General features: G+C 46.2%; 5 protein-coding genes and 1 pseudogene across 6 annotated transcripts in view; 3 read left to right on the forward strand and 3 right to left on the reverse strand.

The window, feature by feature from the left end:
* The first annotated feature begins 14,169 nt into the window (after positions 1-14,169).
* On the forward strand, positions 14,170-17,561 carry LOC133911715 (uncharacterized; annotated as a pseudogene).
* A 10,047-nt stretch (positions 17,562-27,608) lies between these two features.
* On the reverse strand, positions 27,609-31,412 carry LOC133910915 (AP2-like ethylene-responsive transcription factor AIL5). Its single transcript, XM_062353152.1, has 9 exons — positions 31,021-31,412; positions 29,832-30,396; positions 29,653-29,735; positions 29,501-29,509; positions 29,293-29,381; positions 29,048-29,121; positions 28,622-28,672; positions 28,347-28,423; positions 27,609-28,039 (listed from the first exon to the last, which is right to left on the reverse strand). The coding sequence occupies exons 1-9, from the start codon at positions 31,205-31,207 to the stop codon at positions 27,609-27,611; spliced, it is 1,566 nt and encodes a 521-aa protein (XP_062209136.1). The 5' UTR covers positions 31,208-31,412.
* Positions 31,413-46,701: 15,289 nt separating this feature from the next.
* Positions 46,702-48,501, reverse strand: LOC133911716 (uncharacterized). The gene is made up of 7 exons (XM_062354085.1): positions 48,167-48,501; positions 48,028-48,064; positions 47,839-47,909; positions 47,425-47,519; positions 47,190-47,257; positions 46,988-47,098; positions 46,702-46,909 (listed from the first exon to the last, which is right to left on the reverse strand). Exons 1-7 carry the CDS (start codon positions 48,351-48,353, stop codon positions 46,780-46,782), a joined length of 699 nt encoding a protein of 232 aa, XP_062210069.1. The 5' UTR covers positions 48,354-48,501; the 3' UTR covers positions 46,702-46,779.
* Positions 48,502-53,056: 4,555 nt separating this feature from the next.
* LOC133911717 (uncharacterized) lies at positions 53,057-53,634 on the reverse strand. The gene has a single exon (XM_062354087.1). The coding sequence runs from the start codon at positions 53,471-53,473 to the stop codon at positions 53,150-53,152; it is 324 nt and encodes a 107-aa protein (XP_062210071.1). The 5' UTR covers positions 53,474-53,634; the 3' UTR covers positions 53,057-53,149.
* A 12,078-nt stretch (positions 53,635-65,712) lies between these two features.
* LOC133911719 (GCN5-related N-acetyltransferase 6, chloroplastic-like) lies at positions 65,713-69,528 on the forward strand. Of its 2 annotated transcripts, none has more exons than XM_062354090.1 (9): positions 65,713-66,202; positions 66,727-67,073; positions 67,533-67,585; positions 67,707-67,743; positions 67,909-67,974; positions 68,587-68,685; positions 68,763-68,916; positions 69,005-69,081; positions 69,163-69,528. In XM_062354090.1, the coding sequence occupies exons 2-9, from the start codon at positions 66,762-66,764 to the stop codon at positions 69,223-69,225; spliced, it is 861 nt and encodes a 286-aa protein (XP_062210074.1). In that variant the 5' UTR covers positions 65,713-66,202; positions 66,727-66,761; the 3' UTR covers positions 69,226-69,528. The 2 variants fall into 2 exon arrangements, with proteins under 2 accessions (XP_062210074.1, XP_062210073.1); XM_062354089.1 differs by having other exon boundaries at positions 65,721-66,202; positions 66,806-67,073.
* Positions 69,529-69,999: 471 nt separating this feature from the next.
* The window catches only part of LOC133911718 (E3 ubiquitin-protein ligase SPL2-like), a 3,308-nt gene continuing 2,623 nt past the window's right edge, over positions 70,000-70,684 (forward strand). Inside the window, exon 1 of the mRNA XM_062354088.1 lies at positions 70,000-70,411. Within this exon, the coding sequence (XP_062210072.1) occupies positions 70,094-70,411 (318 nt within the window). The 5' untranslated portion in view covers positions 70,000-70,093. The remainder of the gene's footprint in view (positions 70,412-70,684) is intronic.

The following is a 70,684-nucleotide window of genomic DNA, read 5'->3' on the forward strand; positions in this document are numbered from 1 at the left end:
AACCGTAAGGTATGCATAATGCACGGCCATCATGAACTTGGCGAGCGCCGGACGCCCGAGGATGGCGTTATAGAGGAGAGGGAGCTCCGCGACATCGAAGAGGACGCACTCCGTACGAAAGTTGTCCCGGCTCCCGAACGTGACAGGCAACTCAACCTGCCCGAGGGGCAGGGAGTGCCCGGCCGTTACTCCACAGAAGGGGAGTGACGGCTTTAGGCGTCGGGAAGATACTTGCAGCTTCTCAAAAGCCTCTTTGGAAAGGAGGTTGAGGCCGGCACCACCGTCGATCAGCACTCTGCCGACTTTAACATTGCAGACAGTGGGAGATACGACCAGAGGTAGCCGCCCCACAGCTGCAGTATTGACGGGGTGGTCGACCATGCTGAACGTGATCGGAGCATCCGACCACCTCAGGGGTCTTGTGGCCTCCTCGCTCGGGGTTGCCGAGCATACTTCGCGCCGCATGACCTTGATGCCACGGCGCGAGCAGGGTGTGTAGGCGCCTCCGTCGATGAAGGCGACCGCATGCTCAGGCTCCTGGAAGCCGAGCTCGGCATTGTTGGGAATGACCTCGGTATTGCCTCCCCCGCGGGACTCGTCGCGCTCCCTCTGGCGCTGCTCCACGAGTCCCTTGACCGTACGACACTCTGTGAGGTCGTGCCATCTAGTCAGGTGTATGGGACACCATTTACCTGGCTCGGGCCCCGCGGGAGCGGGGACCCTCGCTGGAATAGGAGTCCGGTCAAGGGCTGGGGCTCTTGCTGGAGCTGACGCGCTAGCCGGCGCTGGGGCCCTCGCGGGCGCAGAGGCCCGAGGAGGAGCCCGAGCAGGGGCCCTGACGGGGCGCCGATTGGCACCCGGCCGACGCTCTTGCCGGCGATCGGGCTCTTGCGGCTCCCCGTGAGCGGGGATTTGGGCTAGCTCAACGGGAGCAGCCTCGCGCTTCCTCCTCTTTTTCTTTTCCCGCTTATCAGAGCGGGAAGAACTTGGTCGATCGGAAGCGGGGCGAGGAGCATGCCATGCCCTGGCTTCAGCTTTGGCGCACTTATCGGCCAGTGCGAAAAGTTCCGCAGGGGTCTCGATCTCGTGCGTACCTAGCTTCTCGAGCATCCGTTCATCACGTACGCCCTGCCGAAAAGCAACAATAACAGCATGGGGGGCCACTCGCGGAATAGTGTTGCGAACCTGGCTGAAACGCTGTATGAATCGCCGTAGCGTCTCCCCTTCCTGCTGTTGGACGGCGTGGAGGTCGCACTCCAGCCCGGGACGTGCGAACGTACCCTGAAAGTTGGCCACGAATTGGTGGCACAGGTCGTCCCAGGAGCTGATAGATCCTGGGGGTAAGTTCATAAGCCAAGAGCGGGCGGAACCCCTCAAGGCAACATGAAAATAATTTACCATCACCTTTTCGCTGCCTCCGGCCGCTTGGACGGCCGTCGTGTAGATCTGGAGGAACTCGACGGGGTCGATGGACCCGTCGTACTTCTCCGGCAGCTCGGGGCGGAACTTGGAAGGCCACCTTACCCGACGGAGCTCGGCGGTGAAGGCACGACAACCGGTGCCGTACCCCGCAGCACGAGCGGGGGTTCTTGGTGGCGAGGAACGGCGAGCCGGGGATCCCCGGTGGTCGTGGGCCGGGAGAGAGGAAGCTTGGTCCTCTGCCCCGACCCCCTGCCGGGTCTCCCGCTGACGCTCGAGAGTGACCCGGGCATCTTCGTGGCCCCTTCGCTCGTTGAGACGCAAACGGAGGTCCTGGGCTTCAGATACGTCCTGGGGGATGGCGCTCCGCCTGGAGACCCCTCGGCCCGTGCGGGTGTTGCCCGCTGAGGAGCCGACTCTGGCGGCACCGCGTTGAAAAGTGGCGCGAGGGCTCTCGGCCTGCACCTGGCGACGAGCAGTGCCGACCAAAGCGGCGACATCTTGCATCCACCGGCCTTCCGGAGTGTTTGGCGTGGCCCGAATGGGAGGGTGCCTGAGGAGGGCTTGCGCTGCAAGCAACGCGCTCCCTGGGCTGGCCTCACTAAAAGCGAGCCTGCGCCGGGGCGGCGCCCGACGTGACCCAGAGGCGGACTTAGCGGCCGGGGCCCCGACCGTCTGCTGGGGGTCGGAAAGTACGCCGACAGCGGCGGCGCTGATAGGCCCAGCGCCCTGATCCCCTTGGGCGGGAAAGACCGCACGCGCGGATGGCGGCTGCCGCGGGTACGCAGCAGCGACGGGGCTTTCTTGGTCGTGGGGCAGCGTTCCGTCACTGGAAGTGGAGCCAGAACGCTGGAGACGGTGCCCACCTGCCATCTCTTCCTGTGGAGAAAAAAGGGAAACAAACAATCCAGGGATATTCCCCCCTACCTGGCGCGCCAGCTGTCGGAGAGTGAACTCCTGTCGCAGGGATCCCGAGAGACCCCTCTTTAGAGATTCGGCCGGGGGGATGATCCTGGAAAGGCTTGTGTGGGAAATGAGTGGGAACGGAAGTAAATGCGATGGCTGGCGGGTACACCGGGTTTTTGGACAGGTTCGGGCCGCACGGAGGCGTAACACCCTACTCCTGTATGAGTGCTATATCTATCCTTGAAGGGGATTCTTCAAGGATATATCTGGTTCTAAGAGGAGAACTGTTTACAAAGAGCTGGAGGCTCTTATGTTCTAGCTTAACTTGAGCTGGTTCGAAAGTCTATCGATTTATCTTTCGCCTGGCTCACCGGAGGTTGTTGGCTATCTGGTCTCTTGATCGTCTTGTGATCGGGGGCTGTTGTTTTCTTGTCCTTCGACTGACCTTTTTTTCCTCTCCTTTTCAGTGTTCTCCATCCTTTCCTTTTATAGGTGTGCCGACCTCGACATATCCTGAATGGGAAAGAGGGGACGCGAATGCCCAGGTGCCACGGAGAAAGGCGTAATCATTTCATCTTGGCGAAGTGACAGGGGCGGTGGAGGAAAGGCGGCGCGCATTCAACCACCAGCCGCCGCGGGAGCTTCGGGGCGCTGTGAAAAGGGCCCACCGGACAGCCTCGGAGGTGCCCGGTGCGCCCACCCTGTCTTGTTCTCCTGCCAGGGCAGGGTGGCAGGCCGAACGCTTCGATTCTGGCAATGTTATCCCGAGGTGCGCAGGTAAAAACGGGACGGGACCCGTGCATTTAATGGACCCACGCCCCCCTGCCAGTGCATGGCAGGGTCTGACACTGGGGCGTGGGCAGCCGAGAATATCAGGATGTCAGAATGTCAGGCCACGCGCGCCTATTAAATGCGGCATTGGGCCCTTGACTGGATGACACCCTGACGACGGGGCCCTTCGAGTCTTTGAACGAGCTTGCGCGAACCTTCTGGGGACCGAGTCCTCGGGGGCTGCCACGTGCAGCCCCGAGCACTCTCTCCCGAGCACTTCGGCGGGGCCTTCGGGGCACCGAGTCCTCGGGGGCTGCCACGTGCAGCCCCGAGCACTCTCTCCCGAGCACTTCGGCGGGGCCTTCGGGGCACCGAGTCCTCGGGGGCTGCCACGTGCAGCCCCGAGCACTCTCTCCCGAGCACTTCCGTGGGACCTTCGGGGCACCGAGTCCTCGGGGGCTGCCACGTGCAGCCCCGAGCACTCTCTCCCGAGCACTTTGGCGGGGCCTTCGGGGCACCGAGTCCTCGGGGGCTGCCACGTGCAGCCCCGAGCACTCTCTCCCGAGCACTTCGGCGGGGCCTTCGGGGCACCGAGTCCTCGGGGGCTGCCACGTGCAGCCCCGAGCACTCTCTCCCGAGCACTTCGGCGGGGCCTTCGGGGCACCGAGTCCTCGGGGGCTGCCACGTGCAGCCCCGAGCACTCTCTCCCGGGACTCTGCTTCTACCTATCTTGCAGGGTGGTGATATGTGGTGGACGGCCGGTCTGGCCTCGGGACTTAGGGACCTCTGGTTCTAAATACACCGACAGCCTCTTCAAGTGCCTCGCTCCACTCGAGGGGTTTGCAGATAATTCATGTTTGCAAATATAACACCCAGCATACCTGACACTTACCCCATCTTCCTCTTTGTAGAACCTTTCATAGTCTTGCCAAACTTCGAAAGTATCTGCTCTTGATCTTTTAGACCCGGTGCTTGCTAATGCGTGCACATTTGTAGAGCCTAACGATGGAAGTGTTGCTGCATCACCTGCATGTGAACCAATCGGAGGTTCACCGTCGGGTCCATTATCACCTGCAGCACTTGTATCAAAGGGGTCGTAGTCCCCTGTGAGTCCTTGGAGAAAAAAATCATAATCTATGAATGTATCTTGATCACTGGCATCCATGATCAATATCAAATTGCACTACAAAAATTGCAAATATTCAGAGTTAGAAATAATCAAGTAATAAAACTAATAATAAAATAAGACTGAACAACGATGAAAAAAATCACCAAGATTTCTTCAACTTAAGACAACAGGTCAGTAGGATGACGATTTTGGAGTTGCTCGGATTTTTTGCAACAATTCAAACTATTTTTACCAAATTATCGCTAATTCTCAAGAACTTTGAGATAAGAATGAGAGGAGGAAACAAGAGAAAAAATGGTGTTGCTGGTATGAAATAGAAGGGCAAGGTGCTCCTCTATTTATATGTGAAAAATGGTGATTTTTGCAAAAAAAAAAATTGAATTTTTTGGAGCTCAAACGGTCACAAAACGGCTATAAAATTCAAAAATATCGGGTTAACGGGAACCCGCGTGCCCGTCGTGCCCCCGTGTACCGGCCAGGCCTGCAACGGCTACTGTTGGCCCAGGCATGCCCGCTGGGCCGGGCCGTGCCGGCCCAACTGTGCCACCGCGCGCTTGCTGGGTCGTGCCCCGCACGCGGGGCCGTGCCGTGTCGTGCCGGCCCGGTTTAGCCAGCGCGCTGGGCTGTGCCATGCTGGGCCGACCGTGCCTCCTAGGCCGTCGTGTGCCCGGGCCGTGCTGGCCTGCCATGCCACACGCTCGGCCCAGGCACAGCCTGAGGCCTCGTGCCGTGCCAACCCGGCCCCCCATCTACGCTCGGGCCGGACCGTGCTTGGGCCGGGCTCGTGCCTCGGGCTCATCCATGTTGCACGGCCTATTTGGACATCTTTAGTTACCGCGTCCAATATTTATATTTTTGTTATAACAAGTGCACTTAGCTAAGTATATATAAGTGTGGAGGATGAATCCTTAAATCTCACTCCTTAAATTCTACTCATATATATTTTATTAGTATTCTATAAATAAAAATATTTGCAGTGACTATAGAATGGCTAAATTTTATATATGTTTGAATTTTATTTGAATTAAAAGAAGAATATCACATGAAATGATAAAAATGCATATAATTGAAGCATTACAAATGAATTTATTTTTTCTCCATATAACATATGGCTCAAAATAATTTTAGAAATTATTCCATCACATAAGAAGAATGTTTATGAATTTTTCTAGATTTTGGAAATTTATTCGAGGCTCTAACAATTATTAAAAGTTATAAAATAGTCTTTTTTAAATTTTAGTTTAAATTCTACATATGTTTTTGGTGAGTCAAATTAAAATAGGTTACACGTAGATTATGGAATACATATTAAAAATTTTAGATTTTTAAAGCAGCAGAAGACCACTATTTTGCACAAAGAAGATACGAAGAAAAATTGAAATTGCCAAGTACTGTTCATAGCGGGTTCACAATCATCGTCTACTGCCTTCGTCCGTTCTGTAGCTGCAATTACGATGGCAAGCCTCTCCCACTCACTAGATGTGGCGAGAGAATGCCGACCGGATAGCGAAGTAGATAGCGATCCAGTTGGAGCCTTTTTTTATCCAAATCGGTAAATTTGGGTATAACTAGCTACTATTTGCCAAGCCGGTTAAAGTTGCTCCAGCAAAATTCGGTAAAGTGCCTACACCAGATGGGATATGGTGGAGGATTTTTTGGTGGGCCCCACCCCTAGCCGCGCCTGGCGACCGGCCTCCCCCCGAGGGGCCCGGCTTGATAACAGATTTTACTGCTTACCTTGCCACTTCGACACACCATGCAGACGATAAAAGCAAGGCACAAACACGTAGGAACGTGGCGGCCCGTGTGCCCGATGCAGCGATCTCGCCATCAGCCACACAACAGATGAGCGCGCGAGCATAAACAACGGAGGCGGCCCCGTGGTCGCGCTGGTACGGCGGCGTTTCCGCGCGCTGCGCAACCTGCCTCTCCTTGCTATATCTGTACGTGGAACCGGGCAAAATCTAATGCCCGCAAAGGCAGTGCAGAGTGCACTGCTGCGACGAGCGGAGGGCATGAGATCCCTCCCCATCCTTAATTAATCCGGTTGCGTTCATCTTTATTCTTCGCTTGTATATTGCTTGGGACCATTTCTTCCCGGCGTATTGTGAAAGGGATCGATTTTTTTTAGTGTTTGGGGAATGTTTTGTTGCAATGTTTTTTCGCTCTTGTGTTGTTGTCATGCATTGAGCTTTTTTTTTCTTGCCATGATTTTTTTTAGGCTTCTCTGTACCTCAAGGGCCCGGGGTATGATGGCGGCCTGAGACATGTTCACGAGGGCTTGAGTGCGACAGCGTCACTTAGGAACACGAGGGCACCGTCGAAACAATATTGCAAGACCCAGCCAAGTATTTAACCAAATTTTTTGTGGCTAAACACCACCGCCAAATAGTATTCCGCCCATCCCCCTCGAGAGCGACGCTGTCAAGACGCTCACAACCTAGCATCGAATTTCGTTCTCGCACACTTTGAATAATGCACGGGATGACGGTTTTCCAAGGACAACTTTGGAATCCCCACACTACATGGATAAAAAAATTCCAAGAGCTCAATCCGCCTCCATGATCAAGTTCAACAGTCGCCATGCGTCTACGATCGTTAGTTCATCCACGACAGGGACGCGAAATAGACTGCACGGGGCGCCTGCCTCCGCCGCGCTGCCCGCCATCCCTTTCGAGCACGGACATCTCCCCATCCCCGTCTCCTCAGCGGCATGTCCAGGCCTGACAGACATACCAAACTGCCTCAAATGTGTCACGCACCAACGTAGGGGCGCACCCATCCGTCGAGACGGCAGCTGCGCCGTGCGCAGCGGCTGTTGTAGGTTGACATGACAAATCAGGATACCGATAGTGATCTTGTTCGCCTCCTCCTTCCATGGACCCAGATGGAGGGGAGGCCACACCATTAGGTTGGCTCTCGCCTTTGGTGAGGTGATGCCTCGATGCTTTTGGCATCATAACTAAGGGCGGCAGTATTTAAAGAAAAACTAAGGATGATAGTGGATCAGATCAGATTGAGTTATATGGGTTTCAGATCTAATGGAGATAGATTCGTGTGCAACATCCGTTCGGCAGGGCTATCAGGTCAAGGTCTTAGTCTGAGTCGGATACAGGTTTATGTCTGATATTGCACCCACGGGCTTCGAAAATCGGAGCTCTCACTTTAAGTCCATCGTCTTAGACTCTCTGTCTCTGGTCCAGACCGTCACAACTCACACGCCACGGCCAGATCCGGATGGTGCGCTCGCCCACTCCGTCGCCCCAAGCCTATCTCCTCCTCGCTGCCCCTGAGCCATGTTCGACCGCTCCGGGCCGACCCTCCCTCTATCGGTCTGCCCTCACGATCGTGTGTCGCCAGATCCGCGCCACCCTCTCAGCCGTCTTCGGATCAGCGTGTTGGTGACGGAGCGAACGAGGCCAAGGCAGTGCACCACCGATAGAGGGCGAGGTCGAGGTGGGTAATGGCACCAGAGGGCGAGGCAAGGGCGAGGCAAGGCCGAGGCGAGGTGCTGGCACTGATGGGAGAGGCGAGTCCGAAGCAAGCGGGCGACGCCTGTGTTGCCATGAACGAGTCAGGTCTCAGGTCCCGTCGAGGTTAGAGGCAGGATTGATTTTGCAACAGTTGTAATTTCAGACCGGATCAGATTTGAGGATTCAGATTTATTCTTACACAACTCAATCTGATCACAAGTGGTCTACTTCGCCACAAGTATGTCGTATGGTACCGGTCACCAAATACAGCGTAATGTAGGACGTGTTTGGTAGCTTTGCTGTGGCTTGCTTTGCTCGGGGAAACAAGAAATCGCACGTTTAGATACTTTGCCAACTGGCTCGATGCCTGTGTTCACCTTGTCAGCTTGAGAGAGCCAAATTCGCACCGAGCGACAAAACAACCATACACGCCCGTAGGTGCCGGCTGCAGCGGTTGCATCGGGTGATTGGACAGGTTGGTCCGATCGGGTCAGATCGTGCGTGCGTGCGTGCGGCCTGCAAGACAGGCGTGTGGGGAGAGCACTGACGAATTATGATGTGGCTGCTTGTTGGATTGGATTATGGGTTGCTGACATGTTGTAGGTTTGATCCGGAAATGAGTGTGTGCCTGTCGACTCTTTATTGGTAATGCTCGCTTCAGACACAGTGATACAGTCAGTGCCCCTGCGCTTGCTGAGCATGGCTCCTGGCTGCTCGCTCTGTCCTCTTGCTCCGTCTCACATGTGCGCCAAGGCACGGCTTTTCATACTGTGGCTCCGCTCTTTTGTTTTTACGTGAAGACATAAAGAGAAATTTTACCCTCTGTTCCCATGAAGCCCTGTTTGTTTCTGAATTTGTTTGATATGGTCTTAACTCTGCGGTTTAGTTGGGAGGAAGTCCATGAGTAGCCAAAACTAAAGATAGCAGGTGCATAAAATGTAGCTATCTCGCATCCCCGTTCGTCTTATTTGGTCCACAGTCTCTGTCTCTCTTCCTGTCTCACCCAACGCGTACTCAAAACCGTCTGTCTCACCGTCTGCTACAGAACTAGCGCACACAACAGGCAGCAGTAACCCCAGCATGGGACAGTACAACGTGTTGGTCAGCTACTCGGCTAGCTAGACAGTGTCCTGGGTCGGGCCCGGATCGTCCGGCCATCTGTGGCAAAGCAAAAGCGGCGGCAGGCAGCGGCTGCTGGGACGTCACGTTGTGACGCGGCGTTGCCGCAGGCCGAAGGGATCGCGCGGTGCGCGGCAGCGGCAGCGGCAGCCTTTCCCTTTCCGCTCGGTCGGCCAGCGCGGCGGCAGCCGCATCAGAGGCGCAGCTGTGATCGGTGGGTGATCCACCCGCCCGCACACGATGGCGCAGCATCCCTCCCTGCCATTTGCCCGGCAGCTTCCATTGCACGGGTGGCGCGCGCAGATTGTTTGATTGTGTTGTCAGATTATTCGTCTCCTAAGCTTGTATTGTGATGCTCTCTCCGGCGTGCGTGTGTGCTGAGAAGGTGGCTGAAACCGCAAGCGGATTAGTGTGCGTTTGCATGCACCGCTGGCCGCCGGGGAGATTAACTAGTGGTGGTAAAGGGATCGGAAAGCTGCGTGGAATGGAAGGGACGAGCGAATGGGGTTAGGAAAAAGACGACGGCTTTGGAGATGTTAAGTGTCCCTGTCGCCAGATTAATCCACTGATCATGGTATGCCTATGCCCTGCAGGCTCCGCTTTTGTTCAGGCTCTCTTTGGAGATCCTAGATATGGTGGTCCCTGAATTGGAGGGTGGCTGCCATTGGGTTGGATGTTTGTTCGGCCATATTTTCTGCTGGTTAGGTCCAACACGCGGATCAAACGAACTGCATGGTTAGTAATTACGGTGCATGGATCCATGCCACATAGAGACATTGTTTGTCAGCAGCGGATCTTCACGGGGTGTCCATTTTTTGCAGGAGAAGGAGAAAACCGGGAGATGAGGTGGAGGAAGAATATCAGCCCCTCCATGACTCCGCTGCGTCTGCCACTAATTTTTGTTGGAGAATTTCTATGACCTAATTTGGAGTAGGATTATCTTTTAGATGTACCGTTTCTAGTAAAACTCCTCTGTGGTCTCACTACCCACTTTCGTAATTTTCTACAATGATTGGAAGTGACAAGGACCATTCATCTGTTGTGGCTACAGTATTTACGTGCGCATCAAAACCTACTCAATCGTTTTTCAAAGAGCACTGAATCACATCGATCCCGCAAAACAAAATCAGTAGTACCACTGACTAACTAGAGAATACCAATACTTCCATTGTCGACGACGACTGAACGTGATGGGCTTTTTCACCTCAGACCAAACTCAGCCCTCCATCTTGCACCAAGTATCACAACAGTTGATCAAATTCCACACAGCTCTTCCATGCCAATTTCCGACGCAGAAAAAACTGGTGTCAACATGGACGCAACCGCGAAAACGATGGATCATCTCTTCCACCAAAAGTAAGCGTGCTTTAGTTGCGCGTTGCAATAGCAAATGGTCGCCTGAATATCGATCGACGTCTTGTCTCCTGATACGATCAGAGCTAGTTGTTTCAGCAGGTGGGGCGGCTAGATAGCTTGATCCGTCGATCTTATTGCGATCCCTCTGCTTGCCTAGTGGTCTAGTGGACACTGAAATCTGCTATGTTCTTGTTGATTAGGATGGATAGATGGTGCTCCAAGATATAGCGGATATATCTGTCCGTTTTCCCCGCAATTCGATGGATTAATATTCAGATATCCGGTATATATATAGTCAGTCTGCATATATGTAGTTACCTGAAACTGCAGCTGCGATTATTGTTGGCAACAGAAGTCACAGACTAAGATTATCCTCTAATTAGTCACAAAGCCAAATAAATTTGCATCAAATTTCCAAATCACTAAATCAGTACTAGTATATAATGCACAAACTCTGTATAGCTTGGTTTGATGCAGATTTTTTTATATAAAAAATTCTATTTGACGCAAGGCATCAGTTTGATGCGTCACACGAGGGACCATCCTGTGAAATAATTCACCTACATATGCATGTTTTTTGTCTGCAAGGTTTCTATGAAGAAAGAGCTATTCGTCATTTGCAACCTAAACGCTACAGTAAAAAGGTACTTAGGGGCTAATCAATCAACAAACCCCTTGCTTGTAAGCTAATCCGAAGCTGTTTAGCAGAAGCAACGGCGTGATCGAAAAGCTGTCATGATTAATCTATGGGATAATCAAATGGTCCCTGAAACGAACATGATCATTCAAACAGGACAGTTTTAGTTAGCTGTGAAATGTGAGCATAAGCTTTAGGTAAACAGGCAACGTGAATTGACGATGGCAAAGTGCGTGCAGACTGCATGCATTGGCCTCCGAGGTTAACGCGGTTGTGTGTAAATTTGAAAACAAAAGGGAATTTCACGTGAAGTGACAGGTCACAGTCCATCTCCGGGCATATCATTCGATTCGACCAATTAAAATTCTGACTTTCTGAAACTATGACAGAACTGCAGTACTTAACTAACATCGTTAAGAATTGTTCTCTTCAGTAACCAGAACATTAGACCGTCATCGGGACAAGAAGCCAGAAAGATTCTCAATTTCTTCAGAGCTTCAGACAGATCCACTGGCTCAGTGGCTCTATCAAACCACTGTAGTGTGTAGAGTACTGACTTGAATCGACGACCTCTGAGAACCGACGACCTGCAAGCCTGCAACGAAAATTCGCGGAACCACGCATTTTGTCCTCGCGCGTGCTCACCGAACACGAGCGAGCGTGCAGGCTTCTTCCTGCGATGTCTTCTTCGTCCCATGTGAAACGAAGTAGGGAACCAAGAGGATAGATTCCTCCCACTCCATGAGCACAAGCCGCACGGTTTCGGAATCGGAGAAAATGAAAAGGATGAGCATGCATGCAGGCTAAAGAAAGAGAGGGGAGGGGCATAGCATGCATGCAGCGGCAGAGGAAACATGGGAACAGACAACAGGTACAGTGAGGCGGATGGTTAGCTGCTAGCTAGGGTACGACCAGCGAGGCCGAGGCGACGGTGATCCCGAGAAGAGGAGCAGATGAACATGGCGCATCATGAGACAGAGAGAGAGAGAGACGATCGAGCGGCGATAAAAAAAAGGAGTGGCACGCCGTCGCACGCACACCGCCGGCTCCTCCTTTTGCTTCTTTCGATCTCTGCCTCGGCGTTCGTTGATTCTTTCTTTCGTTTTCGCTGCCCTTTTTCTCTTTTGCTTTCGAGGCCCCGGGGGCAGCAGCCGTGCGTGGTCTATCCGCGTTCTGACGACGTTCACATGCGCCTCCGGATCTGCCATGACAGAACCTGGCGCCCTGGCGCAAGTGTCCTCCGGTCTCAGCATTGCTCAAGCCTAAGCCAGGCACAACTTGTTTCTTCCGGCTCACTCATTAAACACAGTCTGAATTTTGCGTTCAGACGAAGTACGCACTGACGACGTGCATCCTATTCAAGCTACACTTGTTTAAGCGGAACATGCTCCTCTTTACAGATCCCTGTCAATGATCGCCGCATGTTCGTATGCTGCCAATGCTGGGCTCCTCCGTCGTGCTGTGACTGTCATGTGGCCAAAGGCTCCGATCGTACGAAGCCCGAGAAGGGAAAAAGAAACCGATCGAGGAAGCATCAGATCCAAGAAACCAGAGCAGAGCAGCATCATTGGCATCAAAATGTGCGCGATCGATGGTTCGTTGGATTTCACACAGCTTTCCCTTTTTCTCCCCTTTTAATGTTCAACAGTCGGGCCGGATAGTTTTGTTGGAGATCAAAATGCGTTGCTCACTGCACTCTTCAACTGAAGGGTGTAAAACGAGAGAAGAACACGCGTTCCGACTGTAGTGAAGGCAGCGGAAACCCAGTAGTAAGACAGAGTATGTGTTTTCGTGTGAAGTGATACCTGATCGTCATAGTTTCAGATGCACGGCGTTTGTAAGAAAAACACGTAATCATAGCCTTCAAGAGAAAGGAAGAAGAAACAGACCATCATGTGTTCTGTCGCAGTGATGCTGGGCATCTCGTCTGACGCTGTCGCCCGCGCGTGCGTCCGCGATCACACGCCCACGTGTGACATGGCCTTTTCCTTTTTCTATTGCCCTGCACTACTCTTTTTCTGCTTGTCTCCATCCGCATCTCACCGTGTCCAGCTTTGTGACCAGTGAAAGAAGAGTTTTACCGGTATTTCTAAATTTCAAATGCCTGAAATTTAGAGTCTGTTTGGTAGAGTTTTTCTGATCTAAATTCTACGTCAAAAATGATTTTTTTGAGGAAGTGATTATGTGGCTGAAAATGATTCTCTAGCGATTCTTAAAGTAAAATATATGAAAGAAGTGATTCTGTGCAGTAAGTGAATTAAGTGAAGCTGCTTTTTTCAGTTCTCTAACTTTTAGTTCATTCCAGAGAATCACTTCCACGGATTATACTTAAGGAGCTAAAAGCTGAAAGCTGCTGTTTGACAGAGCTCCCTTTGATTTTAGCCGAAAAGCTGCTCTGGGAGCTCTGCCAAATAGATCCTTACTATTCGATCAGTCGACTGTGTGAACACAATCCATAACACATGATGGAATTGGGTGACTGCGGCTTCCCGATGAGGATTTGTCTGAGATAGCTTAGATCTATCGATAGAAGACAAGCCTATTTTCAGACTCCTGTTAAGGGTCTGTTTGGTAGAGCTCTCCCTGATTTAAATTCTCTGCAGAGAGTGATTCTCTGAGGGAAGTGATTCTGTAGCTGAAAGTGATTCTCTAGAATAAACTATATGGAGGAAGTGATTCTGTGTGGGAAGTAAGGGCCTATTTGGTATAACTCTCCCTGATCCAAATTCTCTATGGGGAGTGATTATCTGGAGGAAGTAATTCTGTGGCTGAAAGTGATTCTCTAAAATAAAATATATTGAGGAAGTGATTCTGTGCAGGTGGTGAATCAAGAGAAGCTGTTTTTTCAGCTCCCCAGCTTCTAGTTAATTTTAGAGAATCACTCCCATGAATTCCACTCAGGGAGCTAAAAGCTGAAAGCTGCTATTTGGTAGAGTTCTCCCTGATTTCAGCTGTGAAGCTGCTCTAGGAGCTCTACTAAACATGCCATAAATCAGGAAAACTGCTTTTTTCAGCTCCCCAGCTTTTAGTTTATTTCAGAGAATCACTCCCATAGATCCCACTCAGGGAGCTAAAAGCTGCTGTTAGACAGAGCTCCCCTGATTCCAGCCGGCAAGCTGATCTGAAAACTCTCCCAAACAGGCTCTAAATAGCATGGTTGTTTTTAATGGAGAAGGAAGAGTTGAGACCCGAAGAAAATGAGCCCATAAAAATAAGATTCAAGGCCCAAATTTGTTATCTTTCAGCCCATTTAGGTCCATATAACAGCGGACTGTGTTGCCCCCCAGCCCACCGCCTGGACTCTGACAATAAATATTGATCTGCCATGCGCTCCTGGATGAGTAAGGTTGGGCAAGGAACACGAAGCGCGCGTCGCTCCCGATCCCCTCACCGGCCAAACCCTAGGTCCCCGAGGAGATCGCCGCTGGCGAGGTCTAGGTCTCCTCCGCCCCGTCCACCGGTGTCTCGCCGGAAAAAGGCGTCCAGCGAGCCTGGTTTGCCCCGCTGTCGTGGATCCTGTAGAGATCCTGTAGGTGCTCCCGACGCTTAAGACCCTACTGCCAATCCTCCATTTATTGCTTCGGCCCGAGTTGCTCTCGTTCCTAGGCGGAATTGAGTCGCATAAGCTTATCCGTTAATCGTGATCTTAGACGGTGGAATTTTGAGCGTAATTTGACAGGATCACATAGAGATTTCTCCATCATTGGAAGTCAGGGGTTCTGCTTTTGGAATTGGGAGGTTGGTTGGGGATGATGCGTAACTAAATTATTCCAAGTAGACCTGTCAATATGTGAACATTTTACAGTTTTGTAAGTATAGGCATAATTTGAAATCATGCATACGGTTTGATGTTGAGTATGAGTAGATGGTGAATTCTCATCAGTCCAGAACTATCATATTCTGACTAAGCTATCCACCTCACCTATGTTGTTTGTAGGATGTTGTAGCGGTGTCATGTTTTAACTGATACTACCTCTGGTACCAGTCAATTCTTTTGAAGAGCTGTTTGAAATATTTATACGAGCCTTTGTAAAAAATTTAAAAGGACATTATGAGTTCTACGGCTAGGTTTGAGAGGATGTATTGAGTAATAAAGGTGACATGCAAATACTGAACAACTAGTTTAACACTGAGTTGTATAGGAAGTTGGTTAATGGCTATCATATTACTTCCTCTGTTCTTCTCTTTGATATTTTAAATTGGAAAAGTGTTCTTCTTAGTTTGATGTTATATTACTTCAAAAGGAGACATAGTACATCCTCCTAAAGTGCCGGCACCTCATATAGTGGCCACTGCATTTTACAATACTCAAATGTCTTTTTGCCATTGGTCCCTAAGATTTTAAAGTGGGTTCAAGACATATACAAATTTAATGAGGTAGCAAGAGACAAGTTTAGTTAGGGCATGTGGTCATCTTGTGCTTTTTCTTTGTAAATATTCACGAGTCGATTACTCAAAAAAAATCACGAGTCTAAAACATCCTATGAAAGGAATACAAGGGTAACATAGAAGACTCATTTGGTGAGTGTTTATATGTTCCACAGCTCACGAACCCCTAGAACAGATCCTTCCCTTCACATTCATCCAATATTCAAATTGTTCAATCCCTAGCGCATGATCCAACTTTCTCAACTCGTTTGCAATCCTCCGACACTCCATTTCCCTTGTCCTCTCGAAAAATACAGCCTTCAACTCCTCTACGACCACCTCCTTCACTTGTCTCAACCTCCTCTTTGCCGTTGTATATGTCTGATACTTGATAAATCTGATTTCCACACTTTGCAATCATAACGTTGTTCTGCAAAATATCGTGGATGCATTGCTTGTTATCTTTGTTTTGCTCTGATCATACCGATACTTGGGTTTTCTGTTCCATAGAATTGCATGCTTATGTTGTCAGGTGTCATATGGTTAATGAGATGTTTGCATTTTTCCATCCAGATGGCTTTGAATGAGCGTCTCAACAAATTTAAACAACACCAAGAGAGGTGCCAGACTACTCTATCAAGCATTGCTGCAGGCCAAGCCTTGATTTCAGGGCCAAAAGTTGCTCAAGGGATTCAACCAATAAATGCCCATTCGCTCCCGTAAAACCAGTGCAACCTGTTAAATTCTCAAATGATACGGAAAGGCTACAGCTCATCAATTCAGTAGGGAAATCTCCTATTGGAGCACAGATCAAGTTAGTAATCAAACTGCTTTACAAGGTAATTGCCAAAAGATCCATCTTGTTGGAATTAATCCAATTCCTTCCATTTTTCTGACTCATATTTTATAAATGAGAGATTTTTCCTTTTGCTTTGTTGGACAATGGATGATTCTTTACATAGGTTCAGCTGCTGCGTATGATGCTATTTGTTTTTTGGGTAATGATGAACTACCTGGGCAGTGATGTACCATGATATTACTATTCCTCATTATTTCCTCTTGACTAAATAGAATATAATGTACTAGTGGAATTATCAGACATGGGTATCCTGATGCAAAAACTGGAATATTTGTTTGGATGGTTTTGGGCCCACGTCACTTTAATCTAGCTTTATTTTGGATTATTGGCACAATTAACAACCTTCGTAGTCCAGAAAGAAAAAAAAAGTTTTCTTCGAACCTTCTTCTTGGAATATATGTTATCGTGCATAGCATCTGAACTGATATCCTTGTTTCTTTTGTGCTTGCAGACAAGGCAAGCTTTTACAGCTGAGCAGATAAATGAAGCAATTTATGTTGATATCCTTGGTAACAAGGCTGTATTTGACAGCTTGAGGAATAATCCCAAAGCTTTCTTGGATGGGAAGCGTTTCTCATACAAGGTAAAGGCTTTGCATATCGATCTGTTAGCAATTTCATTGAATTCCATGAATGAAATAGAAAATTTTTATGAAAAAAGCCCCCAAATAATACTTTAAAATGTCTTCCGTTCTTGTCTGCCTCTTTTTCTCTGAACACAAGGAACGTACCAACTCAAAGTCTCAATTGTCAGTTGAATCTTAATATCTTATCACAGATTTTATGATTAATCTTGTTTTATTACTCGCGCCAAGCTAAATCCTCGAGGTTTTTACTTTATTTTTGGAATTGGCTATGTACTTAAGTTGTGTTAGAGATGGAGAGAGAGGGTATTTAAGTGATACCTGAATTTTGGTAGCCTTTGTTGGTTTTCATCCCATTTTTTTATTACATTGCGTATTGATCTGCCTTTTGCACTTACGCAGCCCAAGCATGATTTGTTAGGAAGAGATGAATTGCTTACTTTGATCAGAGAGTATCCTGAGTGTCTTTCTGTTGTGGAGGTCAAAGATGCTTATCCATCCGTATTGGAAGATTTGCAGGTAACTACATCAATCTTTGTTTAGTATTTTTAAAGGCCTCGAATGTACCATTGCTGTCTCTTGTCTACTACTTTGCATGATGTGAATCAATTTCAATGGCTGAAGTGAAGTGAATGCGTGTAAGTAAGATATTTAGAAATCAAATAACCTTGTGTATGAACTATGAAGGCTTCGGTCTTAAATATAGATAGTCTGATAGAAAGCCTCTAGCCTGTATGCTATAGATGTAGGTTCCCTAGGGCTTCCGGTGTTTGAATGCTTTTTTTCTTGATTTATGAACTTCTCAAACAAATAGTGGTGGCTTAATCATTTATCTTGAATTGTGTGGTCCTGCCCGATGCGGGCACGAAAGGCTGGATTTCAATATTTGTTGTTTCCATGGAAATGTCATGGAACTGATTCTGCACATTTCTGATGGTAAATGGAGCAATTTTGAAAGGACAATGATGTCGTCTAGAGGAGGGTGAATAGGCGTTTTTACAAAAATTCGTCCCCTTTTAGCGTTGGTATAAACTTACAGCGGAATAAAAACTAACGGATTTTCACAAGTGAAAAACCTAAATATGCTAAGCTCAACTAGTGCACAATCACCCTAAATAAGTGTGAAAATTACAATCCTAAGGTGACAAAAATTATTAAATTCTAACAAGAGATATGCAATAAAACTTAAATTGAAAAAGGCTGAAAACACTGTTCATATACCTGAAATTACTGTTCACCGGAGTATCCGGTGTAGTCCGGATACTCTGGTGTGTACAAGTACAGAAACTCCGGTGAAGTCCGGATTCTCCGGTTTCTGTACAGAACAGAGCCCGAAACTGAATAAAAAGGATGGGTAGAGAGTTCTAACTCAAACCAAGTGATACCATGTGTTTCCGGAGATGATTTCAAGTAGATCCACGGAGAACCTACACTCAAATACACACAAACAAGTAGATCGAGCAATATGCACAAAGATTTGAACAAAAACTCAATAGTAAAGAAACAAGAGAAGAGACACAAAATTTGTTTCCCGAAGTTCAGATTCACCACCGTGAATCCTACGTCTCCGTTGAGAAAGCTCCAACGAGCCGGGTCTCTTTCAACCGCTTTCCTCGATTCACTAGCTTTATCTCTTCCCTTTCGGAGGCGAGATCGACCTTCACAAACTTTCCCGCGGCTCACCACACGTGCGGGAGCTCACCGGGCAACACCTAGCCGGCTAGGAGGCTTCACCTCCAAGAGTAACAAACGCTTCGAGAACTTCTTGTCAAGAACTCAAGTGCTCAAGATTGGATTTTAGCTCACTTGCACTCAATCTTACAATCTCTCAACCCAACTCACTTTTCTTCTCAAATCACACACTAGAATGGAGTGGAAGAGGTTCTTTTGGCTTAAAAATGTAGTTTTTCGTGCCCCTTACAGCAGCCCCAAAGGATGGGGTGAGTGAGGTATAAATAGCCCACTCCAAAGAACTAGCCGTTACTGTTCTGACACACCTACCCCGGAGTATTCAGTCCCAATTCCAAAAACGGCGTTAGAACGGTCACAGAACGTGTCAGAACTAGCCGTTATGCTCTTTTCTGGACTTTTACCGGAGTATCCGACCTACACCGGAGTATCCGGCGGCACTTAACACAGAAAACAGCCCCGGAGACTTTCCGGAGTCTCCGACCACTCCAGGTACCGGGGTATCCGGACTTCACCGGAGTCTCCGACCCTTCCAGGTACCGGAGTATCCGGCCTACACCGGAGTCTCCGGCCACAACACAGCCGATCTCCGAAAAACGGCGATAACTTTTGATCCCGGAGTCCAATTTCGACGATTTTGGACTCTATAGAAAGCTTATTCAGAGGGCTACACATCCCAACTGAATTCATGACCTAAAATACATAGGATCAAATTAGAAACACTCCAAAACCCATTTTGGACACTTCCACACTTTCCGCTCCGGACTCTTAACAACAAACTCTCACTTTGGGTTTGGTTAGGAACTCTTGAGCACTAAGACGCGACAATTAGCTCACGTTGCATCCCTCTTAATAGTGCGGCATACCTATACTCAAATTCAAAAATAAAACTTGTTTGAACCACTTTGAGCTTTTGAAAAACTTTCAAGTACCGTTTCTTTCTTTCAAACCTTGAGGGTTGCCAACTTCCATATATTCTTCACTTGATTCTTCATATGATTGATGTGAATCATCCATAGCTTCCCATGGCCTTGCACGGTCCATCGGCACAAAGCCTTCACTCGCTCTTCACCACCGTCTTAGTCCTTCGACGCCAAGCCATTTGCTTGCCCTTCACCACGGATGGTCCATCGCAGCCGAGTCTTGCTTGCCCTTCACCGTCTTGCCATAGAAAACCACTTTGTATTCGACATCTTCAAGGAATTCATTTTATCAAAATATGGAGTCAACTCTTGTTCTTCACTCTTGACATATATGATTTCAATTCAACTTATGCATTCTTATGGATCCTAACCCCAACTCACTCTCAAGCACAAAGTACATGGGTTAGTCCATAAAACCTAAATGACAACACTTATACCTTAAGTTACTTGATCTCCACAAGTAACTTATTAGCCTTCATGCATATTGTCAATCTTCATATAGAACCTAACCCCACTCATTCTTAAACACATAGCACACGGGTTAGTCCATAAAACTCTATTGACAAACATACCTTTTAGTTACTTGATCTCCACAAGTAACTTAGCCTTCAAGCTTATTGCTAATCTTATTGAGCTTCTTCTTCTTCTTATGAGCATCACTAAAATCTCAATGACTTTTGATGCAATTCTTTGAACTCATGGTATTTCTCAAAGAATCCATGCTTCATCATTTATGCATCTTCTATGGAATAACCTAATAGCAATTCTCAATATGATTGTTAGTCCATAGGCATTGTCATCACTTACCCGAGCATCACCTAGAGCTCATTCATCTTGATGCATTTTTAATCTCCCCATTTACCTAGAGCTCATGCATATCTTTCATCCATGCATCATTTATGGAACAACCTACTAACAAACTCAACATCATTATTATTCTATAGGTATTGTCATTAATTACCAAAACCACACATAGGGCCTAGATGCACTTTCAAATTCAACTACAAATTACTTCACCTCTCTTAAATAATGAAAAGTGATTTCTGATCAAGTCGACCGACTGCACTAGTGCAGAACCCATTGGGGGGAAGCACATTACTTAATTTTTGTTAGATTGAACTAGTGGAGAATATCCCATGGAGGCAAGTGATGTGATCACTTCCTTTGCGTGTTGATTTATTAGTTCCTTTATGCTGATTTATGACGCCATTTGGTGGACGAATGCTGTCAATCTAGTCCACGGCAGTGGAATCATCTGGCGGCCAATGTATTGCATTCTGTATTTGTAGTTTGAGATTAGCTTTTGTTCTCTGTTGCATCATAGACATTAAAGTTTTGCCTAGTAATCTGGTATTCTGGTGAATGACCTCGTTTGTTGTTTTTCAGGCTCTAAAATTATCAGGTAACATCTGGTGACTATCAACACCGACTCCCAGGAAGACAAGATGTACCCCAACGATCCTCGATATAAGATCAAGGTCGACGATGATCTGAAGCAGCTATATAGAGCTGCCACGGGACTAACTGGATTCGTTTTTTGTCTTTGCTACAAAAGATGGAGGATCGGCCTCTTATAAAGGACGCATGTCAAAAAATGGAATCGATAACGATGGAAATTTACGCCCGATATGGTTGGATGTTTAGTAATAGACTTTCTGCTTGACTTGGTTCGGGCTTTATTAGTTCACTCTTGTCTTTGCTTAATCTATCTGGAATTCTGGATATTTTGTTAAACCTTGTAACAATGAACGGTTGTGTGCATAACTCTGTGCAGAGGCCGGAATAAGTATTATTCCTTTATCTAAAAAAATATAGAGCTGCCACGGGACATGTTGGACATTGAGAAGGAGCTATAGAAGATTGGCTAGAAGCCAGCAACCGACACGGCCAAGCGACGCGCACTAGCCCAGATCCATGGCGCACCACCCAAGTCGAAGAGCAAGAAGAAGCAGCGTGGCATCTTGAGGAGGACCAAGCTCACTAACTGCCATCTGCCCGTACTGTTCAAGAACATGAGCACCCTAACCGTCATCTGAAGCAAGCAAATAAGCACTGGCGCCCGGGAGGATTCTTTATGATCGAGCTGGCAATAGTTTGCAACCAATCTATGTGTCATGTGATGCTTACCTGACAAACTAAGTTGAGTTGAATATATAGTTTCGTTCCATTTCAATCTTTGGCGTCGAGCTGCCATGATGTGCCGGCCACGCGCCGGAGTTGTTTTTCGCCCTCCGTAAGCTACAGAACATGTTTATGAGTGTTCCTGGGCATATGGAGTTTTCGCCTAGTATGTTTCCCGTTTTGGGTAGTTCCCATCATCGTAGGCGTAGGATGATGAAAACGGTGAGGAGAAATCCTATCCTATCCCATTTCGTTTTGACGAAAATGGGACAATTAATTCGAAAATGGTTTTGCTGTTTTTTCAACCGTATTATCAAAATAAATTCTGTTTTTAATCGAGAATTTCCTACTGGGTTCTGTTTTTCAATTAAGCCTATAGCCCAAACTAGATTAGCCCACTGGCCTACTTCACCCGATCAGCTTCTAAGGCTCCAATCCTAGCTCGCGCTCCGCCCCCGTCGCCTGCGGCCATGCGCGCCGCCATAGCTGCTGAACGCATCGTTGGCCGCCGCTGCCAGCTCAATCTTTTGCTCCAACAGATTCATTCTCTTCTCTTGGGTTTGGTTTTCCAAAGCTGGCAGGCGACATCCAGGTGCCTACCTTTAACCAGCAGGCTCCAGCATCCCATCTTTGAGCGCGTTAGCCCGAACGACATCCCTAGTAATTTCACATTGGGAGCTGAAAGAACTAATGAATTTTTTTTCTCGAATACGTAGAAGAAATGTGTATCATTGTATCAAGAAGGAGAAACGAACAAAATACAACAGTTAGAGTACAACGTTTACAATGATTACACGGGCCTCTAGATCAAACAGCCGAGCCGACAGGAAACTAGGATTTGCGGTTTACTCCGGAGGAAACGGCAAGGTTAAAACAGCAACTGCATGCCAACCCATATAGCAGTAGTTTTGGTGTGGTCAACCCATCTGGGAGCGATAAGGTAAAATATTGATGTACGTTTCCTAAGATGTTTCTGCTTGCTCCAATGCCATTGACGCTTTCTGTTGCTACTTTTATTGTTTAGGAGTTGAATTGTTGTATATTTTAGATCTTGGGGTCATGGCATGATTGCATGATAAAGCAAAATATCATCTTAAGTTCATATTCTTGTTATTTTTTGGATTTTGACACTACAAAATGTCTCTGTTATGACAATGCAGAAGTTGCTTTGCATTTGCGCAATTTATCGATGCACACTTCACAGGTCGATGTTCCCGATTTGAATTCAGTTTTCTACCGATATCAGCATGTTTCTGTTTAAATTGGTTTGTTTTTTATATCCTGACATTCCTAAGTTGGTACCTGTTTTCGAGCGGTTAGAGGATTTTTCCGATTATTCTTGTCCGTTTTCATCCCTATGACTTAAACGTTCCAGGGTTGCTAGGGCACCCAAGCCGTTTCGGTAGTTTAAGCGTGTTTCCCCCTTTTTGTTGTCCTTGTGAGCTATACCACACGTTTCTGGACATTCCGGAGCCGTCGAGGCACTCGAGGCATTTCGGCAGTTCAAGTGTGTTTTCCCTATTTTGGGATGTTTCTGTGCTCCATGAGAGCACACCCTTCTCGCACTTTCTAGGATGTTTTCCCTGCCCTTGTCGGCTGTGTTTTGGGGCTGATTTGTGTCCTTCATGAGCTATAGTACATATTTCTAGGCACAACCAAACCGTTTCCCTTGATTCTGTTGTGTTTTGCGGGCTGTGCGATAGGGCTTTTATTCGCCCTCCGTGAGCTATAACACATGTTTATTCTTGGACCGTTTTTCTGCCTTTGCCATGCCCGTGCCGGCGGCGCACAAGGGCCATTTGGGCCGTGCGCACAGGTTCCGGGTCTGCCGGAGCAACCGGGGTCTTTGGGCTGTTCTAGCGTGTTTACTTGTTTTGGGTTGTTCCCATGAGCTGTAGCATACGTTTATGGACGTTTCGAGACAGGTAGAGACGGCGTAAAAGAGATGGACACCAAAACCATATCATATAAGCGCTAAACACTCTCAGAGTGGTCTGGGAGCAACGGCAACAAAAACCGTGTCCATGATTCAGTCCGTCCTCGTTGAGTCATATTTGTTTCCATAATTATTCAATTTATTTATTTTAAATCAGGAAGTTACAAGAAGGGCCACGTTTTACCATAAGTAGTTCATGACTCCCGCTTTCTTGCTACTCTAGAACTACCGCATTCTCCAAAAGAATAAAAAAAACCTCGGACCTAGATGACGGCGTTGGCGGCTGCCGCGGCGGCATGAACGTCAACCGCCGGCATGCGTGTATCTTCGACGACTTCGGGTGCAGCTGCTTCATGCGTTACGTGCTTGGAAAGAATGGCTGCCTCGCTGAGCACATCAACGACGTCCGGCTGCTCGTCCTCCATCAAGCTCGACTACCGGGTATTGATTCAGATGGGAGAGGAATAGTTCTACTTCTTGATCCTCTCTCGCTCTGTTTTCGACACCAGCCTCACTAGCCATGCTGCAGCCGCAGTCGTGCGCTCGGCTCCTCCTGTGCGAGAAGCACGAGAATGGGCCGAGGATGATCGAGATTGGAGAAGAACATGAAGACATGGAGAGCAGCAAAGCAGTGGAGGAACGGAATCGATCTGGCCTCGTGAGTATTACAGGAAGAGGCAATGCAGAAAACTGTGGGCATGCAGAGGGAGACAAATGCTACCATGTGGGGAAATTTGGAAGAGGCAATGCAACATGATCTGCTTTGAAGCTGGATAATGTAGATAGTACTTTGCTCGTCGTTTAGGAATGCTATGTACAATTTGATATTTTTTAATGAATGAATGAAAAGTGGGTTCTTTTAACTTGATTTCAAGTTCCTTAAGTATGCTAGTTTGTGACGGGGTACTTTATTGTGCGTACATGTTCCGGAATGAACTAATGGTGTTGAAATATTAATAACATAATGTTTTCAAAATTAGATCTGAATTCAAACTATAGACCCTTGCATTCAAATTCAATTAGTTTCATTTTAAATTCGGGTCTCCCTGTAGCGATGGTTATAGCCGTCTCTATGAACCGTCTCACTACGTAACACGGTTATCAAAACCGTATTATTCCTTTGAGACGGGAGCAATGGCTATGCCTATGAGACGGGTACCAAAATTGTCTCAAGCACTCATAGATACAGGTATAACTGTGGCTACAATGATCTAAAACCGTCTCTACATGCTGTTTTTGCTGTAGTGGCACTCTGGATGACTCGGTCGTTCGAGCATGTTCTCCCCGTTTATGGTCTTCACACATTTTTATATAGTTTCCCCATATATTTTTCGGACGTTCCAAGCGACTTACTCATTGGGCCTTCCTAGCATGATATGATGCCATATCTTCGTTGGGAGTTGGGACTCCTGCGTGACATTGAGAATGAGTCCTGCTGATTTATGACGCCATTCAGTCGATGAATGCTGTCATCTAGTCCCGCAGTGGAGTCGTCTGGTGACCAATGCAACTCCCATGAAGTCATGATGTACCCCAATGATCTTCCATCAAAGATCAAGTTCGACGATGACCTGAAGCAGCTACACTGGGATATAGAGCTGCCACGGGACATGTTGGACATTGAGAAGAAGCTACAGAAGAATGGCGCAATGGCCCAAATCCATGGCGCACCACCCAAGCCAAAGGCCAAGAAGAAGCACTGAAGCAGCGTGCCAACTCGTCATCTTGAGCAGAACCAAGCTTACTAACCGCCATCTGTATGAACTGTTCGAGGACTCGGACCGTTGAGCTGTCAGCTAGCGCAAGAATGGCATACAAGAGTTTTCGGGCGACTGTTATGAACGACTTGGCAATGATTTTTGGCAAATGAGTTGTTGCATCTCAAGCGAGCTATGACCTGATGCAGTGATGCTTACCTCACAATTGGGTTGGATAGCCGCTCCATCCCATTACGCTCTTTGACATAGCCATTGAGTTACCAAGTAGCCGTATCTAAAGATCCATCCAAGACCTATATCGAGTAGTCGTTCTGATTGACAAATTATTATTGGAAAACAAGATGTATAGTTATGCTGTACCTAAATGCTACACACTCAAGAGAGAGGTGCTAGTCCGGATGGCTAAGTCACCGGGACTCCCAGCCTGGTGATCCTAGCTCAAACCCAGCCACCGGTGGATCTGCATCTTCTGACTTTGTTTCGGTAAAATTAAAAGTACTACAGTAATTTATAGTTAGTGTTTTCTCGCCAATCAGATCACGAATACACGGTGTATTTTTGCATCCTCTGACTACTACAGTATTTTGCTACAGCAATAACTGTAGTTTACTGTTCATATACTCACGAATTATTGTAGCACATCATGCAGATAGTAACCACCTCGAGTGGAAAATCCATCTTTATCTTTTAAAAAAAAAATGCTATTCCAAAGGTTGAGCGAGTGGAGGCACACGGCGTCAAGCTTCGTACTGAAATACTGTATAACTCTGTTCCGTACAGGCATCGTTCAAGCATACATGAGGCAGTGCGTATGAGCTGGATCTCAGAATCCTGACAAAGGACGTTTTGGAATCGTTCTTGAGAGATATCGATGGAAAGGATTCGATGTAATACGTGCGTACGAGTGCACGAAGATAGCCAAGAGGTAGATTTTGGTAAACTCCAATGCACAGTGTACACTGATCAATACAGAGGGTCAGGAGAGAATCTTGCCCTGGAGATCTTTTGTCTGCAACGGGCTTGATTGAAATGCGACGCTGCAGCAGGGCACCGGACATTTCATCCGCTCCATCCCCATCCCCGGTCAATTATTTTCTTTTTGGCATCTCTCACGAGCAAAGACGCGACGCACGTCCACGGCAGGCAGCATCAGCTGCAGTGACGATGACGAGGCAGGCATGCACTGCAGCGCTGCCTGGCAACTGTAGTATTTTTGTAGATCGGACGAGGTGCCGCGTGCTGCCACTTTTGGGCACGCACATTTAAAAGGGCAGCAGCGGAGCCGCCCGATTCCCGCGTACCAGCTGCGCGTATCTGCAGAGACCTCTCGCTTTCTCTGTTCACTGACTTCGCTTATGTGTTGGGTTTCACATCACAGGGTCTCGCTGCGGCAGCGGCAGCGGCAGAGCAGAGCCGGCAGGCGTCAACGTTGTGTTGATGCCACTTTTTTTCTTACGAAAGCGCTCGCTGACTCGTCCTAGTTTGCCAGCTCCGACCCGCAACGAAGGTACGCTTCCCTAGCTAGTGATCCGTCCATCACCACCCCGCTGGCCGCTGCGCTGCTGCCGCGCCGACCGCGGTGTGCCGGGGATACGGTGCGGCCGGACCGGCGCGCGGGACTCGCATCGCATCGGCGGCCTGCGCGCGCGTTAGCCAGGGAGCTTCCCCCGCGCGCTCGAGCGGGTGACGGGCCCGTCCGCGCCGATGGTCTAGCGCGGTGCGTGCTCCCCGCCGCCGGGTCTGCCCGGCGGACTCAAGCATGCACGCATCCGCATAACGGGACCTGCACCTGCATGTCGCGCTGGTCAAGTGCACCAGCCCACCACCACGGCGCCCCGCCCGTGTTCGCGCATTCACGTGAGTGACACCACGGGTGCCGCCTCCCTGAACATCGCTCACGCGAGCCAGCAGCGGTCTGCAACGTTGCGCTAGACCGTTTCCCGTTTCTCTGGAGAGCGCAGCCGCGCTTCCGCCTCTGCACTCGTTTGCATCGTTCGCTCGCACGCGCCAGCGCCGACGTTGGCTACGTACTATTCGTCTCTTCTACCGCTTTTCTGCTGAACAACTACACGTAGTTTCGATCGGCTGCACCCTCGCCAGTCCCCCGCGGTAGTTCAAAATTCAACTATTTTTTTTATGACAACTGGTTTATAATTATTCAGCAAACTAAGAGCAAATCCTAACTCAGGATACTTCAGTATTATAATGCCAAGTAAAATCATCTCCATACTATGCCTACGTTTATAGGCCAAAGCACAGCATTTATGTAGACATTCATAGAGAAAAGTGGCATGTAGGACAAAAGGTAGGTCGCAAGATTAGTTCGCCGGCATCGTTATAGATCCGACTAATTCGAATGTTTCCGGTGAACTGACACGCATGCATGTCGAACCGTTACACATTGCGGCAAAATCGTCACCATCTCCCAGAGAAGACGGCAACCATGCAACATGCATCTCACCTGCAGGTCAAGCCAGTGAGCCACCACCCTCGCAAGCCGTCGCAAAGATTAGCAGTTCGCCGCTACTGCAAAAGATGTTACACCTCAAGCATGCGCAGTACCATGCATGGCATTAGCTACGTACGCACTTGCTACGCTACTCAGTCATTCCACAGCGCGAACACCGGGAGCTGATGCACATTCGGAACGCCCCCGACCGGACGCGCCGCTGCCGCGGCCGCGGCCATCCAGTTGCTTCCGCTGCTGCCCTCCCCGGCCTCAAACTTCATGGTGGGCGCGTACTGGAGGCCGTGCGGCAGGGGTGCGCCGCGGTGGCTGTCGGAGGTGTCCGAGTTATCGGACGCGCCCTGGTCGCCGCCCGGCCCGTAGGAGAGCTCGGCGGCGCCGGCGAGCGGCGCGTCAGGCGGGCGCGTAGGGGAGCGCCTGCACGCGACGTCGCCTCCGATTAGGTGCGTGCTGGCGCAGATGCGCTTCACGTCGTACTTGCTGATGTCGAAGTTGGTCACGGCGTTCAGGCCGCGGAACTTGATCGCCGCGATGTCGTACGCTTCCGCCGCCTCCTCCTGCGTGCCTGCAGTTTGACAGATAAGACGAACACGGGATTATTTCGTGAAATATTTCAAACATAAAATGAGGAGTTCATGTTCACAAGATAAATTGACTTCTGCCTTTTTACATCAATAAATTGACTTGAACTACTCTAACAATAAAGAGAGAAGTCGTACAAAGCATCCAAGAACAATGCCTTGTACTGTAACAACAGCAGCAGCAAGAACAAGAGAATTAGTGCAATACACTTGGATTAGTAACAGTTGCATTTACATGCATGTTAGATTTGGAGCTTGGAAACATGTACTGCGGTAGTGACGAAAACTTACTGAAGGTGCCAAGATACAAGTCCTTGTTCCCTGCCACTCTCCCAATCCTGGCCTGCCATCTCCCGTGCTGGTGATGCCTGCATGCATAGGGAAAGCAAACACGACAAGAAAGATTATACAAGCAGGTCGATCGATGCGTGTGTGTGTGTGTCGGTGAGATCAGAAATTCAGAACTCCCAGAACTCTGAAGAGGTGGCTCAGTGGTTCAGAAGTTTTGGGGGTGTAGGAAAAGGCAGCAGGTGGGGTGTAAATATGGGCGAGCAGCAACACGGCACCTTGTCACTCCTCTGTACATGGAGGCTCCCCTTGAGAAGCCACTGCTGTTCCTGCAGCAAGAACAAATTTGGCAGCAGGAACTTGTAAAACAGCGTTGGTGAGTGCGCCAGATGTTTGATATAATTTTGGATGCATTTGTGAAAATATTCAGAAAGAATAGTTAACAGGCAGGGAAATTTTGTTTCTAGTGATGTTCAGGCACATGCCTTCTGAAAAATTGCGCGTGAAAGATTCCAAACAGCTAATTCATGCCATTTATCAGAAGGATTTGAAAACTAAAATTTCGGTACTACACAGTAATGCTGTTGTGTTATTGCATGCATATAAGCTTTTCTTAACAGGTGCTGAACTGTTGTTAAATCACATTACGGCATTCTGAGCAGTACTAAGAATTCAGGGTGGAAAGAATCGAAGAACTGCAGTACCTTCTCAAGTGAGCAATGAACTCCTGTCTTGACATGTGCTTCATCTCCTCCAGCTCCTTCTCATAGGTGCTTAACTACATGTGGCAGAAGCCCAGTGAATCAGAAAACACAGAATGCATCTGTACTGTATAACCAGTCATCAAAAGCAAATTAAAGAAGGCAGGAATGGACCAGGCCGGCCCCTACTTGCACTGACAGAACTTTTTTCATGGAATCAAGATCACGATGAGATGCAGTAAACCTACTGGGAAATTTATGTGAGTTGTAGGACCCCAGTACTTGAGCGCTGCCAAATCGTAAGCTCTTGCAGCCTTTTCCTCCTTGTCATACCCACCTAGCAACAGTCATGGCATGACATGGTAAGCATGTGGAGTAACAGCATTGGTCACAATTGTACCAATGAAAATTCCAAAGGTGCAAAAATTTAGACCAAGGAGGGTAGCAGTAGCTCACCTAAGTAAACTGCTCGTTGGTCGTTCCCATTGCATTGCAAGAACAAGAAGTTTAGGTCAGTAAGCATTCGCATGTAGGTGCGATCATGCAGTTTGCCATTGAAGCTAGAAATTGAAGGTCACAAATGTCATGATTGAAATTGCATGGCTCACCTTGCCTTCCTTTCCTAGTCTGGCCTTCCTTCCTGCAAGTGTTGTCCCACAAGTGAGCCTCATACCTCCCTGTCCATCTGTGCCTGCAGATTGATTAACAACACGTCAACACAAATTAATAAATGGCACGTCAAACCAACGCGAATCTTAAGCATGCAGCCATGCACAGCAACACCAACCTGGTCACGCCCCGGAACTGCGACGTCCTCTGCCCGAACGTCTGCGCGGGCTTGCGGGGGACCGGCATTGGCGCCGGTAGCGCCGGCTCGGTCGGCACGTCCGACATGGAGAGCGACAGCACCGACGAGCTCTCCGGCACGTACATCGCCTCCCGGAGCCAGGATTTGATGCCGGAGATGGACATCGAGCCACCGACTCCAGCGGCGGTGGCGTTGTACATCGGCATCACCGGCATTGCGCCAGGCGGGCTTGGGTTCGGCGGGCTCAAGAAGTAATGGCCGTGGTGGGGCAGGAACTGATGGTGATGATGGTCTTGCGCCGCAAGTACGCGGTGGTCCGGGAAGCCGCTGCAGGGCGGAGCGTTCACGTTGATGTCCAGACCAATGTTGTGGCTGCCGTGGCCGTGGAAGTACGAGGCCGAGAAGGGTAGGAGGTCGTGGACCTCGTGGTACTTGGCCTGATCGCCGTGGCCGCTGTCGTAGATGCTGCTGCTGCTTTTGTTGCTGCAAGTGACGCTCATGAAGTCCTCCAGCTTGGGGCCCTTGGCCTCAGCGTGCCTCCAATCTGCACAGGAACGGCACAGAGCACGGACAAAGACGAATGATACTGCCTTTTTTAGTGAGTGACAAATCAATGCTATGGACCAACAAGTGCAGTCTTACATTCGGTAAGTTTCTGGACTACTTGGCCTTAATGGAAAAGAACTATAAGGTGAAAAATGGAACATGAAGATCTTTCGAAAGAGCAAAGATTTCATTTCGCATGTTGGCGAACAAGGAGAGGTCAACTGGACTTCATAATTCAGATTTTACACCACGATCTCTTGTGTCAAAGTGACGTATGTGGACACATAATAGAAGCATGATTTCTCGGTTCTGATCTATAGTTAGCCGAAAGTTTGAAAACAAAGCGATATAAGCCCACAAACTGCAAAAAAAGGCATGCACGTGAATAGTTTTCTTTCTGAGTTTATAGCACGAATAGCTATTATTGACAAAAACATGTAAAGGAGTTCAACCAGCTCCACAAAGAAAGAGTACCATAAATGAAAAACAGCGTTCTACGTAAACAATAACCAAGAAATTCAGAAGGAGAGCGCTCATCTGACAAAACATAGACGAAAGAGCAAATACAAATTTCCCAGAACCCTCAAGGCCTCACTACACATAGATGCGAATGGTTAATTACCTGGAACGTTGTACTGCACAGAGCCATCAGACTGCAACGGCAGAGACACGAGAGGCGAAGCTGCGGCAGGCGACGAGCAAGAGCCCTCCCCATCACCGATTCCACTCCCTCCACCGCCGCCGTCGCCATAGCCTCTTCCAGCTGAAGAAGACAAGGAGAAGCCAAGCCAGCCGTTGTCCATGTCCATCGCCTCCCACACACAGAGAGGGATGAGAAAAAAGAAGGGATCAGGAATGGAAGAGATGCTGATCTTTTTTCCAGAGAGCCTGTAACTTGCAAGCAAGCAAGAAAGGGAAGGTCACTAGAGTGGTGCTGCCTCAAAGACCAAAAAGAGCTTCCTTTTTTATGTTTCTAAGAGCAAGCTATATATGGCTATGGCGTGCGTAGATAGAAGATTGATATGAATACAAAGAGCTCAAGTGTAGGTGATGAGAGAGAGGCCATTGCATAACAAAAGTTTCAAGTGCAGGTGACGAGCAAGAGCGTGGACCGGTGTTTTCTTTTGCATTGGGGGCCGTGCCATCATAGATACGTCTTGCAGTGTGGCAGCTAGCTGGGTCCTGCCAGGTACAGCACAAGCAGCTACACTAGCCTATTGCCTAGTCTTGTGTGAATGTGTGACCCCTCTCTCGTTCTCTCTCGCTCTAACTTTGGGCTTGGGCTTTGTTTGTCTGTTTGTCTCTCTCTCACGTGCCAAACTCAGTGCCACATGCATGCAACGAAATGCGTGGAAATCTTCTCAGGTGATTTGGTGATCCAGAGATGAAGAGCAGCTGCTCGATGGACATTTGATTGTGTTTTCTTGTTGATGTTTGTCCCTGCATCGTTGTTAGCATACGCATGGGTTAGTGCTCCAAGTGAGAGTGCTTAACTTAGGCTAATCCTCAGTAGGTCTAATCTCTGATGTTGAACACCGAGACTTTACGCGGAAGTGTGTACTGACCGCCGGAGTTGGAAGAAGCCATTAGGGCTTTTCTTGTTCCATCAGAGTTGAACCGTGACAGGGATCAGTATGGGTGACGGAGTGCGTTGAAGTCTATGATTGGTGCAGGTCCGATTATGATATTTTGGTGATTCGGAGTGAGGTTAAAAATAAGATTCTATTATTAAATATAAATTATCTAGATCTAATTTTTTCAGTTTACTTTTGAACCGATATACACAATATATATATATATGGGGTCTCTGGGTTTTGGGGGTCCGGGGCGGCCGCCCCGCTCGACCCCCAGGGCCGGCCCTGGATCGGTGTTGCCGTCGGCACCGAGTGCTATTGTGGTCGGTGTGGTAATGTAGAGATCATAGTGGCGGCCTTCGTTCTACTACAACACATTTAAACTTAACGTCGTGGATGCAAATATATAAGGATGGGGCTAGATCTCACGAGAATATTAGTTTCATGAGGTGTCAATTCTTCATCTTATATATTACGCTATGTGAAATAAGACAGCAACAAAAAGTTGGTTGTGTCCACAACCATAGTGCGAGGGTGAGAGCCGTGTCTCCCTCTAAAAAAATCTCGGAAATAGTTGGTGTTAGCTGAGATTACATCAACATCATGCGCCCATGTTTCATAGGTAACTGAAGTGCTTGAGATCAGCTTCCATTTTATATTCTCACCAAAGATATTGCTAGTATTTGTTTCAGCTGTGAGTTGATATTGTCTTCAAACCATGTAAGGACGGATTCATGATTCACGCGAATCGAGTAGAAAGTACGAGAATCCATGTAAGTGCTCACGTGAAGAAACTCGAGTACGGACTACGGACAGGAGGGAAGCGTACACTACTGGCTCTTCAGCACATATTTTTAAAATTTATTCTCTACAATATTATTATAACATTTTTTTAATATTATTATAATATATATTACCTTTTTATCTTCATCATATATTTTATTTTCTATTTTTTATTATTCTTCTGCTCTATACAAATTCATATGTAAATCTCTGTGAACAGTGATAAGTGGGTAAGAGAATACCTCAAATTTGAGTGACATCTCTCCTCCCCTTATCCCTCTAGCAGTTGGATAGAGCAACTGTTGAAGAGCTTTGTCGACCACTTCGATCAGCAAAAGTGGCTTAGGGATGGTGGCACGGTACTTTGAGAATGTCGAAAGTGGCAAGAGCAATGTTGTGGGTATCTCGAGGCACATCATGAGCAAGATATACAAACAAGATTTGATTGGACGGGCCGTCTTACAACAAGTTTACCTTATTGGGGGTTTGGGTTCTCCTATACTTGACTATTAGGGGAAACATCCCAATCTGAGATATTTAGACGATACACTGAGGTATTACTATAGGGATTTAGTATCCTAGCTATCCCATCACATGGAAAGGGGTAAAATATCCAAAATACTCTCTTATGTATATGATTGTAATATAATATCTTAGGAGCAGAGTGGTAATTTCTCTTACCCTTTTCTCTATAAAATAAGCCCTCAAATGGTAGGAGAGAGGGAGAGATGTTTTCCCTCTCATTACTCACACTCTCTCTTCATCCTCTCAAAAAAGCTCTTACGCTAAGCTTGAGCCCTCCTTAGTGGACAGGACTATCAGCGTGTTTTGTCTAGGGCATGTTTTCGTGCCCCAACAGATGGCGTCATCCGTTGAGATGTAGGCATAAGAAGCCATGTTAGGAACGAGTCCGAGAGCACACCGAGATGAGAGAACATGGAAACCCAACGTAGTCGTACAGCTCGAACTTCGAGCGAAACACCGCACAGTTCGTCGCTGCTCTCTCCGCGTTGAGCATGTGGTCGTCAAGCTGCTAGCATTGCATGGTTGCACGCTCCGCGTGACGGAGTCACCGCGTGCTGCTACTGGTGTGCGGGATCATACACGTCCTCTGTCGTGATGCGGCACTGTGCGCGTGCTGGCTCATTGTTGGACATGTAGGTAGGCGAGAATTAGAGTGCTCACTAAACAGGCTTGCCATCTCCTCGTCACGGCCATGACAAGGGATCAATTGTCGCACTACCCCACATTGCGATGCTAGGCTCGTCATCACCGTGGTGTGTGAGAGGTTGCCGCTGCGTCATTCCATTGTATGCCTGTGACCGAGGATCACCTTCGCATACCCTCCAGAGGGACCACGAAGACCCGTTGACCCCTTTGGCTAAGCACAAGGTGAATATCTCACAGGTGTGTATGGTTCTCAGATGATATGCTTGACTTGTGTACTTGCGTAGGCCCAGTTAGGTCTGATGGATAATATTGAGCATCATAGCCACATAGGCCCCTTTTAAATGCGTTACAGTGCTGGGTAGATAGAAATGTTGACTTAAATGTTCGACGTACCAATGTGGGCATTGCTGCAGGCTTTGGGAGAATAGATCCAGTTAAAAATAAAAGAAAAAAGATCTACGTGCATACGTGCCCTACTAGCCCATTCACAGCTGATGCACCTCTGACCACGCAAGAGTCATGGGGCATGGCATGTCGCCGTAATGTTTGACTAGAGTCTCTAGGTGATCAAACCATGTCACTAAGGTGCCCATTTTTTGGGTGTAGGGGATAATAGTGTATTTATTTACTTGTACGCTCTTATAGCTCTTGCTAGTTGCATAGTCAGTATTTACTTCTTTCGGTCATTGGTAACTCACTAGCTTGATCTGTCATAGGAGTTGAGTTACCTGTAGGCACATAAAAATAGTTAGGACAATAAAGCATATTCAGACAAACATAATGGACACGACACTATAAATGGCTCTTCGTGCGGTGTCAATCGGTCCTAGCATGTGCTCCTGTACAGACCCACTTAGGCTGAGAGGTAACCATAGAAAAGGTAGCAAAATATGAACATGACACCCATAAAGGTAGCACCAGGCTAGGCAAGGACATGACATGCTCATAAAGTATCATGTTGTCCCACCTCACCTAAACATAAGCTCACTATGGCCAAGTGTGTGGGTCAACCTCTAGCTATTGTGCACTATAGTAGCTCGCTTCACATGAGCCGCGTGACCAAGGGACACACCATGCTCCACGGCCAGAGGCCTCACTTCGCCATCACACCACTTTGGAGGCCTCACTCTGGCCCTTCTTGTTAGAGGCCACCCTTCGGCCTCACCTCCACTCCGAAGGCCCCGCTTGCAGCACCGGCTCCGCCACCGGAGGCCTCACTCTGTCCCTCCTCGTCGCAGGCCACTCTTCAGCCTCACCTCCACTCTGGAGGCCCTGTTCGTAGCACCGGCTCCGCCGCCAGAGGCCCTTCTTTGCCACCACTCCACTCCGGAAGCCTCACTCCGGCCCTCCTCGTCGGAGGCTACCCTCTGGCCACACCTTCACCCCAGAGGCCCTACTTGCAGCAATGACTCTGCTGCCGAAGGCCGAGCTTCGCATGGTTGAGACCCCTCCACCCACCACAACATAGGCCCCCACGTAGCGGCTGACTCTCTGCCAAAGGCCGAGCTTTGCATGGCGGAGACCCCTTCACCCACCATGCTGGAGCCCCCCCGCGCTCTGGCTGACTCTTCGTCGGAGGCAAAGCTTCGCATGGCAAAGACCCTTCCGCGCATCTCGGCAGAGGCCTCAGAGGAGGCTGGGCTTTCCCCCACCTCCGTGCTCCAGCCCCCTTCGTGTCGGAGGCCAGGATCTGGCCTAACTCTTCACCGAAGGCCACCTCCGAGCACCAGACTACAACGAAGGCCACTTACGCTATGGCGCAAAATAGCTGCACTAAAGGTCATCGGAGGCCACCGCCTGGCAAGGTGGAGGGATGTGGTGGGCGTGAGCTCGATGGTACAAAACATTACAAGTGGCATAGCGCGGCCAGCTGCTGAGCAACTCATGGGCAGCATGCACATATGAGGGGCACTAGGCATGGCTCAGGTGTCGGGTGGATGTGGTGTCCCCCGAGCTATTGTTGGCTTCTAGGCTGAGTGGGTTGAGAGCATTGGCCTGGGATGCAGTGCTGTTTTCATCTCATTGATGACTGTGGCATGAAATAATGGTGCAAAAATTATTACGTTGCCGCGTTGGATTGCTACATGAGACCTTACCGAAGGTCGTGCTCTAGCCCACCTCCACCACCAGAAGATGCCCTTGAAGAGCTCGACCCTTGGTGATTTCTCTACTACTCCTGTGAAGATCATTCAAGGGGACAATCTGGCACAACCTCCTAGGCTATGTGGCTCAAACACTTCGGGCTTCCTATGGTTGCCATGCGCAGTACATGGCAAACATAGGTTCTATTGTGTCACTTGCGATGTCGTCGCTATAAATAAGGATGAAGAGGAGGACAAGGACACCTAGAGTGACAAGCAGCCCAAGGACAGGAAGCTTTGGGGGCTAGTGGTCTGCCAGCATGTGAGCCCAAGGCACAAGAGATACATATCCCTAGAATGTAGATCGTTCTTTGAGATAGGCTCCTCCAGGATGCTCCTGTCAACGGCCTTGATCTCCAGTGGAGGGCTTTCAGCCTGCGCTCTGGTTAAGACCCGGCCTTGCATGAACTAAATGAGCGGAGTCCCTCCGGGCACGCATGCAAGCCCTTTTGGACTCACCAACTCCATACCCGGCCACGCGCGCGCCTTGTTTAGCACGCCTGAGCTCCCACCGACCGCTACGTATGCCCCACCGCTGTTGTCTCAAGATCGGCATTGCTATTTACTTCTGACCCTTACACGGCTTACTAAAGTCCTTAGTTTTGGTGTATGCTGAGATTAGCTGTCCAAGCTAGTGATATTCTCTACTTCAATTGGCTATTCGCCCATAACAGTACATACAAAATCTAAGTTATATCCTTGCTCAAATATGGCCACATAGTGCACAACAATAAAACCCCTCAAGTACCTCAAAGACATAGCATCAGTCACGTCGAGGTCTAAAATCTCACCTTGATGAGTGTTGAGGTCTGAAACCTTCCGTCACGAGCGTCGAGGTCTTAAAAACCCTCTACCATGAGCGTCGAGGTCTGAAACCCTCCACGAGGAGAGTCGAGGTCTTAAAAACCCTCCGCCATGAGCGTAGAGGTCTGAAACCCTCTATCACAAGCACCGAGGTCCAAACCCTCCGCACGTCGATGGCATAGCCTCGGTCGTGGCGGGGTCCAAATCAGGTTATCGATTAATCCTAAAATTACTTCATATATAAATACATTCATTCATGCATGCATATATATACATACACGAGGCGTAACTACCTTAGAAGCTTTCTTGCCTCGACAACCATAAGCCTCGGCGCACACCTCGGTGTCTCCGGCCTCAGTGAAAGCCCCATGACGATGTCATAAGCTATCATAGTGGCACCTCCCTTGCAATGTCGAAGGTCGTTGGCCTCCATCACGTCGAGCGTCAATTCCTATACCACGAAGGCTATTGGTCTCCGTCACGATGAGCTGAGGGTCGTAGGCCTCGGACCAAGAACCTCCCCATGAAATCACTAGCATGTTGTGTTGTTACTCTAATGGTACCTGAGGGTCCCGGTAGTCGCACCCTCCGCTCACTCGCAACTGAAAGATGCGAGGGGGTAGGGGACGACGCTCCACGTAGTACATGATTCACGTTTGTTGCAGAACGAGCCTACGGCTTGCTCACGATCGAGATGCGAGGGGAGCCAGGGGGTCAGAAAGCCAATAATGGTTGCCTCACCGTGACGCTCCGGCCAGCCTCGCCTTCGTCGAGCATTGCTGTGACTGCATGCTAAGGGGATTGTGAATCGCCTCCCTCAGCCTTGCTGTCAACATCAACTCTGACCTCACTGCGATACTCCGGTTAGCCTCACCTCCGTTGAGTATTGTTGTGACTACTTGCTGAGAGGGTCACAAACCGCCTCAATCAGCTTTGCCATCGACATCACCTCTGGCCTCACTGCGACGCTCCATCTGACCTCACCTCTTCGAGCATCGCCGTGGCTACTTGCTGAGGGGGTCACAGACCGCCTGCCTCAGCCTTGCCGTGATGCTCCGACCAACCTCACCTCCATCAAGCATCGTCACGACTACTTACTGAGGGGGTCACGGACCGTCTCCCTCAACCTCATCGCGATGCTTCAGATGGCCTCATCTCCATTGAGTATCGTTGTGACTACTTGCTGAGGGGTCGCAGACCGCCTCCCTCAGCCTCGTTGTTGACATCAGTTCCATCCTCATCGAGTTGCTCCGAACGGCCTCGCCTCCGTTGAGCATCATTATGACTACTTGCTAAGGGGGTCACGGACCACCTCCCTCAGCCTCATCATCGACATCGCCTCTAGCCTCGCCATAACGCTTTAGTCGGCCTCACCTCCGTCGAGCATCGTTGTGACTGCTTGCTGAGGGGGTTGCAGACTGCCTCCCTCAGTCTCACCATCAAAATCGCCTCTAGTCTCACTGCGACACTCTGGCTGGCCTCACCTCCATTGAGCATCGTCGTGACTACTTGCTGAGGGGGGTCACAGACCACCTCCCTCAGCCTCATCGCGATAGTCTGGACGGCCTCGCCTCTGTTGAGCATCGCCGTGACTACTTGCTGAGGGGGTCACGGACTGCCTCCCTCAGTCTCATTGTCGACATCACCTCCAGCCTCACCACGATGCTTCGTTCGGCCTCGCCTCAGTTGAGCATCATTGCGACTACTTGCTGTGTGGGTCGTAGGCCACCTCCCTTAGCCTTTCCGCAATGCTCTGGCCAGCCTCGCCACCATCGAGCATCACCGTGACTACTTACTGATGGGGTCACGGACCACCTAGCTCAGCCTCACCACGATGCTCTAGATGGTCTCGCCTCCGTTGAGCATTGCTGTGACTACTTGCTGACGGTGTCACAGACTATCTTCCTCAGCCTCACTGTTGACATTAGCTCCAGCCTTGTTGCGATGCTCTGGATGGCCTCGCCTCCATGGAGCATTGATGCCACTACTAGCTGAGGGGGTCACGGACCTTCTCTCTCAGCCTCGTCGTCGACATCGCCTAAAGCCTTGCCGCGATGCTCTGGCTGGCCTCGCTGTCGACATCGCCTCCACTACTTGCTGAGGGGTTCATAGATCGCCTCCCTCAGCGTCGCCATCGACATCACATCTGGCCTCGCCTTCGTCAAGCATCACTGCAACTACTTGCTGAGGGGGTCGCGGACCGTCTCCTTCCGCCTGGCCATCAACATCGTTGTGACATTCTGTCGAGCTCGCTGTGACTACTTGCTATGGGGGTCATGGACTGCCTCCCTTAGCCTCGTCGTCGACATCACCTTCGACCTCACCGCGACGCTATGTCTGACCTCGCGTTCGTCAAGCATCGCCTCTGTGGAGCATCGTTGTGAATACTTGTTGAGGGGGTCACGGACAACCTCTCTCAACCTTGTCATGATGCTTCGGCCAGCCTCGCCTCCATCAAGTATCATTGCGACTACTTGCTGAGGGGGTCACGGACCGCCTCCCTCAACCTCTCCATGATGCTCTGGACGGCCTTGCCTCTGTTGAGCATCACTGCGACTACTTGCTGAGGGAGTCATGGACCGTCTTCCTCAACCTCGCGGTCGACATCAGTCCCGACCTCATTGTGATGCTTCAGACGGCCTCGACTCCGTTGAGCATTGTTGCAACTACTTACTGAGGGGTCACAGACCGCCTCACTCGGCCTCGCCACGATGCTCTGACCGGCCTCGCTACCGTGAGCATTGTTTCGACTACGTGCTGAGGGGGTCACAGACCTCCTCCCTTAGCCTTGCGGTCAACATCGCCTCTGGCCTCGCCATAACACTATGGCCAACCTCACCTCCGCCGAGCATCATTGTGACTACATGATGAGGGGGTCGCGGACCGCCTGCCTCAGCCTCACCATCAACATTGCCTCTGACCTCATTGCGACACTTTGGTCGGCCTCGCCTTCGTCGATCACTGCGACTACTTACTGTGAGGGTCACTGTCGGAGGGTGAACTACTCAAGCGGGGATCCGGAGGGACTCCCTTTGAGATTCTGCCGGGGGGATGATTCTGAATCTGTTTTGCGGGTGAAATAAATAGGCGTAAATGAGATGCAGGTAGAATGGAATGATCAGATGCAGAAAGTAGTAAATGCTTGGGGGATTTTTAGACATGTTCGGACCGCACTGAGTGTAACACCCTACTCCTGTGTGTATTCTATAAATGCTCTGAGAATGTCTCTCTGAGTTTCTGCTGAGTTACAAGAATATTTGTCTAATCTAGAGCTTCGTGCTCCTTGTTCTTCGGTGCTTGTCCTCAGCTCGTATCCAACTTGAACTTAACCCGATCTGGTATGTCCTTCTCCGGGGAGCCCGCCCCGCCTTTATACCCGCCGGGGCGGTAGCATGCCCAGAAAGGATGGCACGAGTTCCAAGGCGCCATAAAATGGAAAGCAACCATCATGGGCTGCTGCGCGAGGTGACGGGGAGGGTTGAAAACACGCCCCCGTCCGATCTTGTTCATCATCATATCGTTTTTCAACGTGTGCCGCGGGGAGGGCCCACCGGGCAGCCACCGAGCAGCTCGGTGTGCCCGCCCGGTCGGGGCAAGCCTGACACAGCAGGGCAGCAGGCGGGGCGCCTGGGGCTTCGCGATGTTATACCGAGGCGCGCCGGGTGTCGCGCGATGGGACCTGTGCATTAAATGTCCCAACGCCTCCCTGCCAGACCGTGGCAGGGACTGACAGCAAGCGTGGGGGAGTAGTTAGAAGTGACAGGCCACGCGCCCTCTTAAATGCAGCATCGGGCCTCTCACTAGCTGACACCTCACCGCTAGGCCTCTGTGGGGGCTACCGGCGAAGGACTTTTCAGGCCCTCGGGGAACCGAGTGCTCGGGGGGACACTGCTCGCCGCCCCGAGCACTCTCTCTCGGATATGCCCTTTCTTGGTCATCGGGGAACTGAGTGCTCGGGGGCCACTGTTAACGCCCCGAGCACTCTCTCCCAGAACTGGCTGTTCGGGTCCTCGGGGAACCAAGTGCTCGGGGGCCACTGTTCACGGCCCCGAGCACTCTCTCCCGGAACTGACTTCGCTTGGGTCCTCGGGGGACTTGAGTGCTCGGGGGCTACTATTCGTAGCCCCGAGCACTCTCTTCCCGGCACTTGGTCTTCTCGGATCATCGGGGAACTTGGGTACTCGGGGACAACTGTTCATGACCTCGAGCACCCTCTCCTGGGACTTGGTCTTCTCGTACCTTGGGGAGATAACCCCCGCGGGAGGGCGCCATGTGGGACTCTACTGTTCTGGCCTCGGGACTCAAGGACCCCTAGTTCCTGTGTCACTGACAGTCACGAACGGCCTCCCTTAGCCTTGTAGCAATGCTCAGGCCATCCTCGCCTCCATCGAGCATTGCTGAGGGGGTCGCGGACCGCCTGCCTCAGCCTCACCATCAACATTGCCTCTGACGTCATTGCGACACGTCGGTCGGCCTCGCCTCCATCGATCGCTGCGACTACTTATTGTGAGGGTCATGAACCGCCTCCCTTAGCCTTGTAGTAATGCTCAGGCCATCCTCGCCTCCATCGAGCATTGCTGAGGGGGTCGCGGACCGCCTCCCTTAGCCTCGCTATCGACATCAGCTTCGGCCGGCTGTGACGCCGTCAAGCATCGCTACGACTATTTGTTCAGGGGGCCGCGGACCACCTCTCAGCCTCGTTGTCGACATCTGCGCTAGCCTCGCCACGATGCTGCGGATGACCTCGCCTCCATTGAGCATCGATGTGACTACTTGCTGATGGGGTCACGGACCACCTTTCTCAACCTCGTCGCGATGCTCTGGATGGCATCACATACGTTGAGCATCATTGAGACTACTTGTTGAGGGGTGACGGACCGCCTCCCTCAGCCTGACCACGATGCTCTGGTCGATCTCGCCTTCGTTGAGCATCGTCGTGACTACTTGCTGAGGAGGTCGCGAACTGCCTCGCCACCGGGACCCTCGTCGTGCGGCTTCGGTAAGCTTTGCGGCATGCGCTCCTTGGCCAAGACATCCGCGCTACAACGGTCGGGAGTAATCTGGGATAGTCTAACTTCAAAAAGGCTAAAGCTACCTCTCTATATTTTCACTCACACCTCAGGACCTCGAAATTGGCGAATGAGAGGTACTGTTAGGGGGAAACGCCCTAGTTTGACATATTTAGACGATGCATGGAGGCATTATTATACTGATCTTGTATCCCAGCTACCACGTCACATGTAATGGAATGAAAGGTCCAAAATATCCTTCTGTATACATAATTTTAACATAATATCTTAGGGACAATGTGATATTTTTTTTTCAACATCTCTATATAAAATAATCCCTCAAATAACATAAGAGAAGGGGGGGGGGGATTTTTTTCCTCTCGTTACTCTGACTCTTTCTCTCTTTTCATCTAAAAAAACTCTTAAGTTATTGTCAAACTTGAGTTTTTCTTAGTTTTCAAACTTGAGTTCTTATTAGTGAGTAGGACTCTCGTTATGTTATGTTCAGGGCATATTTTTTTTCCCAACACTACCATCTCCAACTTGGCCAGGTGAGGTTAATTTGGACCTTTCATGGATATAAAGCCTATGCATACATCATCTATGACAAGAAGGGTGCAGATACCACTTGCTCCTAATTTGTCACTTGGAGTAATTCGTTGGCCTCGTTTTGACTTTCGAATCGGGAATGAAAGAAACACTAGCAGTCATTTTTGGTATGAAATTAAGTCCGAGAAATCTTAACTTCTTCTAAGACTATCTCTAATCATATTTTATTTATTTCATTTTCTTTTTATTTCACTTTTTATTTTCATGTTTTTTGTTTTCCCTTATTTCCAATAATTTTTTTAGAAAAGATTTATGAATTGAAAAGAGAGAATTCAAAGGTTAAGAGAATGAGAATAAGAGATAATAGCTTTCTAAGGATAATCATAAAGAGAAATATTAAAATGCTAGAAGGGATGAGAATCTTTTCACGAAGAGACGTTAAATTTGTCATGATCAGGGCAATTTGCAATCCACTTCGCTGTCTTCCCTGAAAACGGCAAATGGCAGGTCGTGATCCGGACAAAAACCTACGAAGTACGAACCCGAGGCTCGCGCGTACGAGGGCTGAGGCGGTTTTGCGTCTGTGAATGCAGCACCCTGCACTGCGGTGCGGCCGATCGAGGCGAAGCAGGCAGTCTGCCGAGAGTACTCCCTGACAGACATGGCACGAGAGACGATGCGCGCTGCCGCTGCTGCTCCAGCCGCTGCGTCGATGGCGAGGCGTATAGAGTTCGCTCTTTTCCACTGTGCGCACACAACCTCACGCGCAGTGACGCGCGCCTGGATTTTCCTCGCTTTCGCCGTTCCCAAGGGGCCGGGCGCGCAGAAAGCCAGAGAATAAGCCGAATGGGATCTCTGAATTAGTCATAATAAAAATATTATGAATGTTTAATTTATTATTCTAATGGTTAAGCAAAAAGATATCCTATAATCCTGACACCTATGATATATCATTAAAAAATATAAAATTAATCAGTATCATGTACATCATTCACCTTCAACGTGAGTCCGCCCCTCTGTTTGTCTCTAGCGACGAGGCCGCCGCTGGCCAGCACCGTGTTTCCGAAACAAAAGCACGTAGAAAAAATATTACGGTAGGATCCAGCGTCCTCTGTGTACAGCTACAGTGTAGCCTGAAGATAAGGCTCACGTACGGATGTGCAGGTACGTGATCTCGTCGAGCCCGGACAATGCGAGGGGAGAGGAGGCACCGGTTTATCTCCCTCGGGAGATGTGCCACCCCTCTCTCTGTCACCCATCGCCTCCTCTCTTTCTCTCTACGGACGCATCGTTTGTCCTCTTGCCGTCTTGCGTTGCATGCGACTAGGGGTGGAAATGGATGGCAGGAAATCCGAATTATCCGATTCCGTATCCGTTAAAATGCGAATATGGATATCCGTATTCGTATTCGTTTCTGAAATGGATACTAAAATGGATATATCCGAATTCGTTTTCGAGATTCGGATTCAAATGTGGATATCCGAATTCGAGATATATCCGATTCGTATCCGTATCCGTCAACCAGGGAACTAAATTTTGCTAAAGTTTTAGAAATTTCAGATATGAACGAAATTCCAACCCAATCAAATTGGAACAATTTCAGTCAAATTTCATCAAATTTCAGTTAAATTTGATCAAAAATTTAAATTTTCAACATGAATTTTGAACAAAATTTGTAAAATTCCGGCCCAATCAAAGTAGAACAAATTTCATTCGAATTTTATCAAATTTCAGTCAAATATTTTTTAAAATTTAAATTTCCAACTTGAATTTCGAAGATCGAGTAGATATCCGAATGCGGATTCGTATTCGAACTATCCGATTCGTATTCGTATTCGAAGATATCCGGATCCGTATTCGTATTCGGATTAAAATGTGGTAAATCGTACTATCCGAATTCGATTCCATACGTATCCGATCCGTTTCCATCCCTACATGCGACTTCTCGGAGTCACCTCACGTCGCCTCTCCCCTTCCCTCCGCGGCCTCCCTGCCTCCCGGCGCCCTTTCTTTTATATTTACATGGTTCTCTGCCTGCGGATTCCAAAGCAGGGCGCAGCAGCCACTCTCTTTTTTTAGAAAAGCGAAAAGAATTTATATATATCCGTCCTTGCAGGGGACCCTGAAAGAAGTATAAATTACAAAGAAGTCCTTTTAAGGTCCATCCGGTTGTGTTCGTCGCCTCTAATTGAAATATCCAACGCTCAGTACTCCACCCAACGGAGAAAGGTAAAAAAGAACACCGAGGTAGAAGCTGGAAGCCAACTCTCACGCGGACAAAGTAGACTGAAATTTTAGATGCACCATCCGTGGCATGACAAACAAGTTGACGTGCGCTTGAATGTTGAAATTTCTTGGCAGACGGCCACCGGCCGTACCCTCGTCGTAAAGAATAGGATCAGACGCATGTCGCCTCAAACGCAGACCCCAATCGGCAGCAGCTAGCCAGCTACTCTCATGGCGTAGGGTAGCTGATGCATCTGTTTCGCTTCGTTTTTGCATTGAAGCTGCGCCGTGACAAGGAGAGGCCGAAACGGGTGCGAGCCGGGGCGATTGCTTTGGGAGATGGGTTCGCGAGACTCACTGCTCCGCTCGCATTGATTGATTTGATTGAAGGATTGCTTGGTGTCCGTGCAACTTGCCTTCCGGTTCCCGAGGCACCTGCGACCAGCGACGAAGCAAGCAGGTGGTGGAGAGTTCGTTGTTTTGTTCGGGGAATCCCTTGCCGTACTCGCCTCGGTTACCTAATAAAAACGAACTTTTTATTTATATTTTTAAATAAAAATTGTAAATATATATATATATATATCTATAAAAAATATAAATATATACTTCTGTCTCTTGCTGGAAGAGCATGAAGTTCCAATGCTCTCAAAATGCAAAAAAAGTATCTAAGTACTCATGATTTTTTTGGAAACAATTATATGGTGTAGACAATGTTATCATCTAGATCTCCAAAAAATTTCAACTTAAACCATTACATGTGCAAATGAGAAACAGAAAAAACAAATTTCAGGATCATACAAATTATATTTTTGTCTGGAACTTTTTGGAGAAAAACGATTTCCACGGCCTGTTCGTGCTCTGAGGAGGGCCTAAAAAGGCTAGACTCGATTCTGGTCCGGCCCAACGAATTTGGTTAGATCTGTTTAAATGTTTCGCGGGCCTAAAGAAGCCTGGCCCGGCCTGGCCCGAGTAAGCTAGGCCGAGAATCTGAAAATTCACCGTGTCCACAATCCCAAAGCAGAAGCACAAGGGTGAGCATTCCTTGGACGGTGACGGCGCCTCGTCGGAGTAAGTGCGTTGGCATGGCTCTGGTATAGGTGCCAGTGTGCCACAACCCAATCAGATGAGGGAATATTCAGACACGAGAGTACAGTTTTAAAGCGATCAGTCTTTGATAGTGGGAGTGATTGGTGACAAAAACTTATACAGTATGTAAAATGTGCTCATCTCTTCCTTTCCCTTCGGAGCAGGGTTCATGACTTCTTCGGACACCGAAATACTGTTGCCGGCAAATTCTCTGAAATTCGTGAATATCGGTACAAATTGGATAAAACTCGGTAGAAATTGGACGAATTTTTCTTGAACTTTGAATTGGAATCGAAACAAAATACGGCCACATTCTGAATATGGTGCGGATGAATTCGTCGAAAACAGCAAATTTCAAGTGGTTTTCGACGAATTTGTGAACCTGCTTGGGAGCCACCGCATCTGAGTTCTGACATTATGGACCGGTTTGAGGACTGGGCATGTTGGAAATCACTCCCTCTCTATGCTGTACTTCAGGTGCGCACACAGGCACTTGATTGAGTCACACAGAATGGCAAGTAGAACCGGAGCACACATAGTTCCGCAAAAAAAGAACCGGAGCACACAGGAAGCTTTTGGTCGACGCCACACCGGTCACGTCGTTTTCATTTCTATATAGACTCAAGTACATGTAAAGGATAACAACGGGCCAATCAACTCGTCCGAGACTCACGCCATACATTCACTGGTATTTTCTGTATATCTTTCAAAGTAAGAAAGACCAAGCTGACTTAGTGTGTCCATATACATCTACCGTTCAAGCAATTTGATTACCAGAGCAGGTATATAGTCTAAACACTAAGGAACTGCCAAGCCTCTCATGGTGCTAACGGTTAGTTAAGTACGGTCTCACTGAGTCGGCCTGGTTCAAGACGTGACATTCTTTTAATGAAATCTTAGGGAACATCCTCCTCATCGGTGCTAATTTTAAACGATAACGAACTATTGGCAAAAGAAAGTGTTGGGCTGAACTTTTTCTTTGTTTCACTCACAAAAGTAGTCAGTCAGTACATGAGGTTCAACTGGACAACATTCAGCCTTATAGGATATCCTCCAGTTGTTTTAGCCTGGGATCGAACACGTCAGCATTTTCATCTGCAGGAGTCCGGTATGCATCAGCGATCGCCTTTCCTTTATCCAGAACTGCAGATGGCACTGTTTGCAAGAGACTGAAAAGACAAAAATAAAGTGAGATTTGAGTGTTGATCCCTTTTGGTTCGACGACAGAGAAGGGTTTCTGCTAATACTTGTCTAATGCTCCAAGGGCAACGCTGATTTTGCTCCTCATGGTTTCAACAGATGCTGATGGGTCATTCCGTGATGCGTGTAGTAGCAGCGAGTCGAGATCTTCCAATGCCCTAGGAAGGATCAGGCAACACATCTCATAAGCTCTCACAGTTCATAGTGCAAATAAGTGTAATTGGGAGAAGGAAAAAAAATCATGTTTACCGCAAGCATTCGTCCACAGCATCTGATGCAGCTTTTCCTTGACCATTACTGGAAGCATATTGTGCCACCTGCATCAAGTTTTCTTCCATGTGAATTCAGTTTGCATCATTTGGAATCAAGAAATTGCATTATGATGCATGGATATTCCATCATGCTATCACCTTGGGCATGAAAGAACATGAATGTACTAGTAATGTGAAAATCTGGACTAAAATTCACGAGAACAGAAACTTACTGCTCGAATGTTGATGCGGAGAGATGATGCTGGTCCTGACCGAAGTAATGATCTGCTCTCATCGTACCTTGGCTTCTCAAATTTTAAGGATTTATCTGCAATGAAGCATGTATAGGAGCATATCTCATGCATATGGAGAAGCAAAAAATTTCAACCAAAATGGATGCATTTCCACTCCTAGGAGCAAATAAGAAGGTTCTGCATGTTTCAACAGACCGTTCCCACTATGAGAAGCATTCAAGCAGACAGGACAGTAATGAGGGGAAGAATTCAGAAGTATTCTGAAAAAGGGTATATTCAGCGCCGATTCTGAACATATGACTACAATAAAATTTGTCTATGGTTGCGAAAAAAATTATATAACTGTGTGTCTATTCTTGGTATCAATTATCCAACTTATCACTTGTCAATTACCTAGATCCATGAATTGGTCTCGAGTGAGCAGCACAGCTGGAACGTAGGTCTCCAAGGGCTCCAGCTTCTTCCTAACCACATCAATTCAAGAACGGTGGGAACCAGCAACGTGTTATGCAGAATTGCAAATTTATGATGCAACGCAAATGTTGCGCAGAGAAAGAGAGAAGAAGAAGAACTGTATTGTACCTCTTGACGTACTTGTCGAAAGGACTGGCGTCTGCCCCTGCGACATTTGGGAGCAGGGACACAGCAATCAGTTACACACACACACACCCAAGGAAGAAGCTCGCCCAACCACACGAACACGCGAGTAGAGTATACTAACGTCCGACGGTAGTGGCGAACCAGGAGGCGACGCCGGCCAAGGAGACGGCGCGGCGGCCGACGCCCTCCGAAGGCGGCAGGACGGAGGCGGCCGTGATTACTTGGCAGCATCGGCGGCGGCGGGGTCGAGGCGGGGACGGGCAGATGTGAGCCCCGCCGGAGGTGGCGGGGAGGAGCGAGGAGGACATTGTTAGAGGAAGGATGGGGATAGCGGCGTGAGCTTGCGGCAGGGAAGGGACGGGACTGCACTCTTTCTTGTCTTGGTGGCTGCTGGTAGGTGCTGCTTAGGCGGCCGCGAGGTAGTATTGCTTGCGGCCATGGCTAGTTCGGCTCGTTGGCTGGGGCGCCCTTTTTGCCACGCGATTGCACGAGAGCCGCTCGCGTCCCGGCGGCAATTTCCTGTGTCCAGGGCCGGCCGTACAGGACGCCAGGAACCAAGCGGCTTTTTGCTTAGGATCAAAGAGAGCTAAACTAAAATTTGATCGTATTTGAAAATTTAGTCTTTATTTGATTTGAAGTTAAAACTTGATTATATCTTGAAAAAAATGTGATCAGCTAAAATTTTTCTATAACGTTTCTGTGCAAATTTCAGACGGCTAAATCTTTCATCAAATTTTTTGGCCAATCAAATTTTAGATTAACTTTAAACCAAACAATATTTTGACAGTCAAAATTTGATATGGTACTGATTTAGTTTTTGATCAAATTTTAGCTTAATCTATTAGAGCTAAAAACCAAACGTCCCCTTCAAATAACAAAGCCTTTGCCCGGTGCTCGCGTGACATACGCGGGCTCTCTGCTGCCATTAGCCGAGCGAACTGTAGGATGTACTAGTAGTAGCACACGTTTTTTTGTTGAGTTGAGCAAACCCATTTCTTCGTAGCGTCTCATGTCCCGCGCAACCCTGCGGATCGTTTGATCAGACTTCTTTTTTTTTTTTTGAGAGAGAGAGAGGATTTCATCAGACTTGAGACGACGTAGAACGACAAGCACAAAGTCCGAATGGGTTACGACTCTCTTGACCAGCAAAAGAGGCCGAGCGAGGGCACCGGTGGCTGGAGCCGCCGGTTCGTTTGGGACTCTGGAGCCCAACGCTGCGCACGCTTTGCAGATGGGAAGCGGTGCTACCGTGCTAGCATGTTTAGCTTGTGCATAAGTTTGTCATGTTTATGATTGGTTAATGTGTCTTGCTAAAAAAGCATATCTAATACGTTTTTACTACTAAGTATGATAAAATTAGTTAAAAAATTAAATATACGATGTATGAGTTTCATGACTAATAAAGTATGGTTTGATATAGTTGTACCAGTTAACTAAATAGTTGACAAAAATCTATAATGTAACTAACCTTAAATATAGTAAACTTAGGATATGTTTATTTGGGATTTTACTTCTAACTTTTCTACTAACAGAAGACAGAAAATAGATGAAACACATTGCTAAAAATTAACTTTTAGTTAGAAGTCTGCTTCTGAGAAAATAAGGTAAAACCGAGGAACTAAAAATTTATTATATAAATTAATAATTAAAATATACAACAGTTTTAAAAAAAATAAAAAAATATTTTTTCAGAAAAACCAAAACCAAAAATCCAAACAAATAAGCTCCTACACAAAACCAAACAGCCCCCTAACGTTGGGACGCGCCCACAGCCCCGCGCACGGAGGTTGAACGACGGCATCATGGGAGGAGAGGACCATAGGTAGGGGCTACCGTGCTGCCGGCATGTTGCTCCTTCTCGCTTTGGCCTAGAAATCACATACCGTCCCAAAGGGTCCACAGCAACTCCCTTGACGTTCCTTGGTGGCTTTTGGCCCTACCAAGCACGTATGTCAAAAGGGGACCTTTCCTTTGCGTTGGCCAAATGTGTGCGGTGAATTAGCGATGGAAGTTGGTAAAAACAACATGCAAGCATACTTAAGATTACAGGCACACCAGAAGGTAAGATGAGAAAAGAAAGCGTGAACTAGCACAGGGCGAAGTGGCTTGTGACAGGATAAAAACAGCAAGCTTATGATTTTTTTCATCTATACTTTCAATACGAATCTTAATAAAATAAATAATTATGATAAATTATGCTCATAGGTGGATCCAACGAAAGGCTAGGGAGCTTGAGCCCCTTACCCTCTTGGAACACTTGAGAGACTCTAAGCCTCCTATAATTTTTAGATAGGAAAGAGGAAGAAGAGAAGAAGAAAAAGAGGTGAAGGAGAAAGATAAAAAGTGAGAGTCCTCTACTTTTCAGCTTTGAATCCTTTATTGGCTACGCGTGCGTATTCACATGTGAAAATTTCTCTTCTGTTGAAGGTAGTAAAATCTAACAAATTAACCAATAATTCATCAAAATATAGGAGAAATATAATAGATGCTTGCCTAGTGCTTCTCTGATGCTTTCTGCGTAACACTCACAGAACTCCGCTTGTTCGTTTGTGGTTTCAACCACGCGATACCCCGAAGCGTTAGTTTCTAAATAAAGATTACAGTGCATCGCAATGAATATGATGACATGTAATGAAAGAGGTTCCACAGTGTATGATAATAGTGGAGATGAAATGTTTCACAACATGAGTTTAAATCATTAAGGATTTCCTTAAATTTGGATTATCGTTAATCATTTAATATTTTTCCTAGATTAATTAATCTTAGCTCAAAGTTGATACCAAAATATAAATTTAATTTATACTTAACATGAGTGTGATTATTTTTAATGAATAGGGCACCAATTAATAATATTTAAAAAATTGATTTCATAAATTTTAGAGTTACCAATAAATCATTATGAATTAATGAAGCTTAAGAACATTTTATTAATCAAAGAAATATAAACATGTATTTCATGTCTCCTGGTATTTTTAAAATTTAGAGTATGAATAAAAAAAAGCTAAAAAATTGGTTTCACAATTTTTGGAGCTATATTTAATTTTATATGCATTTTACAAGTTTTAGGCTAAATTTATAATGCAACAATAAATCGATTTCGCCATTTTCTAAATAACCGGATTATTAAATGACCCTAATCCTTTTTTACCGGCGGATGGCTAGCCGGAGTCGCTAACTGTGGGCCCGAGCTTATTTGACTCGGGTCAAAATTGACCCGAGGCCATGGCGCACAACGACGGCGGCTCAGCTGGACCTCGCCGGCGGCGAGCGATGGCGGAAACCGGCCAATCGAGAACACCCCTAGAACCAACACGATGTAAGGAGCACATTGGTGTCACCGGTGGTGGCCGGTGACAAGCAAAAAGCAGCCAACAACATGCACTTGGCGGCAACTGGACGACGAAGGCTCAGTCTGGCTCAGCGGCTGCAAACATCTGCCTAATTGGCCCGACCGAGGACACCTGTAGAATCTATAAAGACGTGTGGACGCAATGGTGTGCCTAGTTGCCAATGGGCCTGGCTGCGGCTCGGCCAGCGACATGCGGCGAGGCGGTGTCGGTGGGCAGCTTACGCAGACAAGCGCACCAGCGATGGACCAAGTACCAATTTACGCGTGCGGAAGGGAGAGAGGAGCTCAGGGAAGCTTGCCCAGCTCTCGGCTGGGCCGGAGCGGCGGTGTGGTGGCAGGTCGACGGTGGGGTGGTAGAGGAAAGTACCGGAGAAGATGAAGATGGCGTGGGGAGCTCAAAATCCGGCGGAGAAGAGACGGATTCGCGCGAAGAATCGCACCAATAAGGTCATGGATTCTTCCTCCCTGCTCCACGGGGCTTGGACCTGGCTGGATTAATCGTGGTTGCGACGGATTTGGGCAGCGGCGTGTGTGTGCTCTGCGCTGCTCGGCTGGGTGAGAGAATGAGTAGAGAGCGCGAGAGAGAGTTGATAAAGAGAGAGACGTGCGGGAACAGAGGACAACAATCGATCTCTCATGAAGCAGCTCGTGGCTGGCGACGTGGCACTGGCCATGGAAGTCAAACAAAACCGGTGGCTGCTGGTGACCTAGCTGGGCAGAGATAGAGAGGCATAGAGGGAGGGGATGATGAGGGGTCCTGCATGAACAGTACCCAATATGTGAAAATATCTACCTCAACTCCACTGATCAAAAAATAGGTGTTCCTGTGGTCCAAAAAATGTGGGATAATTTTTGTGTGAAACTAAATTCATGTGCAAACCATTTTAAATGGTTTATCCCAAAAAGCCTGAGCCAAAATTACATGAAAATCCACCAAATTTGCAACCTTTTCAAACTTGCTTAAATTTTTAAGGCCTCAATTTAAATCTAAAAATTTTAGAAAAATTCACTAATATTCTTGACATGTCATGGAATAATTTCTACAAATTATTTCAAACCCTACTTTGCATAGCATATTTGTGAGTAATTACAATCCATCACTTTCCATTAAATTTATCATTTTTTTCAACTTCAATTGAATTAATTAATTGCTCAAAGCTTAAATTATGATGCTAATGATGTTTATAAATATTTAATGATAGGATTAAGGATTTTGGGTTGTCACACTTTTGCACCTCTTGGAGACCACCGTCTCCTAGACGGTTCGGTGATAGATTGATGGCGATCTCCTCAAGTGAAGATTGTGAGAATGTCTGGAAGTGATAGCGGAACTCATCATCTCCGTAATGAAGGAAGAGTTGACCATAGTAAAGACGATAAGTACATGTGTTCAATCTCATGAGGTGTTGCGGGGGTGATGGAGGTGGCAGCAACGATGTCGTTTGTGTGGGCAGAGAAGGAGCATAAGCTACATGGAAAACAAGCTCTAATACCGTAACAAACTTAGTATTTGCCCCTCTCCTCTAACAAAAAACTTAGTATGAGATCTGTCGTATTAGCCAATCCAGCGATCCCTGATATGGCATGATGTGATTTATCGTAGCCTAGCTAACTAGTAATGCTCGCTGCTTATAAGTACACACCGAGGCCTATGAGCCTCTCTCGCGGCAAGTGCTAGGTTTATTACACTTGTCTGGCAAAACATGTTCGGATCCTGACAGGTCCTCCGAAAAAACCGAGACCACGACGATCGAGCTAGCTATACAAGGAAGCCTTACACTTGAGCACGAAGCCGAGCAGCAGCAGCATGGCCATGAGCCCGCACGAGGATCCCCCGACGCGGTGTATCCAGTACGGGTCGAACCTGACCACCCGCCGGTCCACGAAGCACGTCACGTTGATGGCCAGGATCAGCACGACGAGCAGGGCCGGCAGCCACAGCGCCGAGCCGAAGCCGCCGTCCTCCTCCTCGTCGTCGCTCTCAGCCGTGGGCCTCCGGTCGATGTACAGCGGCGAGAGGACGGCGAGGACCGCCACGACGATGCACACGAGCTTCTCCGTGGAAGACGGCCTCCCCATGGTGACTGGCTCGGGCAGCACGCTGCGAAGCCTAGCTCTCTGCTCTCTCAAATTCTGAACTATGAAGACTACATGTATGTAGCTTTGGTTCTTCAGAATATATCTTTATGATATTCGACTGCTGAACCAATCTTCATAAGCAAGGAGAGAACCTTTCGTTATTTTTTATCGGCAAAACTTTTGACTACTCATTGATTCCTATCATGCAAAAGGAACATATTCAGATTGTGCATTATTATCCACGGATTGGTAGTGACCATTGGATTGTGACGTAAAGGAGATTCTTCAGAGCTAGTGACCCTGGAATCAGATGCCGAGAGGCAAATAGCTCTTCCTTACTCTTCTGCTATCAGAACCCACGGCTATGCGTTCTGATGTAAGACTCAAACTAGTCCGTTATCAAAATTAATAGAAATGAGGTTTCCTGTTGTCGGAAAAAAAGTAGCTCAACAGCTGAGTCCCAATTAGTGTAACTACGGACGTAGGAGAATCGAATCGACGGTTCGGATCATCTTGCTGAAAAGAAAGAGTTAAGGTGTTGAAGATCGAAATTGGTCCATTGTAAAAAAAATTGGTTCTGAAAGTTTTCTGTTGATTGGTGAATAATACTCCGATCAGTGAATAGTACATTCGATCATGATGAACAATGCTCCAATCACGTTGAACAATATTTCGATCACAGAAACAATATATAAACAGTAACTTCGACCAGTGAACAATACTTCTTGGTTGAAGGCATCGTCGGAGCCTTCCTTGGCGACCTCACCGAGGTGCCGTTGGTAAGGCCCAGCGATCTGACCGTCACTAGGGCCGATCTGATTGTCAGATTGTGACTTGGCTGGTCACTTCTAGTCAAACTCCATAGTCAGGAGTCACACCGCCACTAGGACCGGTCTGACCGTCAGGTCTACTTGGTACTAATTTTTTCTCTGTTCGACCCCCACAATTTGATCGTCACTTGGGCTAGTCTGACCGTTAGCCATTCAATACCTTTTGAGCTTAGGTTGTCTCATGCGAGGTTTAAACCTCTTCTGACCTAACCGCTTAGGTGTTCTTTTGTAAATGTTTTCATGACATGGCATATTGTATCTTGTTCATGATCGTGCATCATAAACATAAATTTCCATTTATTCGTTTGTTCATTCGATGTGCTCTTCAATTGTTTAGAGAGTGACGTGACGACGGTTCCAGCGGTCGAGGCTGATACTGAACCGGATGTGTAGATGAGCAAAGCAGCGGAACATTAAGGAAATCATATAAGCATATTTCATATTTTACTTTGGATCATGTGATACCTAATTTGACAAGTTATTGTTCTATATAAGTTGTGCATATTTAGCGAGTCAATGTCGGGATGTGCGGGTAGAACCTATGTCGATACATTTATTCCTACCTTGATTATTGATGGTTCATTATACTTGTAACATGGGTATAAATCATGTTAATATCTAACTTAAAAGTTATCTGAAATGCTTAGAAATGCATAGGTCATCTGTAGAAGTTGGGTAGTGGGATGTCCATCATTTGGGAGCTATAGGGCTTAACTATTAATCACAATGAAAATGATGTTGGTATGAAGAGTTTGTGAGAATGAGACGAGATATGGGTGGTGTTAGAGGTAGGTCCGAGAGAGGAACCCGAATGCCATAGACCACTTACATCGATTAAGCACTGACTGTTGTTTGCCATTGCCTTTAGCACTTTTCGTACTTTCACATATTCAATAAATATATAAATGAGCCGATTATCATACGCAGTGCTAACACATGACTTGCAGCCCTATGGCGTGTAAGAAATAAATGATGAGGAAAAGCAATGTGGCAGGGAGTTGGATGTGTCTGGGACACGCCTGCGGTAACCCCAGGGCCATAGGGGTAAACACAAGTTGGTAGTTCTAGGTATGAGAAAGGTTGTCTCGGGGGCTAAGAGGATGGACCCGAGTTACGTAGGTAAAGATGTACCCCTGAAGGGTATAAGATCAACACGCTCTCGGTTCTGAGCATACTTATGTCCATCCATATTTATCTTAGAGTTTCGATGTTAGGTTGTATGGTATGTTGGGAAGTGGTTAGTGATGGTGGATGTCAAGAAGTATGCTGACACGACAGTTATGGTTTTGTTTATGATCTCAAGATAAGAATGTACAATGATTAAGTTCGTAAATGCTCATACTCTTGAGTCGTTAAATGGTTTTGCATATAAATCAATTTAACCTTATGGTCGATTTCTTGCTACGCATCCCCAAATCTATGATCCTTAAGGTCGGGTTATTATATGTACCCACTATGGAATAAGTCTTGCGAGTATATTTATACTCATATTGCTTTTGTTGAGTTTTGCAGGTGAGAAAGAAGTAGTGTATGGTTACTTTATACCCGTCAATGTCGGTGAAGATCAGGAGTAGTGGTGGGTTACTCGTGGTGATTTGGTGATGCCTTAGGACAAATAGTGCCACCCCTCTTTTGATGTTTATAGACGTTAATTCTGTTGTGTATTAACTGTTGAAAGGATTGATGACGTTCTAAGAGGGGAGGGTGAATTAAGACAACTAAAACTGATCGACTCGAAGAATTTCACAAGATAAATCTATATCAATTTATATCTAAATATGCTATAGGTTCATCTAGTGTGTCTACTCTACCATTCAAAAGATTTGCAACCTATATCCAATCCTAACAAACTATCGTATGAAGGTAAACATATAAGGATAGATTGCAAGAAATAAATGCGAAAACATAAATAAGGCAGAGAGAGCAAACTCGGCATAAGAGATTTTTATCTCATAGAATTAATGGTATAAACGCCACCCCTAGTATACGTTGGAGCAGCTATCTAGGCTATAGCTCTCAGACGGCACCCGATCACGGCCCTTAAGCCATCGAGGTCTCAAGTAGGTTGAACCGCCAAGCCATCAAGACAAGATCTCACCACAAGCCTCTCTTCCGGTCACTTGTTGTCATCTTCACTTCGGAGCTTGAGCCACCAAGGCAAGTGTCTCCGCCTATACAAGAGTCTTGTCACCAGTTCACGACAAGTCAAAGGGTCAAAAAGCTTGAGCCATCAAGACCCAAGGTGCCGGCGAGTCACCAAGACTCTAAGGTATCAGCATACCACTTGGTACAAGCTAGGATCACTCATTGATCCTTTCTCTAGACAGCAACACCTAGCAACAACTCTCTATAGGCTTATTCCCACTAATCACTTCCTAATCATGTGCTTAATTGCCTTGATGATTACTTTAGCATTTTGGTGGCTTGGATATCTTCTTAAGTGTCTATGAGCTTCCTTGAACTCTAGCACACTCAAATGTCCGAGTAGGGGTATTTATAGTCTCAAATCCGCACACTAGCCATTGCTCTAACGGTCACAAAAGATAATGAATACCGAATGATCCGATGTTAACACTAGTACAAACACCAAACCATCCGATGTATACATCAATAAAAAATTAGCCTTTAGGACCCCACTCAAAACCATTGTGAATTCCGAATATTCTAGTGTAACCTTGAACTCTATCACCGGACTATCCGATGTGTATGCTTGAGCCAACCGAGCCACATCTTCTTCACTATTCATTGTCCGGTGTGTAGATCTTCATAACACCGAAGCATTCGGCCTGTACTTCCACGCCAAACTAATCGTTGAGACTTTCTCCTAAAAAAATGCTCAAGTGTGTATATTCTCTCTTAGCAACGGATCATTCAGTGTGAACAAATCTTCTGCAATAGAATATTCCTCTTGGAAAATACTCCGGTGAGACTGCCTCAGTGATCACCGGACCATCGGTGAGTTCATCCTTCTTCTTCTGAAAACTGCACTTCTCCTGTAAAACACTCCGGTGTGTTCACTTCTCCTTAACGCCGGATCATCCGGTGTGTTGAACTGCAGAATCACTTTAGATACAAAATTCTCCAGTGCGTGCACTGTACTGAACTTTGGATCATCCAGTAAGATCATTTTTTCTAGGATTTCTCCAATTTAATCAATCTTTGTCCCAGATGTGATGGCTTCTTCATGTATTATATCCATGAGACCTTATAAATCATATACTTGGTAAACATGTTAGTTTCATTGACTATATTATCATTAATCACTAAAATCACATATATGGCCTAAGAGGGTCATGCTCACTATAATCTCCTCTTTTTGGTGATTAATGACAACGCAACTAAAATAAGAGGCAAAAATTTAAAATATACTAATTGAAAACCAAAAGCCAAATCTAAATGGCACAACGCCTTACCTACTTGCTTGGATGTATAGTAAGAATAGACAATAATAGCAATTATAAGGGAAAGATCCCATCTTTATTATACCTTGTTCTTACCTTCATTTTATCTCTCTTTTTTTTGGTCGCCATGAAGACAATTTTCCTCTATTATCACTATCTCCCTTAATCGACTCATGCAAGAGTTTCTTCATTTTGTCTCTCTTTTGTTAATCTTGGCATCCTTAGGTATTTTCCTTTCTTGCTTGTTATTCTCCTAGGCATTCCATCTTGCTTTGGTTGCTAAAATTCTTTCACTTTGTTAAAAATCTAAAAAAAGACTAAAAATACTTGTTGAATAATATGGTCTAAACTCCATCTATATGTGTGCATATAATTAGATCCACTTGAGATGAACCACTTGTAGATATGAGACAATACTTGTATACTAAATAATATATCAAGATAGGAAGTTTAAGTCATATTATATACGGAGCTAGCTTAAATATACAAATAATTTGACAATGATACCAATTGAAGCCTTTAATCATTGCGTATCTCTGGGGACTTGTATTCCACGAGACTACAAAAGATACGACTTGCGACACATGTTGGTCTTAAAATTACAACTCACAGGATATGCTCCTCCTAAATGTGTATATACAAGTGTCTCATATTTGTGACAGACATGAACTTGTTATTAATAACAATGAAAAATTTATTTTATAGATTGGACTCATAGTACATAAATAAAAGACTTGAAAACAAGTGCCGTGAAAACAATTTACTACAAATAAACCATGTTTGTTGCTCATGGGTTTGAGAAAAACATAAACAACCTACCATATAAAAAACTTATACTAGGTATTACAAAGAAAAAAAATATGCCATGCAATACTAGACAAGGCAAATATACTATATGCAAAATAAAATACATGAATAAAAATCTAGCTATCATTACCTCTTAACCTTTAGATAGAAGATCTGGGTATATGATGATCAAGTTCTTCATCAATTCACCCGATCTTATATACTTGACTTATTTGCATGAACCTTCACTTCATCTTGTGAGTCAAGCTTCCAAATCTCCCGAACCGACCCGTGGACTCCAAGTCTTATTTGTAACCCAAATCGATTGGGGTCCCTTCATGTTGGTGATTACTTCCTTATGCATCCAAATGAGTTGATTTCACCTCCAATCCTTTTTCCCAACTATGTGTGCAACAACTTTACATTATCCTTCTTCTTAAGTTTGTAGTAGTTGCACTTGGTCTTGATCTTGTAGTTAAGCTTGGTGTAGATGTAGAATGTCTTTATTGAGAGATTCATCGTATTTTCTTTCTCCTTAATCTCCTTCTTGACTTGCTTGCTGAAAGGACTTGTGTACTTATTGATGACACTTGAAACATGTCACGGTAGATCTATCCGTAAGCTTCTTCACTATGTTGTTACGATTATCCTGAGGGGGCTGAACATGATTCTTGCCTTTCAATCTTGCTAAGTTCTTCTTGAGCTTATCTACTTCTTACTTGAGCTCATCATTCTCCTGTGCAATAAAATTATTACATGATTCTACAACAACACACATATCTCATTGCAAAAAACTAAGCTAAATAGATTAATCAAGTTATCACAAAAAGTAAAAGTATCTACCTTAGGATTAAAAGTAAATAGAGAAGTAGATTTATTCAAAGGGACCTTATGTTGAGACTCAATGCCCTCAAATTTCGTTTTAAGCTCTTCATGCTCATTGTTTAGCAATTCGAATTTACTCAATAATTATTTATAATTGGAAACAAAAGAAGTATGGATATTATTAAGGATATTGAATTTCTTAAGTTCTTAGGTTGTTTCTTTAAGGTCATTTCTTACTCATTCATCAATTCAAGAAATTCTTTTTGAGAGGGTGAATCATCATCGGATTCATCATCACTTACATCATTTTTCATACCTTTAGTCATATGACACTTGTGTGATAAAGATTTGCGTGGTAATGACCTTGAAGAAGAGTTTCTCTTGGAGGAGTGGATGGTGAAACTGTCATCATTTGAGCTTGAATCTTCATCTTCATCCACACATCTTTCTATACTTACAAATACTTTGCCTCTTCCCTTATCTCCCTCTTATTCTTGGTCTTTTTCTACTTCTAGATATGATCAATTGTGTTGACTAAAATTTTATAGAGATTGGATGATCAATCTTAGTGTTGTTTCTCTTGAGATCATTCTCCAATCTTGAGATGAGTTTGTCGACCTCTATTTCTTCATCATTTGAGGTGCTTTGCACATCTTCTTTATTGCTCTTTTCATATTCATAACCATCATATTTGTTTGACCTCGACTTTTGCTCTTACCTTCTCATCTTCTCTTTCATGTGTGGACAATGAACTTTTTTGCTTGTAAGGGCAAAGTTCTTATCATCGTATGAGGATGAGCCTTTAACCTTCATGTTCATGATCATCTCATGAGCGATGATTTTGCCAAGAATTTGGCTTGGAGTTATCTTGCTAATGTTATTGTTATCATAGATGATGAAGACTATCAACTTGTGCTTTGGAAGAAGAGCTTGAAGTAATCTTCTCACCACTTAATTATCTTTAATTGCGTCAAACCTAGCCTATTGATCTCATTAACAAGAATATTTAAATATGAGTACATAACATTAACACTTTCATAGGGAAATTGTTTAATGCTATTGAATTGAGAGACTAGCATATGATATTTCTCATTACTCATATTCTTTGTGCCTTCATTTATTTTAATGAGACTAGTCCAAATATCATGAGCATTGGTGAGATAATAAACTCAATTAAATGCATCAATACTTAGATATGATAAAGGATACTCTTTGCTAAGGCATTGAATTGACTCTCATTGTTTGTGACACATTGCTTCATCATCTCTTCGGTGACTCTCCAAACATCTAAACTTTTGACTTACAAATAACAAATCATTAGAATTTTTCAATAGGAGAAATGGATGTTATCAAAATGTGGAACACTACCAGTATCTATCCTTACTCCAGATGTCACAACTCACTAGGCGGTGAAGCCTAACCGATCAAAATGAGAACACGGCTCAAATGCCACTTAAATTGGTGTATCCTAGTGAAAGATATGAGCCCCAGCTCTGATACCAATTGAAAGTATCGGTAACGTCCTACGATGGGGAGGGGTGAATTAGGACAACTAAAACTAATCAGTTTCAAAAACTTTACAAAATAAACCTATATCAATTTATATCTAAAATATGTTTTAGGTTCATCTAATGCGTTTACTCTTCTGTTCAAAATGTTTGTAACTTATAACCAATCATAGTAAACTACTTTATGAAGGTAAACATGTAAGGATAGATTGTAATAAGTAAACACGGAAATTTAAATAAGATAGAGAGAGGAAACTTGGCACAAGGGATTTTTATCTTGTGGTATCGATATTATAAACGTCATCCCTAGTCTATGTTGAAGCAACCACCTAGGCTATAGCTCCCGGATAGCACTTGGTCATGGCACTTAACCCACCTAGGCCTCAAGTAGACTAAGCCACTAAGCCACCAAGGTAAACCCTCACCACAAGCCTATCTTCCAATCACTTCTCGCCGTCTTCACTTTAGAGCTTGAGCCACCAAGATAAAGGTCTCCGCGTCCTTGTACAAGAGTCTTGTTGCTACCCCATACCAAGTCGGAGGTCAACAAGCTTACGCCACCAAGGCCCAAAGTGCCGGCGAGCTACCAAGACTCTAAGGTGCTGACGTACTACTTGGTACAAGCTATGATCACTCATTGATCCTCTCTCTAGGTAGCAATATCTAGCAACAACTCTCTCTAGACCTATTAGCACTAATCATTTCCTAATCATATGCTTAATTGCCTTGGATGATCACTTTTAGCACTTTTGTGACTTGAATATCTTCTCAAGTGTCTATGACCTTTTCTGGACTCCAGCACACTCAAATGGCCGAGTGGGAGGATATTTATAGCTTCAAACCCACGCACTAGCTGTTGCTCCAACGGTTAAAACAAGACTGTGAACACATGATGATTCGATATAACACCAATACAAACATTTGACCATCCGATGTGTACATCAATAGAAAACTAGCTGTGGGACCCCACTCAAAACCATTATGAATGCCAGATATTCTGGTGTAATCCTGAACCCTATCACCAGACTATCCGGTGTGTGTACTTGAGCCGACTGAGCCGCATCTTCTTCACTATTCATTGTTTAGTGTGTAGATCTTCATGACACCAGACCATTCGGCGTATACTTCCACGCCAAACTAGCTGTTGAGACTTTCTCCTAGAGAATTCTCTGGTGTGTATATTCTCTCTAAGCATCGAACCATCCGGTGTGAACAAATCTTCTGCATCAGAATATTCCTCTTGGAAAATACTCTGGTGAGGCTGTCTCAGTGATCACCGGACCATACGGTGAGTTCATTCTTCTTCTTTTGAGAACTGCACTTCTCATGTAAAACACTATGATGTGTTCACTTCTCCTTAACACCAGACCATCTGGTGTATTGAACTACGGAACCACTTCAGATACAAAATGCTCCGGTGTGTGCATTATACTGAACACCGGATCATCCGGTGAGGTCATTTTTCCTAAAACTTCTTAATTTAATCAATTTTTGTCCCAACTACGGTGGCTTCTTCATTTATTGCATCCACGTGACCTACTAAAGAATATACTTGATAAACATGTTAGTTTCATTGACTATGTTGTCATTAATCACTAAAATTATCATGTCTTAAGAGGATCATGTTCGCTACAACTATAACATGCTAGGAGTTGAACTTGTTATATATTTTTTTCCTAGTGGTTATGATCTTTAAAATGTTGAACTTGTAATAACTTAAAGACTTGTAATATATTTACATTACTCGCTCTTTTTATGCCTTGATGTGATGAGCCTTGTTGTAAAGGCGTGTGCTATGATCTTGGACATAAACACAAGCCGATACTACTAGGATTGGATTCATATTAATCATTGGTGACTATAATTATTGTGGTAAGATATGGGTTAACATGTGTCATATCGAGAGGCGAACGTGTGCTAGCTCTCATCTTATTATCTTATTAAATGATCATCCTAATGATTAATTCGAATATAATTTGTACAGTTTCTCGTAGTTCTTGTTTGAATCAATTATATAAGTTTGTGAGAATTAATGTCTAGTTTTTAAATCCATAAACTTACTTACACCTACCTCACAATTTGGAGATATGATACCCAATTTACTCAAATAATCCATATACTCAAGTATAAGCGAGTCAAAGAGTGCTTAGACCATATTTCTCTAACACATCCTCTAGACTGTTTGGACGACTGTCGACTCAACTATACAACCCTGCTAAAGGCAAACTATATACATTACCAGGGTTGAAGAATCCAAAACAACTAATTTTACAGCGCTCGTTGGAAACTACAACAGGCATCTGATCCCCATCCCACGGTTTAGGAAAGAGACGCTCCAACCTTGTTCTCTCTCCCCCACCCTCCCCACGCAATTAGTTGTTTCCTCTCTTCTCGTAGGTGGTCTCATTTCACTATTCGTTTCTCCCCTCTTTACAGGCCACAACAATCTCTCTCATCTTCGACGATATCCTCTCATCCTAGCCAAGCTGCCTTTGTTGCGTCAAGCCCCATCTCTTCCACCCCCTCACCTCCCCCTCGGGCAAATCTTTTGAATGGCATCATAATCAAAGTGTTAATCTTTTGAATAGCAAATCATCAACTTATTCCCTCGAGCGAAACCCTAGCTTTGCCAATATTTTGGACTACCAAGATGAAGGTCATGGATATGTGAGTTCAAAGTCATTACTTTGAGTTCACATTGTTGATTTTATTTTGTTTGAAGTTGCAGTTTGTTTGAGTTAAAAGCTTGGAGTTCCGAGATTGAAGTTACTTTCTCGAGTTTAAACTTGCAATTCCCGAGTCCAATTTTCTTATATATATTGAGCTGAAAGTCGAACACATTGAGTTGAAAGTTAAACATATTTATGCAATGTTCTGGTTTAATTGAGTATCAAACTAGCCGTGAATCAAATTACTGAGCTTTAGTCATACCAAGCCGGCGCTCTTGGGACGAATCACGCTCATAAATAATTCACAAAGGGAAAGGGGGGAATATTTGTGGCAAGTGAAGGGGAGACATGCAAGCTTCCTTAGGCCTTCCACAGTGGTGGAGTGATGCCTTAAAAATACTTTTGTCTACGTAGATTAGTTAGCACTGAGCAATCCAATTTGTAGCGTGTGGCATCAGTCTGGGTTCCACCAAGAAAAAGACAGTGTGTCCTCTTTGTCTCTCGCTTCTCTCTCCGCTCTGCTTTGCCTTGCAAAACAATGATTATTTAATGAATTGGAACTGGGGCAAAAAGTTGCATCGCTCCAGAATTTCTGAGCTCTGGCGTCACTCCAAGCATACATTGTGGAGGGCCTTACGGACTTGAGTGGAAGAGGCCCACCTATCAAGTCAACCAATATGCATAACATGAATTAAAAAAAATTACATTATTCCCTGAAACTAAAAAATTATATGATCCCTTGATACTTTTTGAACACATTGTATTCCAATCTATGAATTATCGTACAAGGAAATATATCCATAGCTGCTTGTACATCCAGGGTTGGTCTGAGATTTTGATGGCCTCAAGTGAAACTAAAAAAGGACCCATTGAATTGGAATATCAAAACATTAATTAATATATACATTATAAAAATAATATTCAATGTATTAAAAAATATTTTTATAAACACTTATAGTATACTTGTCAATGATCATACTACAAGCAAACCCTTCATTTCTATACTCGTTAAAGTAATTCATTATACTTTCAATTTGCTACAAGGTAGAATCAATACACATGGATAATGATTACAACTTTTTGCTCATAGAATTTACAACAAATAAAATGTCATACCAAATAATCATACCAAGTATAAACTCAATACTGACAAGCACATCAAATAATTTTTTCATCACTCTTTGCTATGAATTTAGTACCACAAGCTTGATATAATTTAGACAAATATGACCTTATCTAAGGATTTTGATATCCAATTACTTTTAACACTTTTGATTCGACTCTTCCAACCATTATTCCCTAATACCTTAATATATGCTGTCAATCAATGACTTACAACTTATCATAAAAGTGCAAATTTTAACAATTAGGCCAAGTATCTGACGGACCTCCTGACTAGGTAACTCTAAAAATATGAAAGTAACAGGTTCGTGCGTAAAGAGTTAAGATGAATTGCTTAATTGCTTGCATCTGGGACCTTCTGTTTGGCTGTTTGCTCTTTAACAAGAAGACAATAGCATGTTCATACGTCACGTGGTGTGTGAGATGAGAATTTTCTTAGACCATACTCAACCATAACTCTCATTTTGTTCTTTTTTTATTTCTCTTTTCATTCTCTTCCCGATTCTCCTCTCCGTTCCTTTCCAGATTCCATTCCCTATTCTCATTCACTTTATTTTCTATCATTTTCGGCAGCTTCACTTCAAAGAGATTTGAGAAATAAAAGTAAAAAAAATCTCATCCTATAAGAAATGAACTTGAAAATTCTTTCGTAACAAAAATAGTAAAAAAAATCGTTAAAACGCTGAAAAAAACAAAAAATATTTTTATGAAGAGATTCTAGATCTTAATGAAAATAAGTTGGATGGTCTTACCTTGAGTCCTTGACTTGACAGCACTGAGAGGCGATCTTGGATTCCCGGGCTCCCGGCAGTCGGCAGATTGGCAGAGCGGTCAGCGGCGCTGCGGCTTGCTGCCTGCGGCGGTAGCCAAGACGGCCAGACGAAGAGACACGAGACTGGCAGACACGTGCGGCGTGCTAACCTGCTGGCTGCTGCGAAGTTCGAAGCTGGAAGGCCAAACCGCCGAACCATATACTGAGGGCTGATGCATGACATAGGGGCCGTGGGTTTTGGGGGCCCAGGCGGCCGCCCCGCTTGCTATAGCCAATCATGCAGCCAGCCTAGCGGCACGGAAGCTGCCGGACCACGCTGACTAGACTTGAGCGCGTGAGGGCTACGAAGCGTAGCCTGTACCGCACGGAAGTGGCCATCCGCCACCGGCGAAACCCGACCATCAAACCACACCGGTCGGTCAGGCCCACACAACAAGCGAAGCGGATAGAGGAAAACGAAGTGAGGCAAAAAAAAAAAAAAAAAAAAGGAAGACGCGGCCGCAAGGCAAGGCAGGCAGGCCACGACGCCGCACGCCCACGCGAACCCCGCCGCGCGCCGGCATTTCCTCTGCCGCTACTCCTCCTCCTCCTCCTCCTCCGCCTCGCCTCCTCTGCAGACTAGGGGCTAGGGGGTCAGGGCCTCAACCTCCTTGGTTTAATTGAGTATCAACCTCAACCTCCTTGCCGCCTCTGCAGACTAGCTGTTGCCGCGAGCATGGCCGCTGGATTCGTCACGCCGCCGCCGCCGTTGGCCGGCGCGCAGGGCGGGCTCCGTGGCCGCGGCGTCCTCCAACGGCGTCTCGCCGCCTCGCCCATGTGAGCACTTCCTTCGGTTCCTTTTCTGTTTGCTGTTGATTCACTATCTGCCTGCAGTTGTTAGTGGAACCTCATAATTTTGATCGCTGAATGCAATGAAGCAATTGAAGGAAGGGATAATGCTGTCTGAATAAGGAAGAAAGGAATCGGGAGAATTTAAGGGCGTTATTGAGTAGTGATCAGTTAGATTGCATTACTGGTTTGTTGGGCCAATTCTCGTAATGTAAGTTTAACCCAAAAGAAAAACATGAAAAATGCTGCCCTCTGTAATTCTAAAAAAGGAAAAAAAAGTCAATAAAATGCTGCGCTCTGTGGTTCTAAAAATAGGAAAGAGGATAGATATGCTGCCAAACTTTGATAAGATCTTGTGTGTTTAGAATATACAGAATTTCGTTAGTTGGCTTTTGGTGATGCTTATGACTTGAAATTGGAAGGAAATACTCGCCATTAGGGCTATAAATGAATTCATTTGGTTCCATTGAAGTAATCTTTTCAGTGTAGCATATTTTTCTTTTTCTTTGCAGGCATAGAGCTAGAGATGGGAACAATTTAGTGTTACATGTTGTTTCTTATTTTCACGCACAATAACTTCATCTTTCCCAGGAAAGATGAATCTGTGGTTTCTACTAATGGCGGAAAGGAGGAAACGGTCACTGATAGCCTCAATGTTGCTAGAGGAGTGTCGCACCCTGGGCTTTCATCAAGCTTATCCAATCAGGCATCAGTGGTCCCAACACCTTTGCTTCCTGCTGAACCATCTGATCTCCGTTTCAATCGTCTTCGACCCTCAATCGATGAAAGTGATTGCAATCACAAAAGATTTTTCGGCTGCTATGTTGCTCGTGAGGCTATAATCGACGAGGAATACTGGGTATTGCTCTTGTTACCTGTACAAGATATTAGACATTGGTTCTGGACTTCTAGTTAATACTATTAGGAATATAGAGTCCTTATATGTTACGTATATGTTAGGTTAATAGAGTCCTTATCCTGTACTCCTCATGTACTCTCTATATATTGCTCCCAAGGGCTACTATTGAATACAACTTGCTATTCCTAACAAATACATGAGATTCTATCCACATGTATTTTCTTTCTTCTGAATACCCACATGTATTTTCTGATGGGCCGATTGGCAACTATTATATGCTAAATTGCTAACGGTAGTGTCTTCTAGCTGTCTTTTGTCCGCATACTAATTTTGGCTCGGAACATGAAATTCGGTAACATTTAATGTGTACCATTAGTGTCACCTTTTAGGGAGTGGTATAAATTATAATTTACTCTACACCTATGCCTTACAAGTTACATCCCTCCTTACTTTTGATAGATTGCTGCATGGTTGAGAGCAGAATATCACTATAAAGACCAGTCAGGCGATCGGTTAGTGTTTTACTTAAAAGAAATGTTGTGCAGCCTTATTTGTTGTTTGTACTGATATCTATTTACTGTTAGCTTTGTCCTTTCAGCTAACATTTCTATATCATTATTTGTTTTACTGCAGCTATGTCGAAAGTTTTAAGAGAGAATTTGCAGCACAGGTGCATGTTCCTTCTAAATAGTAAAATATTAAGAAATTACCATGGCCGCTGTTAAAAGAGCTTTCTTTAGACAGTGTGCTAAAGTGTTTTCATTAATTTGCCACCTGATCATTCAATGGTTTCTGTTCTGGTTCACATATATCAGAGTCGATCATCTCATTGCAGGAATTTCATGCGTTAAAGAAGCGATGCAGCAAGCAGCACGGAGAGAAATATATCTGTTTTGTTGTGGTATGAGATAGAAGTTCTGTGTCATTCGTTCATCAAATTTGTTACTAGATATTGGATCCAGCATGTTTAGTTCATAAAATATGTCCGAGGGAATCAAGAAGAGCCAAACTGGTTATCTAACAGCTGACTAATGAAAGCTTCATAGTTGCCGTTCTTGTTGAGATCTGGTTGCTAACTGTTTCAGTTTACATTGTTAAACTTTTGTAAAGCTGTTTTACTGATATTTTCCTCATATGTTTAGTTCATAAAATATGTCTGTTTAGGAACTAAGCATAATTCAGTTGGTTGAGGATGTGGATGTATGCCTAGACCACCTAGATTCGAGTCCTCTTCGGTGTAAATTTGGGGGTCTATTTCTTCTTATTTATAATGCTACCTAGTTCCTCCTAGGTTGGTCGTTTTTTTTAATAAAATATGTCCGAGGGAATCAAGAAGAGCCAAACTGGCTATCTAACAGCTGACTAATGAAAGCTTCATAGTTGCTGTTCTTGTTGAGATCTGGTTGCTAACTGTTTCAGTTTACAATGTCAAACTCTTGTAAAGCTGTTTTACTGATATTTTCCTCATATTTTCAGACCTGAAAATCTCACTGTCTTATGGTTAATATTGCAGGTAAAGAACGATGACCTTAGGCGAACTGTCCTGAATAGCGTTGTTGGTACCTTAGATGTATGTATTAGGCATCCTCTACATGGGGAGAAATTTCCTACGGTAGGGTATAATAGCATCTTTTCTTTATATTATTTCTGTTGTTGTCTTTATAAGTTACATTTGAAAGTTTTTCACAGGAGCCTGGAAAGTTGTCTCTTCACTGTAGAATCTATCAGCCAGATCAGCCAAAATTTGGATACTTAACAAATTTATGTGTTGCTAAATATGCAAGGCGTCAAGGGATTGCCAGCAACATGTTGTTATTGGCCATAGATGCTGCAAGACTCAATGGTAAAGCAATGAGCTATTCTGGAATAGTAAATGCTGCAAATCCCTGATGATAATACTTCAGCCACTGATAGCTTTTCTCTTATTATAGGTGCTGAAAATATTTATATTCATGTGCATAAGGATAACTTACCAGCTTGGAAGCTCTATGATAAGATAGGATTCAAGGTATATATCTTGTTTCACTATAATCCTGGAAATTTTCATTTAGTTACAGATGTCTAAATCGAAGTATATGTCTGTTTGTAGATGGTTGAGTTGGATGGTGCTCTCCATTCATCAGATCTGTGTTTGCTTTCCTTCACTTCATAGGACTAGAATAGTTGATACAGGCCATGCTCCCCAGGTCCCATCTCGCTGTGCAGGTGAAGTTCCACCGGTCCCCGCGATTCAGAAAAGTAGGAGGGTGTCAAGGAACACCTTTACCATCTTGTACATGATTAAAAGTTTGTAACTTTCGTGTTGACTAGATGTCTAGATGGGTGCAGTTCTGGTGCCCCAGAGTGCCGTGGCATCTGAATACTTAATAAGCTCCTTTCATTGTATAGTTTTTTTTTTAAGCCTGCTAATGTTTCTTGGCTCTGCAGTGAAGTATATACATATTGGTACTGAGTATTGTAGCTGTGTAGTTGTTGCTCATACAATTATCGAGTCACTGATGAACAGATGAAAATGACTTGAATGTTGATCATCATATGTCACGATAACCAAGTGATAGAAACAGAATATTGGTCTGCTGTCAGTCTACTGGAACTGTGGTAGTGCCGAGTCCTTAGGCTGGTAAAATCACCAAAATCACAATGAATCAGCGATCTGCAGAAGGCGATTCGTGTTGACTAGACGTCTAGATGGGTGACAAATCGACCGTCCTCGAAGGTTCCACGCATACGGGCCAACCGATGTAATACGTGTGATTTTTACACGGAATTGGGCCCTTTACTTCTGAGGGTTTCTTGTGATCCATTGGATTTTAAATAGATGGATAAGATTTGATGGTACAGAGATATTATAAACAGTAAATCTAAACTTGACAAATTACTGTGTGCCTGACTTCACAGGGGATCCGGATCCTTCTACACGGACGAGCTGCTCAGTTATCTCCGGCTCGAACCCAAACCGACTAGACCCGCACCCGCGACGAGACGAGAGGGCGCGTCGCCGGCGGTGGCCCAACCTAACCATGTCGGCGCGCGACCGCGAGACGGTCGAGGCGCTCGTGCGCTTCGCCGCCTCACTGGACGGGGCGGTGCTCGGCCTCGGAACGGCGGCCGTCGCCGTCGCGTCGTGGGTCAAGTACCTCGCGGCCTCCAAGGAGCTGCGGCTCGTTGCCTCCGCGACGACGGCCGCCATCGCTGACCTCCGCTCCGTCCTCCCAGGCGACGGCGGCGATTCACAGATGGTAGCTGTGCGGGGCTTCGTGCGCCCCGGCCCCCGGGGCAGGATCCTCGTGCCTTCCGGCTCCAGGGAGCCCTGCGTCGTCACCAAGCACACCCAGATGGTGAGTCGCCCCCGCTTGCGCTGGAGATTCATCTCTTATGTCCCTCGGCCCTCGCTCAAAGTTAGGGTTTTGTGCTACGCCACTAGGATGCTTCTGTACTGATAATTTTTGGTCTTAAAGAAATCCTCCTCAAGGATTACTTCGCAAAAAAAAAAAAACTCAAGGATTGGGTGCTTAATGATGGCTCTCGTAGCAATGAGATAATATGCCGTTGTTTAAGATTCGGATTAGGCAGTAGCTATAAGCCGTTTTGGCCATTGTAGCCGTCGTGAT

Source organism: Phragmites australis, chromosome 3, assembly GCF_958298935.1.
Source record: "Phragmites australis chromosome 3, lpPhrAust1.1, whole genome shotgun sequence".
NCBI classification, from domain to species: Eukaryota; Viridiplantae; Streptophyta; class Magnoliopsida; order Poales; family Poaceae; genus Phragmites; species Phragmites australis.

Bases quoted from the DNA above. Each gene is read 5' to 3' on its own strand.
- LOC133911717 (XM_062354087.1), bottom strand. From the start codon at position 53,473: ATGGGGAGGCCGTCTTCCACGGAGAAGCTCGTGTGCATCGTCGTGGCG.
- LOC133911719 (XM_062354089.1), top strand. From the start codon at position 66,102: ATGGCCGCTGGATTCGTCACGCCGCCGCCGCCGTTGGCCGGCGCGCAG. The intron at 67,744-67,908 runs GTGCATGTTCCT...ATCTCATTGCAG, and splicing joins AGAGAGAATTTGCAGCACAG to GAATTTCATGCGTTAAAGAA. The intron at 67,975-68,586 runs GTATGAGATAGA...TTAATATTGCAG, and splicing joins AATATATCTGTTTTGTTGTG to GTAAAGAACGATGACCTTAG.
- LOC133911716 (XM_062354085.1), bottom strand. From the start codon at position 48,353: ATGTCCTCCTCGCTCCTCCCCGCCACCTCCGGCGGGGCTCACATCTGC. The intron at 48,065-48,166 runs GTTAGTATACTC...CAAATGTCGCAG, and splicing joins GTTCGCCACTACCGTCGGAC to GGGCAGACGCCAGTCCTTTC. The intron at 47,910-48,027 runs GTACAATACAGT...TGATGTGGTTAG, and splicing joins TTCGACAAGTACGTCAAGAG to GAAGAAGCTGGAGCCCTTGG.
- LOC133910915 (XM_062353152.1), bottom strand. From the start codon at position 31,207: ATGGACATGGACAACGGCTGGCTTGGCTTCTCCTTGTCTTCTTCAGCT. The intron at 29,122-29,292 runs GTAGGTTTACTG...TGCCACATGTAG, and splicing joins CAACTCACATAAATTTCCCA to TTAAGCACCTATGAGAAGGA. The intron at 28,040-28,346 runs GTAAGTTTTCGT...GTCAAACTGCAG, and splicing joins CTTGTATCTTGGCACCTTCA to GCACGCAGGAGGAGGCGGCG.